Source organism: Lissotriton helveticus, chromosome 2_1, assembly GCF_964261635.1.
Source record: "Lissotriton helveticus chromosome 2_1, aLisHel1.1, whole genome shotgun sequence".
Taxonomy (NCBI): Eukaryota; Metazoa; Chordata; class Amphibia; order Caudata; family Salamandridae; genus Lissotriton; species Lissotriton helveticus.
In genome coordinates, this window is record NC_136059.1 from 1,123,941,103 (window position 1) to 1,124,013,191 (window position 72,089).

Below are 72,089 nucleotides of genomic sequence, written 5' to 3' on the forward strand. Positions count from 1 at the left end.
CGTGTGCCCGTTTGTCCTCCTCGTTCCCAGGCCGACACCCAGCTCTGCCGATACTATTCCTTGCCCCTCCCCGTACAATAGAAAGCTTCCCTCATCAAAGGACCCCCGAGTTGATCAAAGCCCCCACCCCATGAGATCCGATCGAACCCCGCATTCCATGAATTGGCGGAATACCCAGCTGCGCGATAATCATCACCTGTTGTGACCATGGTGGGGACTTCTACTGTAAATGTGTGTGGGAACGGGCCCGGAGGGGGGGTTCCGGGAATGTCTTTCCGTACATCAAAGTATTGCCATGAGTATGTAAACTGTAATAAAACCTCAAAACCCTGTATATAAGGGGCCAGGCCGCAGAAATAAGTTAGAGCACCCCAGAACGATACCTGCTGTCTGTTTTGCCGTGTTCTCCTCCGGAGAGAATAAAACCTTGTTTCCTGCTTTCCAGTCTCCAGCGCCTGCCTCTTCATTGATTAATATTTCGTGGGTCACAGAGGCAAATACCGCCGGGCAAATATCGATTGTCCCCGACCCCCAGGGTTTTTACAATTGGCGTCCCAAGCGTGGGGCCCATCAGCGACTCGTGGATCCAGTGGGAGAGGTCCCGACGACAGAGTGAACGACTGCAACGATCGGGAGAGCTCTTGCCCAATAGACCCTCGTCTGGCAGCCGATCATCCGAACTTCACTAGTTCCGAACAGACCTCTCTCGAGTGATCTACGGTCCTGACTGGGAACCATTAGGAGTGCCGTGAGAAATACGAGAAAAAGTGGACGAACGGGCGCTGGATTCGGAAGACAAGAAACTGTCCATACGGTCCGGGTAAGGTCGTGTAAACACGACGAATTGCGAAATAATTGCTTGATTGTTTAAAAAAAAAAAAATACTAGTATTACTCTTTGTTAACTTATTTGGAGATTCACTGTCTGCACGCGGAGAAACAGTAGGCTCTTTCCCTTTTGCAAACAGTGAAGGATAGGTAACGTAGCCGTCGTGCCTATTTTTCTCCCCCACTGACTCTATTATTTATTAACGGTTTTTGGGAGATTCCCCCTCCCACTGATTAACTGGGTTCTTTGACCCCGAACTACTGTTCACAGATTGTCTCCTGGAGATTCTCTGTCTGCAAACCGGAAATAACAGATTCCTCTTTGCGGATAGTGAAAGGGTAGAGGACGCAGACTTTTGCGCCCTACAAACTCTCCCCATTGATTCTATTCTATCTTATTTATTATTGATTGTTCCTCGTTATTGGTTACTCTTTGCTATTAGTTCATGAGGTATTCACTGCCTGCAAACAACGTAGAATAGAAATATTCTGTCTAGTCTTTGCGCACAGTGATAAGATAGGCAGTGCTGACTTTTTGTCCCTCGTTGCGAGCCGTCATGTCTGTCTTCTCCCCACTGATTGATAATTGGTTCAGCCCGGACCGTGTATTAGAGGTGGATCATATAGCTCCACTGGAAGGCACCCCTAATAAGGACATGTTCATAAACTATGGATTAGTTACCATAGCCTATAATAAATTGTGGCACAGGTATACCAAAGAATGTCAAGACAAACAGTGGCCACTGGTAGGATCCTTTGACCTTGATAAAATAGAAACGTTGGAAATAGCCCTTCGCAATAATAAGACAACGCCTATTATGCTCGACAGTCTCGGTATGTGGCGCAGAGAGGCTATGCAACGACAGAGAAAGGACGAGGACAAATCAGGTAGAGAAATATATCGACAGGACAACCCCGGGGCGCCACGACCCAAAAATTATCCCCCGACACTACGCAAAAGACGGCCAGACTTAGGACAAGACCAATGCGCTTTTTGTAGATATGTCGGACACTGGAAAGCCCAATGCCCGACTCTACTGAGCGTGAGTAGGGGCAGAGGGCCGACAGGAAAGACAGGCCGGCAGAATGAGAAAAAGCGCGAGACAAAGAAGAATCCGACTCACATGGACAGACCAGATAGAACCACCACGTTTGATTATGCCCGATGGCACAGATTTCGCCAGAACGATTTCAGTGACATGTTCGAGTTTTCCTAGGTCGGACAATATAAAGACGGGAACCCAGCCTAGCTCTAAATTAACAGACGGAAAAAGATAATTTTGGCCAATAATTGTTTTTTATGTTTGTCTTTGGATCTTGTGTGTCATTCTTTTGCTGCCCCCCACCCCCCGTCTGAGTTTGTGCGTACGTAATATACGAATCTGCGTCATCCCCCTGCACGTGCTTCCATGTTACATAAACTATGTTAATAGAAATTTTAGCATGAAACAACCTGGAAAGAAAGAAATGGGAAACGAAATCAGTAAGCCACTGATAAACACGAACTTTTATTTAACATAATAAGCAAAAACAATAACGCTAGAAAAACTAGAACGGTAAACTGTAGAACATGAAAGTCAACAGAACATCCCCCCCCCCCCCCCACATTCTGGAACCTTCCAAAGTAGGGCAGGGTTACGGCTACGCCCAACCGGCGGCAACCCATATAAGGCGGGCCCCGCTGCCAACACTCGGTCAGGAAATCTTAACATATGGGGGAGCCGGAGGAGAGGCAGGGGCCAGCGGAGTCCGGCCGTAGCGGCCCTGGGTAGCTGCAGGCAGTCCCGCCACATGCCTCCCCGGCCCAGCCACAGCGGCCCTGGATAGTTGCAGGCAGTCCCGCCACATGTCCCCCCCCCCCCGGTCCGACCACCCATGGCCAGGGACCGGGGCCAGCTGGATCCGGCTGCAGCCGATAACCTAAGGAAGCCCGGCCCAGAGAAGGACGAGACACCTCTTCCTTTTCTCCTCCGTTGTGGCAGCAGCAACACGCCGGGCGCCACTTCTGTTATGAACCATGGCCGCGGCAACTCTGGACGGGGGGATGTCCTGTTCGTACCTCCATGGAATTTAGTCCAAGTTGGGCTGGGAGGGAGAGGCGACGCGGACAAGCCTCTCCCACCTCCATAGATAGGAGGTCTCCCAGCCCCCGGCCCAACGCCGAACTCCCCCAGCCAAGCGGCGGTGCCAATACCTGCGTAGCACCGAACATACCATGGTGGCGCCCCAGTACTTGCGCAGCACCGAACATGCAACGGTGCCCATATTTTCGGAACACCGAATATGCAACGGCTGCACCGATACTTGCGCAGCACCGAACATGCAATGGTGCCCATATTTTCGGAACACCGAATATGCAACGGCTGCACCGATACTTGTGCAGCACCGAAACGTGCGCCGCAGGTGGCCGTACTTCCACAACACAGAGTTCCATTCCCTACTTGTCCTCGGAAAGGTCTCTTCCACTCTTGCAGACTCGACGAGAGGGGACTGCTGCAGGGCCTCAAAATGGCGTCTGGGTCCGCTGGAAGGCGGGTCTCGGCCGCTAGAGTAACTTTGAACAGCAATATAACTCGGTCGCTCGCCCACCGGAGCACGAGCCCCCACCTCCGACCACATCTCCACAGCCTTGAAGATTCTACAAAGATCCCCGGAAGGAACCCTCGGCCACTGCAGGCCTCCGGTAAGGGACAACTGCCTTGATCGCCAACGAAATAAACATGACATTGCCACTCCTTCTGTTAGCATGAATTCTAGAACTGCCGAAAGGGACTCTGGTCCAACTGCCGGTTGTAGGAAACATTTTCCCTGATGCTACTTCCGGACTAACCCGGCCCGCCCAAAATGGCGCCGGTATCAATAGGAACTTACGAACACCTCGTGGTGTCCCTTTTTACTATACAAACTTAATGTTCTGCGACATATATGACCCTTTGTACACTTGACAAGAAGAAAGGGGAGCTCACTCAACGAACAATGTAAAAGAATCCCGTTGAAAATGATGATTACAAATGTACAATGTATTATATTTTTTATATATATAGCTGATGTATAACCTCGCTTATGACGCACGCACATGGTATGCATATAGGAAATCTGATTGCAACTAGTCTGACTATGCTTCTAAATTATGAAATAAACGCCCCCGAGCCCCCCCGGCCAACTGATAGACGTTTTAGTTTGCTACAAGTGAATTGATAACCCTTTCTAACGTTTTTATTGCTGCAAAACGACACCCCCCACTGTACGCACTTTAGCCATTGCCGTGTCCGGCCAAATACGACTGCACCCTCTTAAATCCACGTGCTATGATTTTGCAAAAATAAAGGTCTTCGAAATAATGAACGGGTATTGCATGCTTTATTTGAAATATGGGATGGGCGGGAGAGTTCTTTTCTGTGCACCCTACTCTGCTCTCTCTTTAAGGTTATTAGAAGATGGTTGCCCAGCCCTGGAGAACGGATCGGATCTACGACACGATACTCTGCCTTCAAGGTACGCGACTGACTCATGAACTCTCGCAGGGAGGAAGACCTCGGCTTCCAAGGATGGGTAAAACGAACGGTATAAATGAGGGAATGTAAAAGAAGGGTAAAATAAAACGATGTAAATGTTATAAAGTACGACGTTCAAAGGTATTAGGGAACAGAGCTGACCCGAGGACCGAAGAACCCTAGAACGTCACAGCGTTGAAGGAGATTTAAGGACCCCGATAGTAAGATACATCTACTAACTAGATACCTCGCACTAGGCACCTCTGGTTCTCTTTTTACGCTTCCCCGCACACGACCTATAAGGACACACTGCCCCCCCCGACTCCAGAAACCATATCCCCGAGGACTCTACCCCGAGGAGGAAAGACGAGTATGAGGTAAGTAAAGAACTCTCGAATCCATGTATTTGATATGCGCGAATGTTGTCCCCCTCCCTTCCCCTCTTTTCCCTCCCTCTGCAGGTTACATCAGAGATTACAGCCGAGGTGTGGCGAAGATCTGAAGCCTTGCCATGTCCGATACACGAAGCAGACTAGCGCTGCAAGGTGGCGCCTAAGCACGCCTACAAACTACTCACGTAGCGAACAAGCCCGTAAAATTAGTATGATCTGATGAAGAGTGATCACCCTTAAACCAGACCGCACGAATGAACCCATGTCACGTATGATTCGAAACTATGAGAGAATGTGTGTGTGTGACTGAAGCGTTGACTCAACTGGTCGAAGGACCAAGAATGCAAGAAAGTGCGACACAATGGTACCTCCTTTTTTTCCTTTTTCTCAAAGCATGTCCCCTCTACCCTGTCTAATGCTCGTCCGCCTCAAACTGCATGCTTTCAAGATTCTAACGCAGACCCGTAAATGTCCTTTGCTGTGTAATGCACTAAATAGCCTTTCTTAAATACACTGCCACTCTCTCTGTCGCACGTGTACTATTTAGCCTGCCGTTGCACTCTCTCTCTCTCTCTCTCTCTCTCTCTCTCTCTCTCTCTCTCTCTCTCTCTCTCTCTCTCTCTCTCTCTCTCCCCCTCTCTCTCTCCTTCACACTCCCACTCTTCCGAGCGATTAGCTCCGAAATTGGCAGACTACCACCCCTAGCACACCACCCAATTGGCTTCAAATACCGCCAGTATTTGCTCAAAACTTGTCTTTAATGCAATCACCCTAACGCTGTGCCACTACCTCTCCTTTCCGAAAACTATTTTGAATTGGCCATAAGGGAAAGGACGGGTAAGACGACTGAGGTTCCCTAATCTGACCCGTAATAAGGGAACTACGTCAGCGGCTCCCCTGATGGAATAGAGTGCCCCAGATAGCGCGATCTTCCCCGTTCCGAATTGTCGCGATACCCAAACCGAAAAGGTAATCAAAACCTCCCCATCTTCCCAGGACGCACCCAGTATTGCGTTCAGTTGCCCCCCCCCCGATAAGAGTTTTTAACTATCCCCCACCCCCGATTGTAAAAGATGAGCCGACTTACAACTAACGCAGGCCAGCTGTGGTTCCTAGAAGTGATTTTTTGATAAGCAAATTTCAGAGTTTGGGAAGTGTCACTGAACGCTCACCAACTGAACTGTGGCCTTTTGCCGATAATGCCATTATAACCCAAAATAAGACGACGCCCTCCCCCACCACCGTTTTCTATGTCCCTAGTTGTTTTCCCATGAGACCCCTGTCTTTTCTAATTTTGTAATTAGGCCGTGAGAGGCTGCATAGGAACCAGAATGATGTTTTACAAAGTCAAAGATTAGACCGAAGCAAAGAGAACCATTACAATGAACATTGTCGAAAAGCGAAAATGTTTAGGTAAAAGGCAGGAGGCATTGATAATATGAAAAATGTTTAGCCTATGTTCGTCCCACAGCGAGATGCCTGTTAGTACCATGCTGATAGCTCACAACACCCTTTTTGTAAATATAGACCCCTAGAGAACGGTATAGCATTGTCAGGCTTGTATTACAAAGGTGGGTCCCCATCAGATGAACTGTCGTGATTATATTAAACAGTCGTGAAGGAAAGTCATAGTAAATCCAGCAGGCTCACCATCGATCATTTATATGTCAGTTGTGAACCCTAATATAACGGACGTTTCTATTCTCATTTACCTGGAGCTGGGAGAGAAATAGACTTATGTGGTTACTTTCCTCTACCAATTCTCTAAAGACTGTCTTTTTCAAACTCCTTCAAGGGTACGGCTGCCGGAGGAAAGAAGGACCGGATGTGGGAGCACGTGGCCTGACTACGGACTACGGAACGTCTGCGACATGGGCCAAGGCGAGACCGCGACAGAACGGAGCTGCAGGACGAGGCACTATCTCCAACAAAATGGGAGGAAAGGGCTAACCTGATGCCCCTGTTCAATGTTCGAATGTGTGCCGAAAGGTCCCCGCTCTCTAGACTCGGTCATGAACCCGCCTACCTGAAATCTCTCGTTCCCCCAGTTAGTTCCCGATCCGGCCTTGCTCCATCCCCCTTTTTCTCCGACCTACCCGATGGACTATTTGTACACTCTTCTTCCACCTGAACTTTTTGACTATTGATTCCAAAGGACACAGGGCGAAAAAAAAAAAAAAAGGACCTTTTTGACCAGAAACGCGAGGAAAAGGTCGTGCCCTGCAACACGGAACTTAGAATAGAGCTGGACTCGTAGCTCCACCGCCGGTGCTCCACAGTGCCAACAGAAGACGAGAAAATTGCTGAAAACTTACTAAACTTCGAACATTCCTTCACTCTCATTTCTGCTACGTCTCGTTTCTCTCCCAGCCAACATTGTATTAATTATGTAACAATCCATCAGTTCACATTATGAAATGTACTCACGGCTCACTTCGAATCATTTTTTTGTATTTCATTACTATGACTTTCCTGCTAACGAGTTTATCAATAGGTCCGCCTCCTGAAACTAGTGATCTTAAATGTAATGTTTACGACTCCCTCACCTGGGTTCCTCTTATGCCCACCATAATAGACCTGAATAGAAAATGAACCAGCAAGATGTCTTGAATATGTTAAAGGGAGGACTGTGGAAAATTAGTACGGTTTGGTGAACATTATCTGTGCCATCTTGCCTCTTCCCCTGATGCCACACTTTTGTCGTGCGCGCCCGCCATTTTAAAATGCCTTGATCAGAACAGCCCTTTTTGCATGCCACTGGCCCCCGACATAGCCCTTCGCCCTCACCAAGCCTGCACGCTGACCAACCCCCTGCTCGCACCTGCCTTGAATCATAAACCCCCTCTTCAGCGCGACTCTGCCTCAGAACCTCATCCTGTTCCCAGCACAACACCTCCCTTCTTCCCTTTCATGGTCCCCGGCCCTTTGATACAAACCCCCTTTTTCCCCGTGTGCCCGTTTGTCCTCCTCGTTCCCAGGCCGACACCCAGCTCTGCCGATACTATTCCTTGCCCCTCCCCGTACAATAGAAAGCTTCCCTCATCAAAGGACCCCCGAGTTGATCAAAGCCCCCACCCCATGAGATCCGATCGAACCCCGCATTCCATGAATTGGCGGAATACCCAGCTGCGCGATAATCATCACCTGTTGTGACCATGGTGGGGACTTCTACTGTAAATGTGTGTGGGAACGGGCCCGGAGGGGGGGTTCCGGGAATGTCTTTCCGTACATCAAAGTATTGCCATGAGTATGTAAACTGTAATAAAACCTCAAAACCCTGTATATAAGGGGCCAGGCCGCAGAAATAAGTTAGAGCACCCCAGAACGATACCTGCTGTCTGTTTTGCTGTGTTCTCCTCCGGAGAGAATAAAACCTTGTTTCCTGCTTTCCAGTCTCCAGCGCCTGCCTCTTCATTGATTAATATTTCGTGGGTCACAGAGGCAAATACCGCCGGGCAAATATCGATTGTCCCCGACCCCCAGGGTTTTTACACAGCAGGTACTGTGGTTCTGAAAATTCTGGATTCGTGTAATCGTTCTGGACTCGAGAATAAAAACTTCGTCGAAACATGACGAATTTGATATCAAAAGACCGAGAATGACGAGCATATCATGTACATATATTTTCAGCATATTTGAGTGACGATTTCACCTCGAAATCGTCATTTTCGTTCTGAACCCTTGGCTCCCATTTATGTGTTGCCCTTTACATAGGCCATAATCCAGCTAAATTCAATTCCACAAGGACACATACTCCTTAATCGACTTTTCCATGACCTGTGCAAGTTGGAACCATTGCCCCAGGCCGAACTCGTTAGGTCAGTTCCCCTCCCAGTGGCCGAGCAAGATAGCATCAAGGCTCAACAAGCCATAAAACCATTTCAGCGCGCACACCTGCCGTATCTTGCTCACATCTGTCTCTACTCTTTTGCTTCACTTACTTTATGGTGGGGAGGTGCCTGTTTTATTGGGGGTCCACCGATATCTGATGAAATGTTGGGCCTCGCGGGGTGATTTGTTATGGGCAGCACGACGTGAAATATGTACATGTCATCATGACTCTGCTTTTCTTTTGTAAACAGTAACTGTACATGACATACTACGAATTCGAAGAATGTTTGCCTGAAGCTGAATATTCTGTATAAAGAGAGAAGCCTGACTTTGTAAATTCGAACAGTCTCCTGAGAATATACTTCCCCGTGTGTTGTATTCTAGGACACTTGTTACCTTGGTTGCAGCCAACAAAATCGATCCTTGACTTCACCTAGAAGACTCTGAGTTTCTGTGGTCTAAATCAGGAAGAACTCGAGGTCTCTGGGTGTACCCTGACACCGCTGGTTTACCGGTTCTGTGCCGGTTCTCAAAAACCCAGTACCTCAGCTGGCGCCCAACTTTTGGGGTGATTCCAGTGGTACCAGCCCAGCCAGAGGTTTGTGAGGAGCTTCGTGTGAAAATTCCAGAGGACGGCCAACCACCTCATCGACCCCTGCATGTCGACGTGGTCCGAAGGTCTTTGCTGCGAGGTTCCCCGCTTCCCAACGGCTACAGAGGACTGCTGCCCTGGCTATCGCCCTGATTTGGACCCTTGAAGTTTGGTAGAGCGAAACACTAAGACGAGTCTTCTGGTGACGTCATCGATATCTCAGTTAAGTATAAGTGGAGCGTCTCCCAGTCCTTAGTTGGTCTTAATCTTGGGTATCCTTTGGGATAATTTGTTGGTACTTGCAAGCACCAAAACCGAAGGATTCGTGTATTCACGAGAAATATCGTAATCGATAACCCTTTGAAGTTTGGAACTAGACTAGAGAGCGAAGATGCCTAGTCTTAGACTTGGAAATTTGTTTTGTCTTGGTTATAATAATAGGGACTCCCGATTGGAGGACTCATGTCCGGTTCCTCCGGTTGGAACTCCGACCTACGAGCTATATGTGAAACATGGGGTAGGCCCCATCACATACAAGAAGTGTGGATTCAATACACCAGGAAAGATGGTGTTTTAAAATGGCCCCAATATGGTAGTTTTGATTCCGAAATCTTAGACAACCTTGAAGTTAAACTCTTTAAAAAGAAAGCCCGGCCGGCGATGTTTGACTCTTTCCGCTTATGGCGTAAAGAAGCCAAACAAAAGGGAATCAAATTAGCTAAGAAAAATAAGAGAGAAGGGGGACTTTCAGTAATGCAAGCTGCTATGCAGTTTAAAGACAATGAAGAAGAGCAGATGAGTGAGCAGTTGCACAGGCAACGTAAAATGGCAATGGACAAATACTATCCAGTTTTGCCGTCTCTTCAGCAAGAGGCAGCAAAAGAGCGTGAAAAAGACCCATTAATGTCGCAATTATTAAGTTCGCCACCTCCCTATGCACAAAATGCCACGGCACCCCCGCAACCTTTAGTTGTGCAACCTACACCTCCTGTTCCTCCACAGCACCCACCAGCTGTTCTTCAGCTGGCTCCTACTCCTTCGGTGCAGCCTCCTCCAGGCTCACTGACCACCTCTGCTTCACCTGTGCTTTCTACGATTTCGCCTAATGTACTTTCTACTTCTTCTAATGCCCCCTCTACGATTTTGCCTAGTGCTCCTTCTATTTCCCCTGATACCTCCTCTGCTGTTATCTCTGCCCCTGCCTTATCTCACCCCGTTTTTCCACCCGTTCTTCCTTCAGTTTCACCTTCCATTCGGCAGAAAATGGCCAGCACTGTTACTAACCTTCTTTTACCTCTTTTCGGGTCACCTACTACGACCCCTAACATGGGAAGAAGACAGTTGCGAAGTCGACTGCCTGACTATCAAGAGAGAGACTCACTGAATAGTTTAGCACGGAAATGGGTTATGGACACGGTAAAATATGATGTAGAGTCTGTCATGGAAGTCTTCCATCAATGGGAAGCACCGACACAGAGATATGTTTTCGAACAGATGTGTGTTTTTCTTTGTGAGGATTTGGAAGACAATGATCTGGAAAGCAACCCGCAAGAGTTGTGTCGTGTACGGTTTAAATTTGGAGAAGGCATGATTGTAGGTCCTGATGTAGATATAGCGGTTGAAATATTGTTATCATATCGGAGTAAGGGGAGTAGTTCTGGGTCACAATCTGAGCCTAGTGCATCTAGTAGGAAAAAGGCGCGACAATACCCTATGAGAGAAGTTCCCCCACAATGGAGAGAGGGTGACACAACTGCTGTCCCACCTATTCTGCCACATTTCCAACGTGTATGGGTACATGTCCCATGGAAGCGAGCTGAAGTTTTAGCACTCAAACAAACATTACCTGATCCGCGTAAAAATCCTGCAGGGTATTACAAAGAGTTGTCGCAAACTGCTGGGTCATGTATAATGAATTTAGCCGATATCGATATGCTATTTGGGAATGTTGTTCCACAGCCTTTATGGGGTAAGATTCGCCATATAGATCATGATCAGGAGTTAGGTGACTCATGGGCTAATATTGCCGCTGCAGACGCCCGACAAGTTGGTGGTGCTAAGCCTGAGCCTTTGATAGCAGAACTCCCTGGTAAAATAGTAGATTACATGAAAACGATAATGCCTGCAATACGTGTAAATTGGGATAAGTTGTCTGCATGCAAGCAGAAGAAAGAAGAAACTGTTTCAGATTTCTTCACCAGGTTCGAAGAAACATTTGTCGACCACAGCGGTCAAGATATGACCACAGAAGGTGGTCAGAGATTGTTTGTCGATAAATTCGTGCACAATCTGCTTCCAGAATTGTGTAAAAAGTTAAAGGACTCAGAAAGTTCTTGGGCAGTCTCATCTTCAGCCCAGATATTGGCTACTGCACAATATTATGAAAATAGAGACAAGGACGAGAAAGATAGAGTAGAAAAGAAAACTAAAGAACTGAAAACGAAGGTTTTGCTACAGCAAGCCTATCCGCCACGTGGTGGTGGTAATCAGAATAATGGTAGCCAGAATCACTATCAGAATAATTTCCAACAGCCTCAACAGTATCAGAGGAACTTGCAAAGAGTCGAGTACACTCAGCCACGTGTCCCTGTAGGCCCCAACCAGTGTTCATATTGCAAAGAAGAGGGTCATTTCAAATATAGTTGTCCGATTTTGTTACAGCGTACAAATGGTGCTTCTGGTGTAAGAGGTTGTGGTGTTCAGCAAGCGCCTAGAGGTAGAGGACGTGGAAACGTCCCCCAAAACGCACGTCCCCTTCCACCACAAAATTCTATGAACAGGTTCGATCAGCAGACCAACGCATCTGATAGGACAGCTCAATACTATGTTGACGATTACTATACAGAAGATGAGTATTTGGAGGGTAATCATTGCTAGGACAGCCATAGACAAAGAGAGGGAGTTGTTTCAGTTCCAGTAGATCAGAGTGGACAATACGTTGAGGTGATTACATCAGGTGTGTCAGAACCTTTTCTGTTGGATACTGGTGCTACAAAGAGTTCTATTATGCACTCCAAACTCCCTGGCGCACCTTTGTCTGATGAAATGAACGTTTCTGTAGGGTTTTCTGGCGCCCCAGTTAGGAATCCGATTTCTGACCCTTTGTCCCTTTCTGTTGGTCCTTGTGAATTAGAAGCACCCCTTATTCTGACAACAGGTTGTGGTGAAAACTTGCTAGGATTGGATTTGTTAAAAAGATTGTATGCAACTTTGTACTGTTCTCCTTCAGGAGTACAACTTACTTTGGGCCAGAAAGTGGTCTCCCCCATGTATTTGTCGAGGGATAAACTTCCAGCAGAATTGTCGCTTCTTCCAGATATTCTTTGGGCTACTGGTCCTAATGATGTGGGCCTTTTAGAAATACCACCATATGTTGTAACATTGAAAGCCAATGTTCAAATGCCACGAATTCCATAATATAGGATATCTAGTGAGGGTGAAAAAGCTTTGCTAGCGATCGTTTACGAATTGATTAAAAAGGATGTGATTGAAGAAACACGAGGCAATGTTTGCAATAGTCCTGTTCTGCCTGTTTTAAAACGAACTGACCCTTCTAAGCCACCTGTGTACAGATTCGTGATTGACCTTAGAGAGGTGAATAAAATAGTTGTGCCACAATTCCCAGTTGTCCCCGACATTACCACATTATTGACTATGAATCCAGCCTCTGCCTCCTGGTTTTCGGTGATTGACCTGAAGAATACTTTCTTCAGTATCCCGATTGCTGAGGAGAGCAGGGATATTTTTTCCTTCAGTTTAGGAGGTCGCAGCTTCCGCTTTAAACGCGCTCCTCAGGGCTACTGTGAAAGTCCATCAATATACTGTCAAGCTCTAAAAACACAGCTTGATACGATTGTTTTACCTAAAGGTGCTAGTCTTGTACAGTATGTGGATGATTTGCTCATTGCTGCAGATAATGAGGAAATTTGTAAAGAGGCCACATTGTCATTATTGCGTCATCTGTGTGATCTTCATCACAAGGTGTCACTTTCCAAACGGCAATATTGCCGACAAGAAGTGACCTACCTAGGTCACCTCTTATCGAAGGAGGGAAGGAAACTGACCCCAGAAAGAATTCAGGCAATAGCGAAATTGAGTATTCCAAGAACACAGAGAGAAGTACGTGCTTTCCTAGGCATTACATCGTACTGTAGACAGTGGATTCCAAATTTTTCGTTATTGGCCAAACCCTTGGTGGCATTAACGTGTAAAAATACACCCAATCCCATTCCTTGGTCTGAAGATTGTCAGAAAAGTTTTCTTGAATTGCGCACAGCATTATGTTCGGCTCCTGTGTTAGGTACCCCCAACTGCAGTAAGCCTTTCACATTGTATGTCCACGAGAAGGAGGGCTGTGCATTGTCTGTGTTGACTCAGCTATTTGGAGGTAGGCAGCGCCCATGCGCCTATTTTTCGTCGACTTTGGACCTGGTAGCTAAAGCATTGCCAAGTTGTTTAAGAGCCACAGCAGCAGCAGCTGTTTCTATTCGACAGTCTGCTGGACTAGTAATGAATAATACACTGGTCGTGATGGTCCCACATGCAGTAGACACGTTGTTAAATAGAACTAAGACACAACACTTAACTAGTGCTCGGTTGTCAAGTTACGAATTAACGCTGTTAGCAAGTCATGTGCACATAAAAAGGTGCAGTACCTTAAATCTAGCTACGTTGTTGCCAATTGCAGAGGAATCAGATGCTTCAGAACAGCACGATTGTTTTCCCAGAACAGAGGAAGAGACAAAAGGGAGAGTAGATCTATCCGACACTCCTCTTGCTGAATGTGATGGTACATTATGGGTGGATGGTTCATGCTTCAAGCTCCCGAATGGTAACGTGACTGCAGCATATGCTGTCACGACTTTGCACACAGTTGTTGAAACCGCACGAGTGCCACATGGTTCAGCCCAAGCAGCAGAATTAATTGCACTCACGAGAGCATGTGTGTTGTCTAAAGGAATGAAAGTGACTGTCTACACTGATAGTCAGTATGCGTTCGGAGTGGCTCACAGTTTTGGACAATTGTGGAGAGAACGTGGGTTCCTGACTTCGCATGGAGCTAAGATTCAGCATGGTCAGTTGGTGAATGAGCTTCTTGAATAACTGACCTTGCCTCTGCAAATGGCGATTGCGAAATGCAGTGCTCACAAGAAGGTGACTGACGATATTGGTCGTGGAAATGCATTTGCTGATGAGATCGCGAAAGAGACGGCGAAGAATGTAATAAGCCGAATGTATGTTGCAGGCCCTGAAAGATGGACTGGTGATGTTGGAATATGTGAGGACACGATAGAGAGTGTGAAGTCCATCCAAGCAGAGGCCACAGAGAAAGAGTTGAGCACGTGGAGAGAAAGTACAGGTAGGATGGATGCAAATGGTTGTTGGATTGAATTGACAGAGCATCAGAGATGGTTGTTACCCGATGCATATGTGCTTGCAGTGGTTACAATGGCTCATGGAATGGCTCATATCAGCGTGAAAGGGATTTGCGAGTTGTTGGCCCCAGTGTGGAAGAATTCAGGGATTCCCAAGTGTGCAGAGAATGTTGTCAAGAATTGCATGGTATGTCTGAAGCACAACCCTGGTAGGGGAACCCCAACTCCAGCTGGTCATTTTGCGCCTCCTACGTATCCGTTCGAGGTTATGCAGCTAGATTTCATCCACATGGAGAGGTGCAACAACTTAAAATACGTACTCGTTGTTGTTTGTGCTTTTTCAAGATGGGTAGAAGCCTATCCCCTAAAAGACAATACTGCCTTGTCCACAGCAAAAGCCCTTGTGAAAGAGTACTTCCCCAGGTTTGGAATGCCTAGAATGGTCTGGTCTGATAACGGAAGTGAATTTGTAGGTCGGGTGATGAAGAGAGTGTGTGAAGGACTAGGTATACGGCAGAAGTTTCACGCTGCAAATCACCCCCAATCAGCTGGATTAGTAGAATGCTACAACGGCACTTTAAAACTTAAACTGGCCAAAATCCAAGCGAGCACAGGTCTTAAATGTCCTGACGCTCTACCCTTAGCACTCCTGTCCACTAGAATGACTGTGCATTCACGAGTAAAACTGAGTCCATACGAGTGCCTAGACCCACTAAGTTCAGCGAGCTTGAACACCCTATTTTGCTTAATTATCTGTATGAATTGATGGCTAAATTGCGTGTTTTACATCAACAGGTCCACAACACCCTGCCTCCGGTCTCTGAGACTCCGGGTCACGCCATTGACCCTGGTTCCTGGATTCTCATCAGGAACTTCCAAAGGACGAAAAACGACCAGCCCAGGTGGACCGGGCCTCATCTCGTCCTTCTTTCTACAAGATCCGCCGTTCGGGTGGAGGGGAAGGCCAACTGGGTCCACGGGATCCATTGTAAGAAAATCCCTTTCCCTCTGCCTTATGACCAGTGGGTCCAGAAGGGTGTCGCTGACCCAGAACTTGATGCCGTGCCAAATGCCGTCCCTTTTAATGATTTGCATGTAAAAGGAACTGACTCTGAACAAGAAAACGAAAACATTTTGCACAAGGCTGTGCCACCACCCAAGCGAGTGAACACTACAGAGCCTGACCTCTTGTTCCAGGATCAGACAATACCAGGAAAACAACGGTATAATTTGAGACCGAGAAAAACGAACTAATAAATAATTTCTTTTGCAATTTGAGACTAAGATCCATGGACAAATAAAAAGATATTTCCTTTCCCCCCAAGTACTATTTTTGAAAGTGCAGCTCTCCCATCTAAGGAACTTGCTCATTTTTGTTTTTCGAACCGCCATCCGGGTTCCGCTGCTAGGGCCGCGGTTGATTAAAGTCTTTGAGGTGCAGCTAACGACGTTAGGTCGGCAGTTCTGGTTGGTCCAAGGGAGCTGCCCTAGACTGACAGAAGCATCCCTTAGCAGAGGCAACCTCCCACCGCGGGCAGCACTTTAGAGAGGATGGAGTTTCCCGATGTGAAGAGACCTGCCAAACAAACGAACTTAAAGCACAGACTGAGTAACACGATGACAAAGAAAAGTTTCATAATATTGTGTATTTTTATGCTACTCAGTATAATGATATTTTTGATAAGTTATGTTTTATTCTCTTTTCGTGTAACATTTGCACCCACTGCATCACCCATACCTCCTCCTACTGTTTCCTCTCATTCTTTCCACCCTCTGCCTGACCACGAATCAAATAGGAGATTGGAGTTCGTCAATAACTCCTTTGTTCAGTTATTACACCAACACCAACTTGTAATGAACACGACTAACTGTTGGGTGTGTGGTCTTATGCCTCACACAACGGATAAAGGTATCTCTTATCTGGTCCTGCCATTTAGTCACAATGGTTCTGTATGGGCATATAGGACAATGTTCATATATGCACACGAAATCTACCCCCTACGTTCTGTAACAGACAATCCTAGAAAAAGTGCTCTAGTCAAGGGTATAGTCGACATGATTAAGGAAGGTATTTCTTATGAGACTATCCCTAGAGATGAGACACTAGTCTACATGGGATGGAACATGACTGGATATGGAGCTACTCTGAGTGAGAAACAGCAAGCTAAGAGATCGTCCCCGATTTGGATTGTACCCCATCAGGGTCATCTGTGTCTGCAAGGTAATGGCACAAATCCCAGGGCTCAGTTAGGGAAGAGTGTCTGTACTGAAATGTATGTGTTTGGATCTCAGACTTCCCCTGCGTTTTTAGCAGCTAAGGGTACCTATTTCATCTGCCATGATAGAGCCTATACATGGTTGCCCCCTGACTTTTCGGGCTCCTGTTTTGTTTCCTTCCTGTTGCCTCCCACCTACACAGCAGCGGCAGACTACCACAGGACAAGGATAGTTAGAGGTGTCTTGAGTGAAGAGGACACTGCAGGTCAAGAATTTGGTGACTTTGCAAAGGGTTTTCTGCCGTTCTGGGGATCCATGGCTAACAGCAGGAACATAAGGCAATTGACAAGGGTAGTTGAGTCCACCGTGATTGAAACTGCAGGTGCCCTTAGTAACTTGACTGCTGAGCTCCAGTCGGATTGACTAATGACCCTTCAAAACAGGGCCGCTTTAGATGTCATACTTGCAGACCGAGGTGGGGTATGCAGATTGATCCAATCTAGTTGCTGTATCTTCATCCCTGATAACGCTCCAACAGTGTACCAGGCCATCTCCAAACTACATAAGATTTCCGAATCTATTCATGTGGATAAAGGAGATTGGTCATTAATGGGATGGTTCTGGGAACTGATATCCGCCTGGGGATGGAAAATTCTAATGGTCATTGGGATGGTCTTAGCCATTCTTTTTCTGTTCTGTCTATGCATACAGTGTGCTCCTGCAATATGTGGCCTCTGTGTTACATCATGTGTAAGGAAGCCTGTGTCAAGAGATGAACTAAGTACTAGAATGATGTTACAGCAACATCTCAATGACTTTAGGAATATAGATCTGGACTCAGATTAACATGAGGAAAGATTAATTGCCTATGTAAGGGCAAAAGGAGGGTTTGTGGTTCTGAAAATTCTGGATTCGTGTAATCGTTCTGGACTCGAGAATAAAAACTTCGTCGAAACATGACGAATTTGATATCAAAAGACCAAGAATGACGAGCATATCATGTACATATATTTTCAGCATATTTGAGTGACGATTTCACCTCAAAATCGTCATTTTCGTTCTGAACCCTTGGCTCCCATTTATGTGTTGCCCTTTACATAGGCCATAATCCAGCTAAATTCAATTCCACAAGGACACATACTCCTTAATCGACTTTTCCATGACCTGTGCAAGTTGGAACCATTGCCCCAGGCCGAACTCGTTAGGTCAGTTCCCCTCCCAGTGGCCGAGCAAGATAGCATCAAGGCTCAACAAGCCATAAAACCATTTCAGCGCGCACACCTGCCGTATCTTGCTCACATCTGTCTCTACTCTTTTGCTTCACTTACTTTATGGTGGGGAGGTGCCTGTTTTATTGGGGGTCCACCGATATCTGATGAAATGTTGGGCCTCGCCGGGTGATTTGTTATGGGCAGCACGACGTGAAATATGTACATGTCATCATGACTCTGCTTTTCTTTTGTAAACAGTAACTGTAAATGACATACTACGAATTCGAAGAATGTTTGCCTGAAGCTGAATATTCTGTATAAAGAGAGAAGCCTGACTTTGTAAATTCGAGCAGTCTCCTGAGAATATACTTCCCCGTGTGTTGTATTCTAGGACACTTGTTACCTTGGTTGCAGCCAATAAAATCGATCCTTGACTTCACCTAGAAGACTCTGAGTTTCTGTGGTCTAAATCAGGAAGAACTCGAGGTCTCTGGGTGTACCCTGACACCGCTGGGTTACCGGTTCTGTGCCGGTTCTCAAAAACCCAGTACCTCAGTACATTAATCACTGGCATTATCTTGACACTTTTATTGTTGCTCGAAAGCTGCTAATTATACAAGAGACCTTGCTGTGCTTTTAAAACTGCTGCCTACGGACCCCCTGGGAATGTGTCACGGACCCCTGGGGGTCCGCGGACCCCAGTTTGGGAAACACTGATCTACATCATCTACCAAACAGCTACTGAACTGATAGCTGTCCAGCGCTCATCTGACTACTAAACATTACAAGAATACAGTATGTCCCCCAAGCTTCCCAATGAACCAACATTGCAAACACAATTAAAGATACATTATAAAACCTAAAAGGCCCGCAGTGCTACAGCTTGCAAGCCTTAAAGGTATAGGTAAGGCTGAGATAGCTTCATACTGGCCTGGACAGCGGAGAGTGGAAAAAAACACACATTACTAGATTTGTAAGATGCTCAAGGCATTTAATCACTTCCTTGTAATAAGTAACAAGACACCTGATGCAGAGTGTGGTGACAAAACTTAAGCATTTGTTGGATAATGTTTCAAATGTACAACATTATAGATTTAGTTGAAATTTCCAGATTAGAAGTTTAAATCTTTCTTAAATTAATTTTCACTTACTCAAATGGACAAAAAGAAACTAACCTATTAGCGTACACATGTATGGAGTAGGGCATACTGGGAGATGGCTTCGCGTAGCATGGCAGAGTGTTTTTTTACATTTCGCGGAGATCCGCGAACTTCATGAACCCTGCCCAGGTTTACCCATTTGCCAAAATCTAAGAAACACCCTGATTTGGTATGCTGCTCATATATTGGATCAAATAGTAGAGTAATTTTCTTAGTTGATGATATGGGCTATTTTTGTCAGAGACATATGTAAACCTTGTTTTAGAAAATCAGGGACATTTCGGTGCTGTGGCCAGTCCTAAAGCCTGACTGGGAAGGGTCAAACAGTTGATGGCTTTCTAGATAGGTTGTAAGTTGTTTATTAAACAGGGACTCAATTACCTTCCCAAAATAAGGAAGTAAGGAGATTGGCTATTAGTTGCTAAACTCTTTAGGATATGCCGATTGTTTTTTGAGGATAGGTGTAACCCTTGCTGATTTCCATTTAATAAGGACCGCCTCCAGACTTTACACTCCTCAGCTGCTGTATAGCCTATTGTTCAGGCATATTGTATATTAGTTGAATTTCCTATGATAAAATTATGTTGAAGATGCTTGATTCTTTCTTAGAAAATGGGATAGCGCTAACGTATAATGGTATTTAGGTGGATTTCTCTGACTTGTCAAAAGAAATGATACATAGGATCATACCACACTAAATGTGTTGCTTAGATACATTCCTATGTAAGTATTTTGTATAAGAACCCCTTGATTCTGGGGGTGAGCCAGATTTGTGAGATGACTTTCCTGTTTTACTAGGGATGCTGTCCAATTCATTTAGAAGTTTTTCCAGAACACCTAACAGCTTGGGTTCCTGTATGATTCTCTTATGATTTTGCTGTTCATTTGGGACTTGGTATATGTCTGATTTGAATTCATCATTTGAGCCTTCATGTCAATTTAACTTTTATTCTGTACCGTTTGATTCTGAGATTTTGTAATAAAACCCTTTTGACTTTTCCCTGATCTAGAACTCCGTCATTGAACGGTCTAAATTAATTATTTGCAAATCTGAAAACTAATATTGGGTTTGATGTTGTGCTGTTTTGCACAAGATCAACTTTGTAGCGGAACCTCCAGAGGTAAATATATGATTATCTAAATTTTGGAATGTCTTTAAATTTTGAGGTCCAGGGTTCTGATTCAACAGATTTGTAGCAGAGGATTGTATTGTTTTATAGAGCACCTCCTCTTTTAAAGTGGTTCCCAAAAAAATTCTTGGGGACCAGAGAAATCTAGTGTTCAGTCCAAGGGAATAGCAGAGTGTTTTGAACTTTGTCAGACAGTTCCAGTGCTGTCTATAAAAGTGATTCCCAGTATGTTCCTGAGCGATTGGAGTGTAAGTATGAATAGGGTGAATTGATTTTTGGGAGACGTATGCATTTGTGATGAGTTGAATTTTTCATTTGAGCAATGGATTTCAGTTTTTTTGTAAGTTGATTGGATATTTGGTGTTGATTGTGGGTGTGTTCAGTAGGTGTATTGATTACAACCATTGCTTAATTTGTAAAAACGTCTAAGTGATGGGTCCCTTCTATGGAGTGGAGGCCAGTGCAGCTTGCACCACCATCACTGCCAATAGGTACCAACATAACTGCTAGCCTCAGGGCCAGTTTTAGTGCTGGTGGCGCCTGGTGGGGCAATCAATATTGGAGCTTGCACACTGGCATCCTTTTCTATGGATTCCCTTACTACTACCCTCCAACAGTGCCCCTCATCTCTTCATAGCCCCTCTCTTACATGCATTTCATTTGTTTTACAGTGCTACTCATACCAGTGTATTTTGTCAATGCCTTTTACATCACACACACACACAATATACAGAGACAATGAATCATACGTGTATAACTTAGTCTATAGGAAAATTAGAAAATAAAATTCCGGAGTTTTATATAGCGTGAATTTGAGCCAAAGGTATCAAGTATCAGAGCACTTTACATGAGCACCAGTGCGTTACATAAGGACACGTTCATTTTTGTTAGGCACGGAGAGATTGCGTGACTTGCCAAGAATCACAGGATGTTGAGCATAGTTGCAGAGACTCGAATATGGTTCCCCAGATTTGAGGTCGACTGTCCTAGCCGTTAGGCCACATCCTCTCCCCACACGACCAAATGGGGATTACCAAGTGTAGGAAGCACATGTCTTCCAAATTCAAATGGACTTTATTCCGCACACAGCCATAAAGTTTCAACCAAAAAGACAGTCCAAGTTTAAAAAACACAATTCAAGTTTAAAATACATGTCATCCATACTAGTTAGTAGGCAGTATATTTTAAGAGTGTTTGGTCTGGAAAAGCACAAACTCAGAATTTAAAATTTACCAGAGTGATTGGGGCTAGCTTTACTAATAAGAATGTATTTCTACCCAAACAACCCATTTTAGCAAAAGTAGGATAATAATAGACTGGGGGAAAAATATAACATTCTAACCTATACCTTGCAGTTTGCATGCAGCTTTTTGATGACATTTCATAGGTCACTGTGCTATATTAGGATTGTAACTTGTGAACTGGAAGTAACAAAAGGGTCTCTCACAAAAGCTGTAAACCACTGAACTATCCAAATAAAATACTGTTCTGTGATCTACATGGTACACAATCTTTGTAGCAGGCATATTAACCCTCTGTGCTACTTACTGATGATTATAAACTACCACTAGACAAATGTCAGATCCCTCTTCAGCATGAACATTAATCATCACAGTTATATTGATACTTTTATTGTTGACTGAAAACTGCTCTACACAGAAGGAACTCTACAGCTGGTGCTTTTGAACCCATAAGTTATTTCTAAACACAGCACCCTCCAGGGTCAGTGCCAGGTGCGGCTCCACCATTTGCACCACCTTAAAGCCACCCTGACTAGCCATCACACTCCTACAAGAGTACCAATTCAGACTATCCAGGCCACCCAAAGCTGTATGAGCGGCATGAGTGGCAGGTGTTATTTATTTTTAATGTTTTTTGAATGATCAAACTTTCTATTGTGCTCACTTTAAGGCTAGACAAACAACACCATCATGTGGGGGGCTGTCATAAGTGCTGTTGATGAGAATTAAGTGCTGACGCTTGCCACCGGAACACACCGGCTCAAATTAAGCACTGATTACTGTACTGTTGATGTATTATTCATATATGTATATTGTATTTGATTTCTACTGGTTTTGGTTTGGTTATCGGATTTGTCGAAATTCAAGATCTTGAGATATTGTGGTATTACTCGTCTGTATCGCCACATACACACCGACAAGGATTCTGAACTAACAAGTCTTTCTAGGTTGATTGCTTAATTTTGGTTTGGTGTACTCTGTTCGAAGTGCATGAGCGGGGGTGCACTGACCATGGTTGACTGTCGTTGGGCTGGAATTTACCAAGTGTGGATTGTGATTTAAATGGTGCTTTCTGTATTTTAGTGTCATCGTTTTCTTATTGCTTCGTTTTTAGGGTTTGCCAATTAATTGTTTTTCTTAATTTACTCATTTCCTTTCCTATCTAGGGAAAGCAGACAAGGATTAATTTTGTTTTTTTGGTTTAAAGCGATTTTGGGATTGTCTTCCTGTTCATGGAGAAGTCGTGCTGTGATTGATTAGTCAGTCAGGGAGCTGCTCTGAGACTGGTGAGACGTCACAACAAAGCTTTGTTGCCATTGGTTGGTTGCTCACAAAGTCACACTGTGACAGGTTGACCTTTGACAGAGCCGCAATTTGATTGGTTGTTGTTTGCTAGTTTGTTTGTTTTGATTTTGAGATGATTTTGAGATTGTTTTAAGTGAATATAATTGGAAATGTATTGAAAAAGCCTAACGTTTCTGTCTACCTGCTATAGAACGTCAGAAAGTACTTGAAGAGGGCACACATGCATATAAGATGATGAAAGGCATTGTGTTTTCCAAAAGTACCTGTATTTCCAAATGGCATGACTATATTGCTTCTAATAAAGATTTGCAGTTTACTTGGGTATCTTTGAAACTAAAAAGTTATATTTACTTAGATGAATCATGGATGACATGAAGACGTTGCCCAGACCCACACAGTTTGAGGAGTTAAATAAATGGGATTGAATACCTACAGAAAAAAAGAGGGAGAAAATAAAAAAAGCAGTTGAAAAGTTCTTTTAGACAGTTGCATGTGAGCAAGTGAGTTCGGCAAGAGGAATGTTGGAGAGAGTATATGATGGTAGATGTAAGAGTCTATCCTGCCTCAATTAAAAAAAAAAACAAATGACAAAAACAAGCAAGGGAGAGAAGCAGATGACTGATGAGGAGGATAATTTCATAAGTAATCTTTTGAATTCCAGATCTTCTCCATACACAGTAAGAGAAACAGGAACAACTTGTACTAGTTCGGGACCTGACCCAGGGGCTAAGGGAGGTAGTTTTCCAGTTGTACAAGTTCCTACTACTTCTGTAGTGGTACCAAATGCATTGACTGACACAGTGATTACAGCATTGCTTAGTGTCAGTGGAGATACACAGACTGATGCCCAGATTCAAGCTGCCACACCAGTAAGGATAGTGGTAGTTGAAGAGACTCCTAGAGAAATGAATATTGGCATTTTCAAATTGAATTTGGTGAAATGTTACAAGGAGGCATTGATTTGAACGGGCTGATGACTTACAATGCTGATGAAATGAGATATCTGGTTATAGAAGCAGTCAGAATTGATGAGATGTTGAAGTTAGCTAAGTATGTTAGTGATGACTTAAATGAAAAGCAGAAAAAGATCAAGGAGAAGTTGATGATTGCCAATGCAAAGCAGTTTGATAGGAGTGACCATCCCAGAACCAATTGAGTTGAAATATGATTTCTGTATAGCCTGGAATGGATGGGATAGATCAAATGCAAGGACAGCAAATGGGAAGTAGAGCAGTGCAGATGCAAGGTGGTGGAAGAGGAATGATGAACAATGAAGGTATGAATGTGAATGTTGAAATGTTGAGGATAAACACTGCTTGTCACTTTTGTGGGTATATCTGGCATTGGAAGAGGCAGTGTCGTCAGAATCCAAACTGAATTCAGGGGACGGTTAGTCCACAAAATGGAGAACTGTGATGGTCCCAAATATGTCAAATTCTGAGCAGGGTGTACAGAGTCAGAAATCATTTTGAATGCTGGTGCCTTCAGCCCCAGTGATGCAACAAAAAATAAGAAACAAGAACCCCTGTAGAGCAGAGTACAGCAGAACCCATCGAACCTGAATGATGTTTTAGCAGGAAACCATTAACAATGATGGTGCCTGAGGGAGGAGGAGGATTGCCTGCTTGGAGCAGTCCTAGAGTTGGCATATGTTGATAGAGGAGTCAATGACCATCTAGTTTCATGTTTGATTGTTCCGATGGCTACCTGTTTAACAGTTTATTCTGTGGAAGTCCCAAACCTAGCACTCTTGAGACGAGTAGTCCAAGTTGCAGGGATTACCAATACAACATATTGTTCACCATGTTACAGCCAATGTTCCAGTTACAATTGGTCTAATGGAGAACAAGCACCAGTTCATTTTGTGTGATTCAAGTCCGGTCCAGTTAACATACTGGGAATGGATTTGCTTTGCAAAATGAATTGTGTGATGAACTGCACACTGGATGGTGTTGTGATTGAGACACAAGATGAAGACTCAATGTTTAAAATAAACTCACCAGATTCAAGAGTTCATTTACTCCCAGTTTTAACAAAAGAAGAACAACCTCTGGATTTAAGACATACAATCAAAGATGAGGCATGGTATTTTGGTGGAAAGGATATTAGATTGATGAAAAGATCAAAACCAGTTAAAAAAAAGATATAGCCACATGCAGTATTTCCTAGAACTGGATAATATAGAATCATCATAGAGGCATAAGTAGGAATGAAACCAGTGATTGAAAAGGTGATTGATCTGGAAAGGTTATAAACAACAGTGGGCCTCACCTATACTACACCCAATCCTAAAAAGGTACGACAATTAAAACAGGTTTTCAATCTCCTTCTAAATTCCCTTGAGTGTGATTACTTTCACTACTCTAATTGTCACGGTGTATCAATCACTATTTTCTAAAAAAGAGACCATCCAGGCTAAGTTCCACCTACCATTCATAAATGTGTAGAAAAAATGTGAGGGAAGAGAGAGAGTACCTCACGGTAGTAACAACCAAGGGGGCTGCTGACTGATGATTGCCAGCTTACTCACTTATCATCATCGGACACTCTCTCTCTGTGTGGAGATGAAAGAAAAAGAAAATTGTCCATTCTCCTTTTGGAAGAATGTTAAAGGAAGTAAAGTGAAGAGTGATAGTAAACCTTAGATATAAGTAAACCATCAGTGCCTACTATTTTAATAAGTTCCCATTGAACCCCCGTGAGAATCAAAGAACGTAATTCTCACCTTTAAAAACCGGTGAAGCTTGCTGGCCTGACAATTTTATTCAATGCTGCAAGCATCCCCGATTAAAAATGGTTTCCTGCAAACCATAATCAATTCTATAGTGCCAACATGTTTTGTTGCTAGTCCATCTCGCAACTTCTTCAGGGCTAATAGAGGTTCCAATTCTTAGCTTCACTATAGATTCTCCTCAAACTCTTTACCTGGCGGTTGCGAAGTCTCAGCGTACCTGCAACCGTCTTCACACTGGAAATCGCGTTCTAAGATCAGCTGTATTAGATCCAGTTGTTGTAGATATTCCACGTTGTTTGCCACTGTGTGCATTGCTACTGAACAAAGTGAAGGACTAGTGATGGGGCATATTTAATGGTATATGTCCCACATTCAGTGGAAATTCTTTTGACCAGAACGAGGACACAGCATATAACAAACAGCATGCTGCGTCAATATAAACAAGTTATGCTTGCCGTAGAGTACATCACTATTAGAAGGTGTAATACCTTAAGTCCAGCAATACTCCTTCCTATTTCAGAGGAGTTATGAAGACACATAAACTTATGAATCTGACCACAACTGCATTGAGATTATTGAGTTATGTACAAAACCAATACCAGACATTAAAGAGGCTCCTACGCACCACTGCCCGCCTATAATCTTCGCGCCAGGAGGTGCGCGGGACCCTGCTGCAGCCTACAGTCAGGAACAGAGCCGGGGCAAGAGACTACAGCCCCCAGGCTCCAATATGCCACTGCCCGCCTGCTATATTGGTACCAGGAGGTGCATTTACACAGATCTGAGGCCCCACTGTGCGGGATCCTGCTGCAGCCTACAGTCAGGAACAGAGCCGGGGCAGAAGACTACATCCCTCAGGCTCATACGCGCCACGACTCGCCTTAAATCTTCGCACCAGGAGGCGCATTTACACAGATGCGAGGCCCCGCTGCGTGGGTCGCGAGCGGCCCGGTCCAAGGGCAGGACCGTCCTTCCCCATCATTGTAAGGAAGAGGCAGGGCAGGGCAATCCCCCTTGGTTTTGGACATGGCGCCATAGCTGTGAGTCACACTAACTACTCTGACCTCTGACCCTGACTCTCTAGACTGCCAGCTGGCTAGAGTCTTCTGTACCTGGGTTCCCATAAAAGGACTTTCTTGGAGTGGTATTGGCTTTTATGTTGTACACAATACCCATGCCTTTGACTTTCATTGAGCCCTTCTAGGGTGGATTCGTCTGCAAGTGGGTGCAAATTTAGGCCATATTACTAGGTTAATGCCGTTGAGCACTACTGCTGAAATCCCTTTGTTGAGCCCAGGTTAATTTGTTTGGGTGTAGCTGTAGTGGGGGTTGTGTGCATCCAATTGTATTTCTACCTTATACATACCTCTACATACCCCTACATAACAAGCCACCCCCTTAACATTTTGGGGAAAAAGAAATGTAGCGGTTCTGACGGGGGTATGAAGGGACTCGCCCAAAGTCTAACAAAGCAAAGCAAGCTCGTAAGTCTGCAGGAGGTAACTGCGTTTTAGACCGCATAGACAACCTGCTTGTAGAGTGTGAGGACATTCTAGTGGCATCAAACGATTCATCTAAGATCTCCTGCTCTTCCAGGTTATCTCGCGCACACACCTCTACTAGTACCTCAAAGCCCACCCAGCCAAAACGCATTCCATCAATGTTCAGGAAACCCAAGAAGGCAGGTGAAAAAAATCTTTCCCCCCAGCCACCCAATAATATCCCAAAATGTTATCATTAGTGATGAAGAGGAGGCAAGACCTTCTACCCTCCCTATTTGGGATGTAGATAATGATGTAGTCGATTTAAACTTAGCTACAGACCTTACTTTATCTAATAGTTTTCTCCCACTCCAGCACATGTCTCATACTCTAGTGGCAGAAGGGATAGAAGGGACAGAAGAGTCTCTTAATCTTGCTAAAAGGGGGGTGGAAACAGAAGCTGGTGTAGGGCCCCTATTTATACACATGGCTGAGCACCTTGCAAATGACTATGACTCGAAGAGCCAGGATACCTCTAGGATTATAATTGACTTGAGGACTGAGGTAGACTCACTAAAAAGAGCTGTACAAGCCCTAATGGAGCAAATTGAATGCCTATTAAATATAGGAGCAGACATCTAAAAAATCCACTGATTTAACTCACAACTCTAGTAGTCCAACTTCCCCCAACGTCAGTATTGGTTGTGAATTCTATCAATAAGATGAGCCCCGATCCCACATCTAGGATAACTAGAACTAACGCTAATAGTTTTTGTTGTGCAACTCTAGGCTTACTACCAACTAACGGCCTACCACTCCTCTCTCCAATTGACAAAGGCCTTCAACGATTTTCAAATGGTGGGCGTGATAAGCCCCTAAGGCCAGCCATGAGTATCTTTATGATTCATGTACCCAAGGTCTCTTCTTAGGCAAGGTATGAAAATAAAGATTCTCTAATCAATAAATGTATACACTGGATCCGTTATGTGAGGTGGTGCCGTTCAGTGATCAGGGAGGATATCTTTTGGGCAAAAAGGCTAATTCGATCCAATTCCTAGTTGTACTGTATAGAACTGCACCTAGCTGAAAAGAATCTGGCCCATAACTTAATAGCACTAGAGGCTAGGACATGGTCACCGATTCACACTGTTGTACAATTGAAATACCGGCCCCCAATGCGACCACTGTTGCCAACTGCTCAACATCCTGTCTCCCACCAGGGCCCTGACTCGCTCTGCGATAATAACGATTGACTTGTACACCAAAGCTCCTCCATAGGCTCCACAACACAGCCATCCAAACCAAATATTCTTATAGCTAAGACCAGTCATTCCGATGTTGCAACTCTACCATCAGCCCTGAATATTTGTTCCATGATTATTGAACAGGATGCGGTCACTACCTATTGGTGTAACGCGGAGGTCTGTCTCCAGGGACCCCGGTTAGGGGCACAAGATGGGCCCATGGGAGATGGGGAATGTCTCCCCTATCCAGATGACCGAGATCAGCCTTTAAAGCTCAACATAATATCTTGGAACGTGGCTGAGGTGAGGTCAAATGTAACCCTTGCACATTTAATGTCACCTTTGAACCTTTGGGGCAGGAGGACTTGTGTTAAAGTGGGGAGGTGGACGAGCTGTGGCTCGTTTCTCCCTTAGATCTAGCCCCCATCAAAAAATAGACACAATCGCAATGGACCGAACACCGCTAGCCCCTCCTCCGGATCGCCCCTAGGGACTCTGGTACATGGAGTTCTTGAGTGGTTCACCCCAGTGGGTGCAAGTAGGTACTTGTTGAACTGATGATCTCTAGACCCGATACATGTCCCGGGTTTTTGGATATCGCCCGAGACATGGCTCGGGTTTCGGATAACTTCCCTCATCAGTAGAGAAAATAGTTAGGGGTGGAAGAGAAGGCCGCCAAGCAACCGTCAAAGGCCTCGATGCCCGAACCGGCACGCAGGTGCGTCGTCCAGGAGCCCGTCGGATCAAAGCTCAAGGGAGCCAATTTGTAGACACAATCGCAATGGACCACACACCACTAGCCCCTCCTCCGTATCGCCCCTAGGGACTCTGGTACATGGAGTTCTTGAGTGGTTCACCCCAGTGGGTGCAAGTAGGTACTTGCTGAACTGATGATCTCTAGACCCGATACAAATCCCGGGTTTTTGGATATCGCCAGAGACATGGCTCGGGTTTCGGGATAACTTCCCTCATCAGTAGAGAAAATAGTTAGGGGTGGAAGAGAAGGCCGCCAAGCAACCGTCAAAGGCCTCGATCCCCGAACCGGCACGCAGGTGCGTCATCCAGGAGCCCGTCGGCTCAAAGCTCAAGGGAGCCAATTTGTAGACACAATCGCAATGGACCGCATACCGCTAGCCCCTCCTTCGGATCGCCCCTAGGGACTCTGGTACATGGAGTTCTTGAGTGGTTCACCCCAGTGGGCGCAAGTAGGTACTTGTTGAACTGATGATCTCTAGACCCGATACATGTCCCGGGTTTTTGGATATCGCCCGAGACATGGCTCGGGTTTCGGGATAATTTCCCTCATCAGTAGAGAAAATAGTTAGGGGTGGAAGAGAAGGCCGCCAAGCAACCGTCAAAGGCCTCGATGCCCGAACCGGCACGCAGGTGCGTCATCCAGGAGCCCGTCGGCTCAAAGCTCAAGGGAGCCAATTTGTAGACACAATCGCAATGGACCGCATACCGCTAGCCCCTCCTTCGGATCGCCCCTAGGGACTCTGGTACATGGAGTTCTTGAGTGGTTCACCCCAGTGGGCGCAAGTAGGTACTTGTTGAACTGATGATCTCTAGACCCGATACATGTCCCGGGTTTTTGGATATCGCCCGAGACATGGCTCGGGTTTCGGGATAACTTCCCTCATCAGTAGAGAAAATAGTTAGGGGTGGAAGAGAAGGCCGCCAAGCAACCGTCAAAGGCCTCGATGCCCGAACCGGCACGCAGGTGCGTCGTCCAGGAGCCCGTCGGATCAAAGCTCAAGGGAGCCAATTTGTAGACACAATCGCAATGGACCACACACCACTAGCCCCTCCTCCGTATCGCCCCTAGGGACTCTGGTACATGGAGTTCTTGAGTGGTTCACCCCAGTGGGTGCAAGTAGGTACTTGCTGAACTGATGATCTCTAGACCCGATACAAATCCCGGGTTTTTGGATATCGCCAGAGACATGGCTCGGGTTTCGGGATAACTTCCCTCATCAGTAGAGAAAATAGTTAGGGGTGGAAGAGAAGGCCGCCAAGCAACCGTCAAAGGCCTCGATCCCCGAACCGGCACGCAGGTGCGTCATCCAGGAGCCCGTCGGCTCAAAGCTCAAGGGAGCCAATTTGTAGACACAATCGCAATGGACCGCATACCGCTAGCCCCTCCTTCGGATCGCCCCTAGGGACTCTGGTACATGGAGTTCTTGAGTGGTTCACCCCAGTGGGCGCAAGTAGGTACTTGTTGAACTGATGATCTCTAGACCCGATACATGTCCCGGGTTTTTGGATATCGCCCGAGACATGGCTCGGGTTTCGGGATAATTTCCCTCATCAGTAGAGAAAATAGTTAGGGGTGGAAGAGAAGGCCGCCAAGCAACCGTCAAAGGCCTCGATGCCCGAACCGGCACGCAGGTGCGTCGTCCAGGAGCCTGTCGGCTCAAAGCTCAAGGGAGCCAATTTGTAGACAGAATCGCAATGGACCGCACTCCGCTAGCCCCTCCTCCGGATCGCCCCTAGGGACTCTGGTACATGGAGTTCTTGAGTGGTTCACCCCAGTGGATGCAAGTAGGTACTTGTTGAACTGAAGATCTCTAGACCCGATACATGTCCCGGGTTTTTGAGTATCGCCCGAGACATGGGTCATGTTTCGGGATAACTTCCCTCATCAGTAGAGAAAATAGTTAGGGGTGGAAGAGAAGGCCGCCTGATGAGGGAAGTTATCCCGAAACCCGAGCCATGTCTCGGGCGATATCCAAACACCCGGGACATGTATCGGGTCTAGAGATCATCAGTTCAACAAGTACCTACTTGCACCCACATGGGTGAACAGCTCGAGAACTCTATATACCAGAGTCCCTAGGGGCGATCCGGAGGAGGGGCTAGCGGTGTTCGGTCCATTGCGATAGTTTCTACAAATAGGCTCCCTTGAGCTTTGAGCCGACGGGCTCCTGGACGACGCACCTGCGTGCCGGTTCGGGCATCGAGGCCATTGACGGTTGTTTGGCGGCATTCTCTTCCACCCCTAACTATTTTCTCTACTGATGAGGGAAGTTATCCCGAAACCCGAGCCATGTCTCGGGCGATATCCAAAAACCCGGGACATGTATCGGGTCTAGAGATCATCAGTTCAACAAGTACCTACTTGCACCCACATGGGTGAACCACTCGAGAACTCCATGTACCAGAGTCCCTAGGGGCGATCCGGAGGAGGGGCTAGCGGTGTGCGGTCCATTGCGATGGTTTCTACAAATAGGCTCCCTTGAGCTTTGAGCCGATGGGCTCCTGGACGACGCACCTGCTTGCCGGTTCGGGCATCGAGGCCATTGACGGTTGTTTGGCGGCCTTCTCTTCCACCCCTAACTATTTTCTCTACTGATGAGGGAAGTTATCCCGAAACCCGAGCCATTTCTCGGGCGATATCCAAAAACCCGGGACATGTATCGGGTCTAGAGAGCATCGGTTCAACAAGTACCTACTTGCACCCACATGGGTGAACCACTCGAGAACTCCATGTACCAGAGTCCCTAGGGGCGATCCGGAGGAGGGGCTAGCGGTGTGCGGTCCATTGCGATGGTTTCTACAAATAGGCTCCCTTGAGCTTTGAGCCGATGGGCTCCTGGACGACGCACCTGCTTGCCGGTTCGGGCATCGAGGCCATTGACGGTTGTTTGGCGGCCTTCTCTTCCACCCCTAACTATTTTCTCTACTGATGAGGGAAGTTATCCCGAAACCCGAGCCATTTCTCGGGCGATATCCAAAAACCCGGGACATGTATCGGGTCTAGAGATCATCAGTTCAACAAGTACCGACTTGCACCCACATGGGTGAACCACTCGAGAACTCCATGTACCAGAGTCCCTAGGGGCGATCCGGAGGAGGGGCTAGCGGTGTGTGGTCCATAGCGATTGTTTCTACAAATTGGCTCCCTTGAGCTTTGAGCCGACGGGCTCCTGGACGACGCACCTGCGTGCCGGTTCGGGCATCGAGGCCATTGACGGTTGTTTGGCGGCCTTCTCTTCCACCCCTAACTATTTTCTCTACTGATGAGGGAAGTTATCCCGAAACCCGAGCCATGTCTCGGGCGATATCCAAAAACCCGGGACATGTATCGGGTCTAGAGATCATCAGTTCAACAAGTACCGACTTGCACCCACATGGGTGAACCACTCGAGAACTCCATGTACCAGAGTCCCTAGGGGCGATCCGGAGGAGGGGCTAGCGGTGTGTGGTCCATTGCGATGGTTTCTACAAATTGGCTCCCTTGAGCTTTGAGCCGACGGGCTCCTGGACGACGCACCTGCGTGCGGGTTCGGGCATCAAGGCCATTGACGGTTGTTTGGCGGCCTTCTCTTCCACCCCTAACTATTTTCTCTACTGATGAGGGAAGTTATCCCGAAACCCGAGCCATGTCTCGGGCGATATCCAAAAACCCGGGACATGTATCGGGTCTAGAGATCATCAGTTCAACAAGTACCTACTTGCACCCACATGGGTGAACCACTCGAGTACTCCATGTACCAGAGTCCCTAGGGGCGATCCGGAGGAGGGGCCAGCGGTGTGCGGTCCATTGCGATGGTTTCTACAAATTGGCTCCCTTGAGCTTTGAGCCGACGGGCTCCTGGACGACGCACCTGCGTGCCGGTTCGGGCATCGAGGCCATTGACGGTTGTTTGGCGGCCTTCTCTTCCACCCCTAACTATTTTCTCTACTGATGAGGGAAGTTATCCCGAAACCCGAGCCATGTCTCGGGCGATATCCAAAAACCCGAGACATGTATCGGGTCTAGAGATCATCAGTTCAACAAGTACCTACTTGCACCCACATGGGTGAACCACTCGAGAACTTCATGTACCAGAGTCCCTAGGGGCGATCCGCAGGAGGGGCTAGCGGTGTGCGGTCCATTGCGATGGTTTCTACAAATTGGCTCCCTTGAGCTTTGAGCCGACGGGCTCCTGGACGACGCACCTACGTGCCGCTTTGGGCATCGAGGCCATTGACGGTTGTTTGGCGGCCTTCTCTTCCACCCCTAACTATATTCTCTACTGATGAGGGAAGATATCCCGAAACCCGAGCCATGTCTCGGGCGATATCCAAAATCCCGGGACATGTATCGGGTCTAGAGATCATCAGTTCAACAAGTACCTACTTGCACCAACATTAGTGAACCACTCGAGAACTCCATGTACCAGAGTCCCTAGGGGCGATCCGGAGGAGGGGCTAGCGGTGTGCGGTCCATTGCGATGGTTTCTACAAATTGGCTCCCTTGAGCTTTGAGTCGACGGGCTCCTGGACGACGCACCTGCGTGCCGGTTCGGGCATCGAGGCCATTGACGGTTGTTTGGCGGCCTTCTCTTCCACCCCTAACTATTTTCTCTACTAATGAGGGAAGTTATCCCGAAACCCAAGCCATGTCTCGGGCGATATCCAAAAACCCGGGACATGTATCGGGTCTAGAGATCATCAGTTCAACAAGTACCTACTTGCACCCACATGGGTGAACCACTCGAGAACTCCATGTACCAGAGTCCCTAGGGGCGATCCGGAGGAGGGGCTAGCGGTGTGCGGTCCATTGCGATGGTTTCTACAAATTGGCTCCCTCGAGCTTTGAGCCGACGGGCTCCTGGACGACGCACCTGCGTGCCGGTTCGGGCATCGAGGCCATTGACGGTTGTTTGGCGGCCTTCTCTTCCACCCTAACTATTTTCTCTACTGATGAGGGAAGTTATCCCGAAACCCGAGCCATGTCTCGGGCGATATCCAAAAACCCGGGACGTGTATCGGGTCTAGAGATCATCAGTTCAACAAGTACCTACTTGCACCCACATGGGTGAACCACTCGAGAACTCCATGTACCAGAGTCCCTAGGGGCGATCCGCAGGAGGGGCTAGCGGTGTGCGGTCCATTGCGATGGTTTCTACAAATTGGCTCCCTTGAGCTTTGAGCCGACGGGCTCCTGGACGACGCACCTGCATGCCGCTTCGGGCATCGAGGCCATTGACGGTTGTTTGGCGGCCTTCTCTTCCACCCCTAACTATATTCTCTACTGATGAGGGAAGTTATCCCGAAACCCGAGCCATGTCTCGGGCGATATCCAAAATCCCGGGACATGTATCGGGTCTAGAGATCATCAGTTCAACAAGTACCTACTTGCACCCACATTAGTGAACCACTCGAGAACTCCATGTACCAGAGTCCCTAGGGGCGATCCGGAGGAGGGTCTAGCGGTGTGCGGTCCATTGCGAGGTTTTCTACAAATTGGCTCCCTTGAGGTTTGAGCCGACGGGCTCCTGGACGACGCACCTGCGTGCCGGTTCGGGCATCGAGGCCATTGACGGTTGTTTGGCGGCCTTCTCTTCCACACCTAACTATTTTCTCTACTAATGAGGGAAGTTATCCCGAAACCCAAGTCATGTCTCGGGCGATATCCAAAAACCCGGGACATGTATCGGGTCTAGAGATCATCAGTTCAACAAGTACCTACTTGCACCCACATGGGTGAACCACTCGAGAACTCCATGTACCAGAGTCCCTAGGGGCGATCCGGAGGAGGGGCTAACGGTGTGCGGTCCATTGCGATGGTTTCTACAAATTGGCTCCCTCGAGCTTTGAGCCGACGGGCTCCTGGACGACGCACCTGCGTGCCAGTTCTGGCATCGAGGCCATTGACGGTTGTTTGGCGGCCTTCTCTTCCACCCCTAACTATTTTCTCTACTGATGAGGGAAGTTATCCCGAAACCCGAGCCATGTCTCGGGCGATATCCAAAAACCCGGGACATGTATCGGGTCTAGAGATCATCAGTTCAACAAGTACCTACTTGCACCCACATGGGCGAACCACTCGAGAACTCCATGTACCAGAGTCCCTAGGGGCGATCCGGAGGAGGGGCTAGCGGTGATCGGTCCATTGCGATGGTTTCTACAAATTGGCTCCCTTGAGCTTGGAGCCGGCGGGCTCCTGGACGACGCACCTGCGTGCCGGTTCGGGCATCGAGGCCATTGACGGTTGTTTGGCGGCCTTCTCTTCCACCCTAACTATTTTCTCTACTGATGAGGGAAGTTATCCCGAAACCCGAGCCATGTCTCGGGCGATATCCAAAAACCCGGGACATGTATCGGGTCTAGAGATCATCAGTTCAACAAGTACCTACTTGCACCCACATGGGTGAACCACTCAAGAACTCCATGTACCAGAGTCGCTAGGGGCGATCCGGAGGAGGGGCTAGCGGTGTGCGGTCCATTGCGTTGGTTTCTACAAATTGGCTCCCTTGAGCTTTGAGCCGACGGGCTCCTGGACGACGCACCTGCGTGCCGGTTCGGGCATCGAGGCCATTGACGGTTGTTTGGCGGCCTTCTCTTCCACCCCTAACTATTTTCTCTACTGATGAGGGAAGTTATCCCGAAACCCGAGCCATGTCTCGGGCGATATCCAAAAACCCGGGACATGTATCGGGTCTAGAGATCATCAGTTCAACAAGTACCTACTTGCACCCACATGGGTGAACCACTCGAGAACTCCATGTACCAGAGTCCCTAGGGGCGATCCGGAGGAGGGGCTAGCGGTGTGCGGTCCATTGCGATGGTTTCCCATCAAAAAATGGTCCCAAACGGCATTGCAACTTAATGCTTTAACCCTTGAGTTTGGCTTGAGGGCTACAAATGGCTGCACCGAATAAGAGAGGTTTGGAGCAAATACCTACAACTGAACTATCAATATGAGTCGTATTGATTATTTTTTGCTGGATCTGAGACTGTGGCCTAAAGTAATCTATATGGTAGTAGGGACTACTACGGACGGTGACCATAATCCCCTCGAGCACACTATGATCTCTCCTTGGGCCAAACACTCACATCTTCCAAATGCTATACTCACAACTAGGGAGGTATGCCCTACCAATGATAAAAGGCAACTTATATGGGCACGTGTAGCTATGGACACTATAAAGCTAGATCTAAAAAATTCCAATTCAGTGGCTAGTACTAGTCAGATGCTCAGACAACCAGAATCTATGGGAGACATGGCTATGATTGCACACCAAATTCTTCAACCAAGTGGCCACATATTTTGGAATACCGTGACGTAATCAGGGTGCCCCTAAGAGTTCCAGATCACAGTTTGCTTGGTTTAATCAAGAATGTAGGAGTCTCAGTTGCAAGCTGGCTACTGCAATTCGAGCAAATAATGTGGCTGAAGTGAGGGAAACTAGGAGGGCATGTAAGATAGCTCTAAACAAGGCCAAAAAGGAATGGGAAATAAATCGCTGGTTGTTGATCACTGACGTCTGTCATAGGAACGACACACAACGATTTTGGCTCTTAGTAACTAGGGGAGACGCACAAAGACCTGAGCCACCTAACAATAATATCGCAAGCGACACTTGGCACCACCATTTTTCCTCAGTATACACCGAAGAGCTTGATCCTGCTAATGAAGCCCCTGTGTATGAATATAATTGTCCCCAAATTGGTGGATTTTTCACCCTAGCTGAAATAAGGTCCGGCATCAACTCAATTGTCAGATTTAAAGCCCATGGGCCAGATGCCATTCCTGGCAATGTCTTTCTCAGTGATATTGAGAATTGGTCAACTTATATTTTGGCATTGGCTAATGGAATTGCAGCAGGCATCACAATCCCATCTTCTTGGCGGGAGCAGAGGTAATTTCGATGTACAAGATCTGGTGTACAAGAAGGGCAACTGTTTGTTGCCTTTGAACTACACACCTATTAACTTGATCAATAGTACCCAAAAGGTCTTTGCCGGTGCACTTCTTATGAAAATAAAACACTGAATAGGTGACAGTAACATCTTATTCCCTTTCCAAGCAGGGTTTAGTCAGAAAATGAGCACTATCGATCAAGTTTTGCTTCCTATTATTGGCCTGGAAGACAGTGACCATTGGCCAAGGAAGCTTATATGTAGCATTTATTGATTTAAGGTCTGTATTTCACCTTATCTCTAGACACAAATTCTGGTGCGTCCTGAAGTAGATGGGCCTCCCCTCCGAGATACTAGTGCTGGTTGTTCATCTCCATGAGAACAACTACGCGAGGGTTAGCTGGTGAAGCCAATGCCAATTGACCTACCCAATCAGGCAGATAGGGGGGTCCGCTAAGGACTGGCTTCTACCCTTTTTTCATTTTTCATAAATGGAGTTGTACAGCACCTAGCCGATAGCCCAGCTGATGCGCCGACCCTGGGGGGGACAAGGTAACAACTTTACCTTTTGCTTATATTGTAGTTCCTATATCCCCAATAGGCTCTGTGCATTGGAATAATATACATTATAGATTTGACATAGGACTGCGGTCAGTATGGCTCTATCGAGTATATTAAACTTAATTGTGTGTGCCGACTAACTCACTAGAAACGTTCTCGAATAAACAAGAAGGGATTAGTTTCTGACAACCGCATAAACATGACAACTTTGCTTTCCTAGGACTGGAACAAATATCTTCAGAGTCGTGGAAATAATAGATAACTATTTTACTTAGTCAATCGTGCATGCTTCGTTTCTACAGAGTTGCACAGAAATAGAGAGACGGGCGTTTTAATAAAAGGGATTTATTGAACAGTCTTCTTTCTCATGCAAGAGAGGTGAACTGCTACAATCATTAGACAGAATGCAAAGTATACTGCGTACAGCGAGGACAGTAATATAAAATAATACTGTAATAGCATTGTCTGTTGCTATGACATGCAAAAATACATACATAAATAACACAGGCTAAAATACTCAACTGGTGCTTCTAAAATACGCCTACCCCAATGTACCTAACCTAGGTCTAGTACCAGGAAGAAGTAGGTGCTGCTTAGCATAAGTTTTAGTTCTGCCAAGAATTGCCAAAGGTTTCTCTAGGTTCAAATCAGCTCCATACCTTTAGAATGAAAGAGGTTGTATCTCTGTCTCGGACTCGATTTCCCAACACCCCGCAAGGGGAGTCAGAAACACTGGAGCTGGATTCTCGGCAGGAGGATGACAGCTTCTTTGTCAGTGCCTCAGCTGGAGAGGCGGCTTCCTACGGCAGTAGGTAGTCGAACTGCACCAAACCACACTGTGCTTTGCTGTAGCAAGTGAAGGTATATTTATACCTTGAAGGTGTTTAGGAATGCCAGCTTTGACGTAAAGTCGGGCATAAGAACGTCACGGATGAACCCCTAAGGAATAGTTGTTCATACATAATAATGAGTTTCTTGGCGAAATCAATATCTAGGCTAGGGGAAGGGGAAGTCCCTTCTGCTTAAGAGTCTGGCTTTCCAAGAAATCGTTGTGACGTAGATGAACGGATGGAAGTAGCCATGCCTGTATTTGGGTAGCATGGGCTATGCCTAAATAAGGACTGGATTTCTATGCCTATATAAGGGCAAGGCGAATTGTACCTATACAAGGGCATGAATCGGGAAATTCATTCGGAATCTATAATCGCACACAACACCCACTCCACTTTCTTATGTAAGACATTACTGATTTCTAAACATGTTACACATATCTACAACGTAGCTACACATGAAGTGTGAAAAACCCACCCGAAATACATAAAAATGCATTTGAACTAGTTATACACATAAAAGATGCATTGGTGCTGTACGCATTAAAGTAATGTTTTATTCTAAGCATATATTCACATTTTGAATGCTAACAGAATGAACCATGAAAATAAACATTCATGAAATGGCTTGTAAATACAGAAGAAAAAAGGCCGAAACCATTTCATGTCAGATTACATAAAACTGTTTGTATGTGGACAAGGTCAAATATTGTCTCTTTGAAGTATTCAAAGAATTCTTGTTCTCTATCAATAGTTCTATTTTAAGCAGATTACTTTATGCGAAAACAAAAAATACAAATTTGGAGAAAAAAAATTAATCATAGGAAAAAGTTCTTTGTTTTGTAAAAAAGAAGGTCAAATTCAAAGTCTCTCAGAACACTGTGCCAACTTAAAAGTCAGTGTTAGCGCTTGGAGAAAACATGAAATCTTATAAGTCTGTAAAAAATCGTCTATCATTGTAGGTGACAGTTGGATTACCTTGTTTAGAAGATTAACCGCACATAGATGTGAAGCATCACCTTCAGCATTGGTCGCAGTAGCAATGTTCAAATTGGATGAGACCGTGTGCCTGAAGTTTCCTCCCGTACCTCAGCATCAGCATTTTGCGTCTGTGAGATCTCAATGAATGCCGTCATCAGAATTGGTAGCCGCTGGGGACCACACTGCCCATGGGCTGTTACCGGGTCCAGCAAAATCTCAACATCCGTTGGCATGAATGATGGAAGTGTTAGACCGATGTCTAGTACGCATTCTTCTCCGCATAGTAGGCAGCGTAGAACATGTATGATGCAAACTTGCCAGATTGGTCTGAATGATAGAAACCATGTGGTATTTCATTCTCGTAAACAAGTTAATCCCAAAATATGGACAATGTACTCACCACACTTCATCTCCCATGGAGCTCTCGCTATGGTGCTTGGAGTTGCGCTGGTGATTTGGCTTGCCATATCGTAGCAGTAGGAGCAAAAATAATATCCCCGCAACAAGTCCCAATAGGAGAGGTAGTCCGCCAAACACAGAGTGCACGAAGTTTGGAAATATTCACAGGACTGTTTGAAAATGTGCTAACAGTCCGGAACATACATTCGTAAATAGATGTACAATACCGCTCGTATCAGACATGTTTAAGATACGACTTAACATTTACGAGAAATGTATAGGGCAGTTTGTAGTTAAGAGGGCATGTATCTCGGCGGAAGTCCTTGCGACTTGCAGATCAGAGGTCTCTTTGGCCGAGGTCAGTGGCACAGTTTTTTGTAAAAGAATGGCTTTCATTCTGCTTAAAGTATCAATTCGTATAGAAGAGATGTTCAGTGAAGGCCATAAAAGGCGACTCCCTCTCTGTCTTGGTTTTAGGAAACAATACTTGTATACAGCATGTGACCCTGGCTGACAGTTACTAGATATGGTATGTCTGGCAATATGCCACAGCAGCCGGGATCATTCAACATGAGGTAACTCTCATTCGAGAGCTGTCCACAATTTGGATCAATCACTGCAGCTGGTGAACCTTGCAGGTGGCAGGATAAGTTGTTACAGGAACCATCGCAGGCTTGTGTAAGTTTATACCCTGACAAAGGAGAGAACCGCTTAGTGTGTTTTCACAGTTTTTCCCGCTAAGTAACACTTCACGTCCCCCACTCCAACATCTGTGTGTGTATGGTAATTCCCAGGATGTCTTGATGTATTCTTCACCCAACCTTTCATATGTGCCTGCTGGTATGTCTTTTAGGCAATACTGAAAATGGAAAATTGTAACAGGCAGAGTGATTGTTCCATGTATAATCTATTCAGTAGTTGGTTTCTTGGCTACCGTAAATGGCAATCTTTGCAGTTTTCAATGCTCAGCACTGTATAGTCTGCTCCCTTCTGTGCCAGTTTGATCTGTTTATCAGTGAGATTGAATTCTGAAAACAGTGACATAGTATTGATTAAACGCCAAGGCACATAGCCTGAACAAAGGTTTTTCAACATCCAGCCTAATAGCTTGATAGAACGTAATTGTGACTGATCATGTTGCAACATGACCATGTCCTGTTCCATGATGTCTATGGCAGAAGACACTATGCTGTCCAATGAATATATCCTGGACGACAGAGTCGTTAACCCATTGTCAACTACAGAGAGAGTTTTCTCTAAATTAATACGATCAATTTCTCGTATTCTTTCTGCAGTCTCTGCTTGTGTAATCTTCCATGCTTCATTATAAGCAGCATAGATACCGGCATATATAAAACATTTATGACGCGGTTTTCGTGGTCCTAGCAAGAATTCCGTAAGATCAGCACCATCTTGAAGTAAAGATAAGTGTTGCTTTACATCCTTAAGTGTAGATCTTTGTAGCCAACCAAGGCAGAGCTTCCCTACACTGTATGTTGTTACTATTCCTGGATGCTGTCTTTGAACATATGTTGGATCTGGCCTAGTGAATGTGAGACCCTGTGTTTTGTTCAGGAATCTATCTTGACTGTTGTTTGAGTCTGTGGGCCAGAGCAACCATTTATTCCAATCTGGGTCTGTTCTATTGTGATGCAAAATAGTATGTACGTCGACCTCCCCCTCTGAAGTGCTATTACTATCAGGTGTAGGTGTAGGTATGAACGGATTGTTCAGGTCTTTTATGTTGGCTAACCCAAGGCAAGACGTCTGCTGGACAGTACCATTCAAAAACATAATTTGCTCTGGGATGATGCAGGCTCTAAATAAAGCTTCTACACCATGTACCTGCTAATCTTTTGTGCCCCAGACAGATTTTGTCTCAATGTTGTCTTTCCAAAAGTTGAAACTTAGTCCAGACAGTTGGGCCCAAAAGGCTGCAGAATACATCTGTTTTGTATTGGTCAACATACTTTTCATTCCTGTTTTGTTCACATTTTTAAAGTAAAATGATTCAGCATTTGATACATTGAACCCTGAAAAGTACGGAAACCTATTGGCAAAAGTTTTTGAGCTACCCTTTGGTGGAGTAGGACAATGTTCCCATTGGTTATACATTAATACATTTCTAGGATTTGCAGATTTGTGCAAGAAATGATGACCATAATGATTATAACAATACATTTGTTCATAGTCTGATGAACCTTCTAAATATTCATGATTTGTGAATACTGCAGACATTTCCAAGTCTGACATCATATTATTAACTGTCTCAAAGTCCCAATCATCAGAAAAGGTACTAGATGAAACAAAGTCACTCAATGAAATATTGAATTGGTGTAGAATCCTCAACAGCTCAGACGGGCCAAAAATGTCATAAACAGTTCTGTCACAAACTATACCCCCAGGTATAGGAACGGCTGTGATGTTCACTGATGACAAGTCTCTTTGTTCACAATGAGATGACTTGTGTGGCTTGAGTATTAAGTTGATGTTCTTACTTGCTGTGTCCATTTTGACATATCTTCCATTTATCAGCATTCCCAGTGTTATAACCAGCGTCTACCAAAGTAGAAGAAAAATCACACCCAACCCAATCCAAAGTTTAATCCACGGCAAAACCAGATAAGTTTTCTCCAGGTGATGAAAAAGGTCTGTTGCTTGTTCTTTGAAAGTTCCTTTTGCTGGCGCCGTTTCAGGTTCTCTGGGATCCTCAGAAAACATATCAAAGTTAATGAAATAGCCAGAGGCAGTTCTGTCAATTGTTGGGATTGCACAGGATTCGTTGAAATCGCTGTAAACACTTGATCACTTGTTACTTCGTTGTAGACCGGTGTTTCTTGACGAACTATCATTTGGGTTTCAAGAGGTACAAGTTCCATAGCTTTGTTGCTTAGTCCTTCATTTCGCTCTGCAGATTCCTCAAAGGTGATGAGTCTCTCAGTTTGAACCTCTTGGATAGTAGCTAGATTAGGGTGTCTGCTACTTGGTCAGAGTCCACTTGGCCTACTGCTTAGTATCGGCCACATGATGTGGTTTGATCAGGTCGATTGACACAAACCTGTTCTCCTTTTTTCCAGCAAGGGGCGGCAATAATACTGTTCTTGATACGTGGATTGCTAGGACAGGTACTGGTTGTCTGTACGAAGGCCCAAATTCCTTCTTGACCGCGATTTTGTCTCTGACTAGATCACCAAGCTTTGGGATCCAGACAGGCCTTGCTGGGACGGTTGGTTTTTCTTCAGTGATGGTTGGCTTCAGAAACACGTTGCTTTGTTTCGTTCTTATTTCATTTAAGTCCTGTAAATCATCCAAACGGTCTTTGATATCAAATGTTTTTTGGTCAACTACTGAAGTCTGACAATCGAGGTTTACTACTAACATTCTGGTCCCAAAAAGGACTTCATATGGAGTGATACCCCCTAGAGAACTTCTTGGCATATTGTTAAGACTACGTTGGACACTTATTAGATGTTTGACCCACCTGTCACCCGAGCCTAATACCCTAGCTGTTATAGATTGCTTTATGTCCCGTTTTTTTCTCTTCACAACCGAATTTCCCTCAGGATGGAATGGACTAGAGTACCGCAATGCAATGCCCAAACTGGCAATGACCTCCTTGTAAGCTCGAGAGCTAAATGCAGGACCCTGGTCAGAATGTAGCGTGCCAACTGCGTATGTGCCAATAAAGATTCGCAAATCTTTTATAACAGTTCAAGCGTCAGCCAAGTGCAGAGGCCACATCCAAATGAACCCTGAGCATGAATCCACTGCGACCATGATATATTTGTAATTACCATCCCTCTGTAAGGGACCGCAGTGGTCCAGGAAAACGCAAGCTAAAGGTTTATCTGAAATTAACAGCGGCGTCTGCGCAGGACGTTTCACAGTAGAGACTTTCATCTTTTGGCATATTTCACATTCTAAAACATAGTTTCTGGTTTGTTTCCTCATGCACGGCCACCAGTATCTCTGTTTTAATAATGACACTGTGGCGGAAACACCTGCATGTGCAGAGGCAAGCCCTTCATGTGATGCTAAAATTAGTCCTAATCTATGTTCCATGTTTGGAATTACCCTATTCCCCACTCCAGAGTTTCGAGCGAACGGAACATTATTCACATCAGTTATATATGAGTATTTGAGTGGAAACCCTTTAGGTAATGTTTTCCCCCTGTCTTTGCTAGAATCATTAACAGCCAGCATTATTTCGCTATCTATTTTCGTTTTTGAATGAGTGATTGTAGCCACGGAAGCCGTTTGCACAGCTGCCTTCGCTGCTTCATCAGCCAATGAATTCCCTTCAACGTGAACGCCATCACATTGATGACTCAGTGTATGTATCATGTGAGTCTTTTGTAGTCCTTGTCGTAACTTGTTCCCAAAGCCGTTTATGCTTGATTGAGCCACCTTGTGCATCTTTGTAACCGTTTTAAATCCAGTTTTGCAAGTATTCCTTGTAAGATTGAACACAATAATACGAGTCGCACACTATGAGTGTGGGGAATTCGCGATCCGTGTTTTCAAGTGCCATCTTGAATGCTTGTAGTTCAGCTTGCTGAGCTGGACAATCGCCTAGAGATTGAGTGTTTGTGACCATTGGTCGGAATTTTCCATTGCGCCAGCGACCTTTAACGATCGCGCACACCTCACTATAGGCTTGTTTACCCACTGTAGCGGGTTGAGCTGATCCGTCAATATAAATTATACATTCATACTGGTCAAGAGGCAGAATTTCAGTAGGCAGAGGACATTCTTGTTCGTATTGGAGAAATTTTTGTGTTTTTAAATATGGATCAAAAACATATTCAACATTAGTTGCAGCTACAGAATTAACCCATTGTATCCATCGTGGATGTAAAGCTTTAGCATTTGGAATGCTCGCTTTTGTCCCTGCCTCTAAGGCAGGTACAGGAGTTACGACCATAATGCGTTTCCCCTGTGCGAGGGCTCTTTCTTTTGCTACAGCAGTCTGAACCGCTGTCAGAATCTTTTCCGTTGAAGTGAATTTCATTTTTGCTTGTGTGTACAAGTGTGATTTGTAAGCTTTTGGTATTTTTTCACCTTCATTAAAAGTTAAGTAGGTGAATCCGCATTGACCCGGAATGATTCGGATCACTAGGTTGCATACGTTTACGCATGTTTGCAAATGTTCAGTTGCTAACATGTCTGTTTGTAGTGAATGCAAAATTTCTGTGTGTTTTTGTGTCTAATTTACTGTTGTAAAATCAGGTTTGATTAAATCGTAGAGAGGTTTAACCCTTTCTGCGTAGTTTAGAATGTAAGTGCTTCCGGAATTGAAGAATCCTAGAATCAACTGTAGGTTTTTCAATGTTTTTGGAGGTTGGAGCAGCGCACATTTCTCTAGAAAGTTTGTTGCCAGGCTTTTGCCTTCACTTGAAAGTTCATATCCTAAAAATAGGACTTTGAAATGGGGAATTCTAGATTTTTTAAAATTGAATTTGTAACACTCAGAGGCGAATCCAAGTATAATTTTATTCACCCTATTCAAGTGCCTATCCAAGTCATCATCTGTCTGATAGATGTCATCCACATATGATAATGCTTCATCATTATTCGTTTGTAGTAACTCTGTTACCTTTGCTGAAAATAACCCAGGACTATTCCTGAATCTCTGGGGGAGACGACAAAACTGATGCTGTGTCCCCATAATTGAGAAAGCGGTCAAATACCTACTTTCTGGTGCAATATTTTGACAGAAGAAACCGTTCGAAATATCTAATGTGGGTTTATATTTTTTACGCACAATGTTATCTATTAATGCTGTACTGTGTGCATTTTGCACTGCAAATGTTTTGCAACAAGAATTTAGATGTCTGTAATCCAATACTAGACGATATGTATTGTCTGGTTTGGATGCAGAAAACAAAGGATTGTTCATTGATGAGGTGCATGTTCCAATCACCCCTTGGTATTCAAGTTGATCTAAGATCTCCCTGACCAGTTTTTTAGCTTCTTGTTTAACCAGGTACTGCCTTTGAGCAGTTGGTTGATTTTTTAGTTGGATTTTATGGTGAGGTGAGTCCTCACCCCATCCTACATGATTTTTGCATAATGCTGGAGCTTGGACCACTGCCCATTTTCTGGCATATGTATACTTTAAATGAATCGGAATATGATTCGAGAAGGCTGGCATAATGATGTCTTCGCCATGTGGGCCCTCCCTGACAAATTGTGGTGGCCAGTCTTTTTCAGCTAGAAGAATGTCATAACCCTTAGAAAGTCGCTCCCAAAAGAGTGCTCTCACTTTCTTGGTATGTCTCCCTCCATCCGGAGTGTTATTTCATATAACTTATGTGGAGAACTAAACCTGGTACCTGCGGTTTCAACTTGAATGAATTAAATCAAGTACTCTGTCTCCAGAAGACCCTTCAGGTTCTGGCGAGCTATGGTGACTACTGCTGCGCTGTCCAACATTGTCTGAGCCCATTCTCCGTTCTTGAGTTGTGTCCTCAAGATGCTCGGCATGTCTGATTTTTAGACCTGCTACCGTCTTTTTGGTGAATTGAGGTTTCTTGTTTTTCTGAACGTGCTGATGGTCTTTGGACTTCACGCGTTCTTCTTTGTTTTCTGACCGTCCTCTTCTTTCGGATTTCTGTGACGAAGTCTGAAAGGCATGAGAGGAACGTGTATCAGTGTCTTGATATCTATCAGGTTTTCTCAAATTAACCCTATTCCTGAGGTTATACCTCCTTTCAGAGGGCACCTTTTGAGGAGACCTACCTCGTGATTGAGAACGCTTCTCTTTAGAAGTTTGTTTGCTATTTTCCCACTTATTTTTAGAAGAGGTAGGAGTGTTTTTAGTAAAGACCTTTTCAGGACTTTCAGACAGTTGGGGTTTCACTGGTTTCCCTCCCAGACTGTCTCTGCCTAATTCTTCATGGGAGTTTTCAATTATTCTGGCCAGTTCTTTTGGTTGCTCAGTTATATCAAATTCTCTTCATTTTTGGCGGATCGCCACTGATGCTGCTTCTCCTTTAATATTAGCTAATATTATTGTTGAAACATGTTTGAAATCTTTCAGTAGTTTCATACCCAAATTTAAAGCAGGCTCTGCCCCGTATTCGTTTTGAATCTGTTTCAGGACATCAGGTATTACCGCCATAGACTACACCATGTGTTTTAGTGTAGATTTCAGCGAAGACTGTACCCCAAGTGTTGCAGTCCTCCAGATGTGATGCGATCCCCATTGGTAAACAGATTGTTAAAATTCAGTATTTCTCATGAGGGTTAGTATTAGGATATACTGCTTCAATTTGAGTCCTTTTTTGAGTTATCCAGAATGGAATTTGTTCCCTTTTTGCAGGTAACTTACCAATGGCTGAGTGTAAAGTCTGTGGTGTCATTTTTAGTGTATTCCCCTGGTGAGATGTATGTTGTGGAATCACTATTACAGGTTGGCTGTGAGAGTCCGCATGACATATTGAACCAATTGTCTATACATTTTGGTTAACTCTTTGAGTTTAACTAATAATACCATATCTGTCAATTATTAATGTCAGGATGTGGTGTATAGCCAGCTAAAACCGCCATGTGGCTCCTGGTCTACCTAGTGGACCGAGCCTGGTAATGTGATTTAAATGTTTCAGGGCGCCTTTAAACCAGAGCTCATGCTCCTGGTATGTGAGTGGAATTTCAATATCCTCAAAAGGGATATATTCCTCTGGTGGATCATCTTCTTTGTAGAAGTGAAACACCTTTGTTACTGGATGTGCTTCAGGGAAGACTATCCAAGAATAGAATACCTCTGTTTGTTGATATTCATGTGCCTCTATCACAAAAACTGCCCTACCACCTCTTGATGTTAGGCCATGTTTTATAAGTTTTATAGTGATGGCTTTCCTTAAATTTAGAGGAATCCATATAGCATCCTCGTCGGTTTCTTGGAAACCTGTGAGGTTGAAAGCTAGCACGGCGTTGTCGCCTGTAGCTCCACTGGCCCCAGGATTATCTTCGTCGGCCATTTTGTTGACTGAAAGTTTGCAGAGCAAGTTTCAAGGAAACAAAGATAAGGTGCACAATATTTTGGAACACTGTGGGGCATATTATCAAGGGGGTTTATCTCTGCTTTTTTGGCTTTAAAAGCCAAGAAATCGGAGATAAAATTATCTCCCTATTACCTAGCTGTCGCTAACACCAGTTAGCGACAGCTAGTAGGAGATAGCGACCATCTTGGGCCCCGCTTTGCATGTCAGTGATATTTATCACTAATGACATGCAAAGTGGGTGTGCCAAGATGTTAGCGACTGGAAACAGTCGCTAACATCGCTATCTCCTATTACCAACTTTTAGAGATATTCGCGCTAAGCGCGAATATCTCCAAAAGCTAACACCTGCCCCAGAGCAGTTCTTAGCCATGTTATCCAATGGTAGGTGGATAACATGGCTAAGAGCATTAGCTCGGTAATGCATGAATATCGCTGACTTTTCAGCGATATTCATGCATTTCGGCCGATTTTTATCGCTTAGGAGATAAACCTTGATAATATCAAGGCTCCTAAGCGATAAAAAACGCCGCAGCTCGGCGATAAAAATATCGCCGCTAAACCAACATAGCGATAATTAACGCTAGTTGTTGGTAATATGCCCCTGTATCCTTTAATGTTGAACAAACCAAAAACCAATAAATAGGATTTTCGTCCTACTCAGCTATGGAGCATATTATCCCTTTTACCTACTCCAGACGTCTATTGGAGTATTTACGGGAAAAAGGGGTCTCTGAGAAAAGCACAACTGAGTTACTTTAGTATCTAGCATTAAATTAGTGCCTTACCAAACCGTTGGGCGCCATGTAGTGTAGTTCCTATATTACCAATAGGCTCTGCGCATATATCATTATAACAAATATCTTCAGAGTCGTGGAAACAATAGATAACTATTTTATTCAGTCAATCGTGCATGCTTCGTTTCTGCAGAGTTGCACAGAAATTGAGAGACGGGCTTTTCAATAAAAGGGATTTATTGAACAGTCTTCTTTCTCATGCAAGAGAGGTGAACTGCTACAATCGTTAGAATGCAAAGTATAATGCGTACAGCATGAACAGTAATATAAAAAACTGTAATAGCATTGTCTGTTTCTATGACATGTAAAAATACATACATAAATAACACAGGCTAAAATACTCAGCTGGTGTTTCAAAAACACGCCTACCCCAATGCACCTAACCTAGGTCTAGTACCAGGGAAGAAGTAGGTGCTGCTTAGCATAAGTTTTCGTTCTGCCAATAATTGCCAAAGGTTTCTCTAGGTTCTAATCAGCTCCATACCTTTAGAATGAAAGAGGTTGGTATCTCTGTCTCGGGACTCGATTTCATAACACCCCGCAAGGGGAGTCAGAAACACTGGAGCTGGATTTTCGGCAGTAGGATGACGGCTTCTTTGACAGTGCGTCAGCTGGAGAGTCGGCTTCCGTCGGCACTTGCTGTAGCGAGCTGCGTCGGGCAAGTAGGTAGTCGAACTGCACCGAACCACACCGTGCTTTGCTGTAGCAAATGAAGGTATATTTATACCTTGAAGGTGTTTAGGAATGCCAGCTTTGACGTAAAGTCGGGCATATGAACGTCATGGATGAACCCCTAAGGAATAGTTGTTCATGCATAATAATGAGTTTCTTGGAGAAATCAATATCCAGGCTAGGGGAAGTCCCTTCTGCTTAAGAGTCTGGTTTTCCAAGAAATCGTTGTGAGGTAGATGAACGGATGGTAGTAGCCATGCCTGTATATGGGTATCATGGGCTATGCCTAAATAAGGACTTGATTTCTATGCCTATCTAAGGGCAACACGAATTGCACCTATATAAGGGTATGAATCGGGAAATTCATTCAGAATCTATAATCGCACCCAACATGCTGATGATACCTTGATAGTTTCTAAGACCCACGGTGGCCTCCATCTCCTTTTGACACACTTTGAGCCTTCTGCGCAATGAGAGACCTTGAGGTTCATACCTCAAAGGCCAAACTTTTAATGCTGAATCCTCACAGATCTTTTAAGGGAAAACTGTTTCTGGATGGGATCCCTCTGGAGAGAGTGAGCACCTTTGACTATTGGGTGTCATTGAGGACTTGTCTTGGAAACATCATGTTAAGAGGTGAAACCTTCAGCACTGGTGGATTACAGGGGCCCTGATCAAAGAGCATAGGACTTCATTGAGCAAGCCAATAGCCTCCCCTCTTTGTATTTAAGATCATAAGGCTGTGGGGGCAGCTTTATATTGGGAAGAACCCTGGGGGTTGAAACATTTTGTTGCATTACTTGCGACTGAAAATAAATTCTTAAGATCATTATGTCCACTCCCCCAGAGTACCCCCCTGCATGAGATGAGATTAGAAATGGGCAGAACTTCGATTGTAGAAAAAGCGCAGTTACGCCCTCTACTCTTTTGGTTACGTCTAAAAACCACTCCCATATGCTGTTGCACTTGACTGCTTCAGGAAAATTGGCTGTTTGACCAAGGTGAAGTCCCTTATCACTACCATAGGGTTGGAAGTTGCCTAAAATACTAAAAATCTTTACCCAGTAAAGCCCTGATCAAGAAGCAATATTGGGACTGGGTGGCACAGTCTTTTATTTCATGTCCATCATGGGCCATCTGACTCTTGATTCCATGGTGTTTAAATTGACTGGTGTCTTTGAACAATATTTGGAGGCTATTACAATCCCGCAGGTTAGGAAGCTATACATGCAATTTAGATTTGGCTCCCTTCCTGTGAACACTTTTACTGCCTCCTGGCGCAAGGCCCCTTCTGCTTCGCAGCTTTTTCCAGGCTGTGCCCTTGCAGCCGAATCAATCAGACATATATTTTTTGCGTGCCGTAGGTACCATTCAGTGAGAATTAAGTGGTTAGCTCCTGTATGCAGGCTATTTGGTACCCTTTGCCACAGTGAAGCTATTGGGCATTTTAAAATCTGATTCAAGTCTTTTAATTACCTGTGCAGTTGCCAAATTCCTTGGTAAAATGTGGATCATTAGGAGGTCTGTATAGAAAATGCAGTTGATGTAACTCCCTTTTAATTAATTCTTTTAAAATGTTTTTAGGTATATAGGTGTACTTTGCTTGGATTAAGTGCCACTCTTAGCATTATGCCCGCATGGCGAGTCATGTTAGTTTGATCTTAAAGCATAAGACTTTTGCGGGCATTGCTTTTAATCACCCTGCAAGCCTTTTGATCAGTTTTATTATTGCTTATTAACCTTGCCAAGATGGTTATTGATGAGCTGGTTCCACTGCTCTTTGCATGTTTACATTCGCCTCTTTTATACTATATGCATTTTCACTTTTTCGATCCTCAAACCATTCTTCAGGATGATTTCTCAAGATGGACTGTGATAGCCTGTTGCTACTAGCTCTAGTATGCTAAGCTCTATTTTTCATGTACTATATGTACTTGCACTTTTTTGGTCCTTTTACCATTGCTTAACCCCTTCGCTGCGGTGACAATTCCCCCGCGGTGCGGGCGGTAGGTGGCTGCGCGGGGCGCCACGTGCTCTTGACAAGCTCGGCTCGTCATGCAGCACGGTGGCGCTGTGCTCATGACGAGACCACACCCGTTTCTTTAGAACGCTCAGCACAGCAGGGAAATTATCCCCGCGTGGGAGCGCCGCAGCGGTCATGACGAGCTGAGCTTGTCATGAGCACAGCACCAGTGTGCCTCATGATGAGCTGAGCTTGTCATGAGCACCGAAGGTGTTAAGTTTATAACTTAGCTTGGTTTTTACATCATGAAGCTGCTGACCCCTCTATGTGCACATGTACCCTGATGGTTGTTATATTGCTGACCAGGAATCCCATCCAACTTGGTCTCTGTATACCTACAGCTACTGAACCTTGTATGCTTATTTTTATTTTTTATGTACTCTATGCATTTGCACTTTTATGGTCTTAATAACCGAAATAAAGTTCAATTTGAAAATTTGAGACAACTTTGGAAATGATTGATCTGCCATTCAGTTATTTACAAAACCAAAAACAGACATTAAAAAGACACCTTTGGAAATGACTGATCTGACTTTGTTGATTGTTCTTGTTTGAGAGACCAATGTGGAGCATTGAGAGCTGCATATTCAGTATGTTCCATTTTTGAAACTTTGGAAGCATCTTCTCTGCCAAACTTAACTTCAGCACAAGTGGCAGAATTAATTGCATTGTCAAGAGCTTACTGCTCGTCAGAGAATTTGGTTATGACAATTTAAACAGAGAGCCAGTATGGTTTAGGGGTTGTACCTGACTTTAGTCAGCTGTGGTCGAAGAGGGGTTTATGACATCTTTAGGAGCTTCAAAAAAGAATAGTGTCTACATATTGGATTTGTTGAAAGCAATACAGAAGCCAAAGGAAATTGCTGTGGTCAGTGTGTTGCCCATAAAACTGGAAAGGACTTGGGGCCATATGTAGGTAAAAAAGAATTTGCGATTCTGAAAGTGCGATTTTCCACGAATTGCATTTTCAGAATCGCAAATTCCGATGTAGGTAAAAAATCGCAAAAAAATTGCGATTTCCAAAAATTCGCAGAATCACATAGCGATTACTCAAATTGCGATTCCTTAATTGCGTAATCGCTGTTAAGGAATCGCAATTCCGGGATTCAGCAATTCAGGTGCAGAATGATGACATCACAACCAGGAAGTGTGACTGCCCATGCTGCACCTGATTGCCAGCAGCTGAGTGAGAGCCAGAAACAGAGTGAGAGCCTGTGAGGAGGATTGGAGGTTGGTTCTTAGCAACTGAAAGCAGGAGAAATGGAGTCCCAGGGGACTAAGAAGCAGCATGAAGAAAATCCCATAAAGAGGAAACAAAATGTCAGTGAAAGGGAGCTGGAGGTCCTCACTCAGGAAATAGTCAGCAGCCATGACCTCTTATTTGGAAAACATTCACTACGTGTGCCAGAGGCAAGAAAAAGAAAACTATGGAGTGACATCCAGGAAAAAGTTAATGCAATTGGCGTCACACACCGCACAGTCGAAGACCTCAGAAAAAAGTGGTACGACATGCGGCAAAGGTCAAAGGAGAGGGTGGCTGCAAGATTGGCCGAAGCCAAAAAGACCGGATTTGCAACGTCGACAGCACCAGACCCAACGACCTTGGAGGAGCTGGTGGAGGGCACCCTTCAGCCTGAGAGTGTGAGTGGCATAGTTGAACTGGACAGCTCAGAACACACAGACACCAGACAAGGTAAGATGCATGCCAAATCCCCCTGATACATACCCAACACACTCACACCCCCAGACACCCAACCTGAGTGCAACTCCAGTACATGTCCACAAGCACGCCCAAAATTGCATTAAGGGAGATGTAGTCACATGCACTGATACCTGGACCAGTGAGACATAGCAAGGGGGAATAGGGATGACTCATTCAGGAAATGGATAAAACAGACAGATAGAACTAATGTGAATAGAAAATTGTAAACTTTAATGCATAACAAATGCAAGACAGGACCCAGAATTAATGTGTGCATTTAAATTCATAGCACCACCAACAACACAGGAAACACTGGCAGAAGGGGTGGACACACCAGAAAATGAGGACGAGGCAGGACAGGAGGAGCAGGGCGCAGCAAGACAAGCAGACCCTGCGCCAGGCAGATGGCGCCACATAGAGTCACCACTACCACTGCTGGAGGCAGAGGCAACAGACACAGCAGGAGAGGCACAGCCAGTCCAGAGGCAGCGTTCAGGACAGCAGACACCACAGTCCCCTGTACAACCTAGAGATGGGAGTGGGTCAAGACGCAGGGCACGGCCCTCCACCAGCAATGCTCCTGTCGATGAAGACACTGTGTTCGCTGGCCTTGAAGGCAGCATGCTGAAAGCGCAGCGCCTGCAAGTGAAAGGTATAAGGTCAATACAGTGACAACTAGCAGCACACAATCACAACATGACAGAGTTGCGGCTTGGTGTAATGGCCATGACAGGTGCATTGGAAGGACTGTGCAGGAAGATAAGGAGAGATAGGGCAGCCAGGCGCAGGGAGAAACATCATCTTCACACCCGGCTGGAATTGTTTACAAGAGCTGTCAACCGCCAGTCACCCGCCACATCCCTGCTGGCCCGAAGATGTGTCAGTATGCAGCATGAAATGGCCCACTGCTGCCAGGCTGTGGGTACGGGCCTGGTGCAGGTAACACATGCCGTGGACCAGATGCACGCAGCTGCCACAGGTGGCATAGGGACACTTGGCACATTGGATACGGACGAACAGTCTAGCAGAAGCAGCATCACTCTACCACTTCCAGCAGACAGACGCTGGAGTGCGCACCAGGGGAGAGTAGGTGATGACTCCTCTGAGGTCAGTGTGCAGCCTGAGCGAGGGGCAACAGGGCGTGCACGTATGAGGTGAAGAGACAGCAGGGACTCATGGCTATGTGTGAAGCAACAAATTCCATAGGGACTCATTGACTGATGGCAATTCTAGCACTGTTGAGATGGGGCGACACATCACCCCAATATCGACGCACAGCATTATACAAGCATAACTTTGATGCCAAAAGTTTAATACAATTTCATCATTTTTATTCCAGTTTCATCCATATATCACTTTTTCATCCGTTATCCTCTTGTCACATGAGGGACATCTTATGTATTTTACTATATCCTTAAAAGCAGCAGACATGCCAATCCTGGCCTTATACTGTAGCGCGGAGTTCTACATAAGCAATCCTCATTCATTAGTCCTGATAACCCAATGCATTTCGGGCCTGTTCCTGGCCCTTCGTCAGGGGTACTCTACAATTTAAAAACATTATTGTGAAACAGTGTAGTTAAGTCCATGCAACATTTTTATATCTGCGCTAAATTATGCCATGCTTGACTTGTCCTCCTACTTTCAGTAACCACCTCTATTAACCCTATGTTTACCTAATCCATCCTGCATTACGCAGTCCCTTTACCTTCTTTTTACTTTGGCGATAGTTGGTTGTGCATTTAAAGTGCCAACCTCGTTTCTCATCGGTAACCTCCCCTTCATTCTTCATTCATTAACCAGATCGCAAACAAAACGGCCCCACTCCTCTAAATTTGTCATCTGCAGTGTTACCAGATTGTGATTGTGATTGCGATCTGGTTAATGAATGAAGAATGAAGGGGAGGTTACCGATGAGAAACAAGGTTGGCTCTTTAAATGCACAACCAACTATCGCCAAAGCAAAAAGAAGGTAAAGGGACTGCGTAATGCAGGATGACAGATGTATTCCTGCAGCAAAGGAAATAAACATCACAGTTAAGCACCATTCTGTGGCCTAGTGTCCTCATTACTCACCTAGAAGTAGTTCTGTGTGATCTCATCTCGTTTCAGGCACCCGGCAGCCGCCCCGGCACCACCTGCTGGACTGCGTTGTGGAGATGGTTCCTCCTCATCTGGTGTGTCTGAATCTGTCAGATCCACTTGGGTGTCCTTCTTGGTAGTGATGTTGTGTAGCATTGCACAGGCAACCACGATTTTGCAATATGTCTCAGGGCTGTACTGTAGTGCGCCTCCACTCTTATGGAGGCAGAGGAAACGGCTCTTAAGGGTTCCAAAGGTCCTCTCAATGGCACAGCGTGTGGCTCTGTGGGCGCTGTTGTACCTCTGCTCAGCTGCTGCGGCTGGATTCAGGTACGGTGTGAGGATGTAGTCACGTACAGCATACGCACTATCACCTGCAGGGAAAAAATAGATTGATGTTAAATAATGTCCTGCCAGTTCAAACCTTAATCGGTTGTGTGCTTGTGAGCCATGCAATTACCTAACAGGTAGCCCTCTCCAAACTCACCATTTGTGAGTCTGCGATTTAATCCACAGTGGCGAAACATGAAGGAGTCATGTGTGCTTCCTGGGTATTTTGCCACAATATCTGTGATTATATGTTTTGCGTTGCACACTACCTGGATGTTCAGGGAATGATATGACTTTCTGTTCCTGAACCATACTCATTCTGTGATGGGGGTGACAGTCCGATATGGGTCCCATCTACACAGCCAATGACGTGGGGGAATTGGGCTATTTGGTAGAATTCTTGCTTGGTCTGATCTAGTGCCTGTTGTGTGCTGGGAAATTGGATGTGGTGATGCAGCCTCTGTACCATTGCATCAAGGAAAGCGTGGAAGAAGCGCGAAAGTGCACTCTGAGAGCCCCTCCTGTTGAGGCTATCACCCCCGCAAACTACCTGATGCCGGGAGGTGCAGTGAGCACAGAACCTGGACATGGGTGGGAATGCTGTGTGCCCTGTGTGGGGTGTTCAAGTATGAGTGTCAGCTCCTCTATCAAATCCAGGATGCTGTCTGGGTGCAGCCTGTAGTTCGCATGGATGTCTTCCTCGGTCCGCTGGAAGAGGGTGATGCGTGCTCTGTAGATCCATTCCTGACGTCTCCTTCTCTGTGCAGCAGCTCTGATACGCAGCCTCCTGGCTATCACATACAGGCCAGCCATGGCGGGAAGTCCCAGTGGCATTGTGGGCCTGTTTAAATAGGTAGCACCTGGTTACCACCTGCTCAGAGTTGCTGGTAATTGAGAAGTGCAAAATTGTGATTTTCGTAAAATCGCTATTTGCGATTTTTTGCTACATCTCAATTTGCGAATTCGCATTTAGCGGGAACGATATTTGCTATTATCGCAAATACTGTGCCGCAGACCGCGAATTTGCAATATTATTCGGAGAATCGTTAGTACGCAAAAATGGTAATCGCTAAATTAGCTATTCCCCTTTTTGCACTGCGGAAACCTTTCCTAAATAGGAACAGTCTGTTTTGTGATCGCATACACCCTGATTTTTGCGATTCGCAGTGTTTGCGATCGCAAAACAGCTTCCTACATATGGCCATTGGTTACATTTTGAAATAGATATGCAGACCAGATAGCAAAATTTTGTACTTTACAGGATGAGACAGTTGCGAAAGAGTGTGAAAATGATGAATCTTTGTAAATATAGTACAAAATCCAGAAGATGTGAATTGTTTCTTTATGAATCCAATCCAAACTTCTTTGAGTAAATTGAGAGATCTCTAAGAGGAAGTCCCAGATGAAGAGAAAAAGAAATGGGGAAAATTGGGTTACAAGAGAAATTATCAGGATCTATATGTAAATGCTGGGGGTAAATATATCCTTCCAGATAAAATGTCATACCCTTTGTTTAACTATTTTCATAATATAACACATGCAGGGGAGATAGCTTAGCGTGAATATTTAAAAAATAAAGGGAGAATACAGGATTCAGAAATGTTGCTGAGGATGTTTGTGGAAGGTATGTGGCATACCAGTTAAAAAACAGGGAAAGAATACTGTGACAATCATATTGGCAAATCAGAGGACCCATTTACAAGACTCCAAGGAGACTTTATTGAGATGCCAAATCACAATGAATTAAAATACACCTTAGTAGTTGTCTGCTTGTTTTCTAAATGGGTTGAAACGTATCTCACCTGGAGATCAGATAGTCTTACAGTTGCCAAATCATTGTTGAGGGAGTTGATACTGAGATTTTTCCTCCCCACTTCTATTCACACAGATCGTGGTGCTCATTTCAAAAATGCTATTTTGCAAATAATCTGCACAACATTTGAGATCAACCAGAGGTTCCATTGTAGTTATCCCCCACAATCTTCGGGAGTTGTAGAAAGGAAAAAGGAACTCTCAAGAATAAATTCACAAAAGTATGTGCTTCTACTGGTTTGAAATGATCAAATGCTCTTCCTTTTGCTTTGATGAGTATGAGAAGTACTTCTGACTTAAAGCCTGGTTTGTCTCTGCATGAGATTATCATGGGAAGAGCAATGAGACTTTCATATGTTCCTCTAGCTACAAAAGTTTCAATAACTGATGACATTGTGCAAGATCACTGCAAAGGTCTGACTGGTATTGTGAAATCAGTCTCGCATCAGGTGAATGTGGCAACAGAAGATACAAAGTACATTCCTTGCCATAACCTGAACCCAGTAGATTGGATAACAGTTCAGAAACTTGTTGTAGGAGAGTAGGATCTGCTTCCTATGGTTACCCCAACTTTTTGCTGTGTTTCACTGGTTTATCGACTTTAGTCTGGCTGTGGCCCTGCTAATCAGGACCACAGCCTAGCTGTTCTCTCTCTAAATTGGTAACCTGTATATAAGGTACTCTCCAGATTGGTTACTGGGTAACCCTTGTGAGTCCCTAGTATATGGTACCTTAGGTACCAAGGGCATAGGTACCCCAGAGACCTACAAGGGGCAGAAGCATGTATTATGCCACCCCTGGGAAGCCTTCCAAAATGGCACCACAGCTCTGCACTTGCACCCTGGTTAAGGTTATGTAAGCACCCCTTACTTAGATATAGTATACCTATATCTACCTATATATATATATATATATATATATATATATAGACACATATAAACCTATGTCACTCCTACGGCAGGCCTTGACAATCCTGAAGACAGAGTGCTTGGTTTTATGTGAGAGGGTGCCCTAGCATGAGCTGAGCCCCTCTGCAGCTTTCGGAATCCCTTCCTTAAAGCTGTTCTATAATATAGCCACACCATATACTCTTAAAAGCATTATAATCCTCGCAGTAATGCTAACTTTGGAATGGCTTTATCAAAACATGTCGTGTTTGGTGTCAAACACTTTGGAATCCTACCCCCGCCAGTTCTGGCGGCGGGGGTAGAATTCCACCCTTCTAGAGGGAGAAGACATGTACACACTTACTTACCCGGTAAAAGTTTAAAAGAGCCTCAGCATCACAAAATGGATGCTGCTGCCACAGACACGAGTCTGAACTCCTGCTGCTTGACGAAACTCCAGCAGGGGAGGCCTGGACAATCGGTTTCCTGTCCAGGGAGGTGCCAGCACCTCGCACCTCCTCAGACAGGCTTTAGTGTATTGGGGCAGGGTGGGTTGCATTCAGTGAATGCTTTTCAGACACTGCCTGGGGCACACAAGGTGTGACTCCCCTGTTCAAACAGGCATCAAAGAAGCATCTTGCCAGTCTGCATTTTTGAGGCTCCCGCCAGATCACGAAGAATCTGCGACACAGGACACAAACTTCCAGATATCTCCAAGTCTGACACGAGTCCCCAGCGAAGCTGAGACCTGTAGCTATCACGAGAGACGTGTGACTGGAACTCCTGGACATCCTGCACATTTGCTAGTGCATCAACTTCCTGAGTTTCCTGAAGTTGTGCATTGGGCTACTTGTAGTCCAAGCCCTGAGCACCTTTTGCATCGAAGATTGTGGGCCTACACTACACGAGTGTTCCGTGGGCCTGCTTTCAGCCTTTCAGCTCAAGGCGCCTTTGCGATCTCTAGTTCTTTGGCTAGTGGGTCCCATCTACTTTGTTTCTTGGACTTTCCTGGTTGCTGGTCTGCACTGAAGCCAATCTTGTCATCTTGCGTGGGTTGCTGTTGCCAAGGCTTGTTGGGTCCAATCAGGATACCGATGCTGCAGCACTCGACATCCGACGTGGGACAGCTGGAATCCAGCTCCTGGTTGTTGTCGACGCCTCCTGGACCTCCTGGCTGAAGAGTCAAGCTTCACCTACTTCACCTAAAAGCACCCGACATCGGCTGGCATCTTCCTGTCGCCATCCTGCTCACTGGCTAGTGACCCAGACTCTAGCCCCTCTGCTTTCAGGTTCTTCAGATCTCCGATCCACCAAGACACTCTTCTCCTGGACGCCTGCAGCACTTCTTTGCAGCTCTCCATTGGAATCGACGACGAAACCCGACGCGAAAAGACACCTATGCACCCGGCTTCCCTGGGTGAGGTAACACGAGTACTTCGGTGCTCCCTTGGGTTTTGACTCTCGAAGTGTCCCGTACTGAAAGGGTTTCACCGTAGTCCACTCCTAAGTGTCCTTAAACTTTAACTTTGTAACTTTAACTTTCGCCATAGAAGTCAATGGTGATTCGCGGCAGGGTTTAGACACTGCACGTGTCCCTCGTGGGTCTCCTGCGTCCCTACCTTGGGTGGTACCTGGTTGCTCCAGTGGGTCTACAGGCCCTAGGCCTAACTTCTTTCCCTCACTTGGTTCTTATACCACTTTCTTATTATATGGTTTGTGAGGCCCCTAGGGCAAAACGTATACTGTGCTAATTTACTGTGTGCTATTTCAGTTCTAGTATTGTACTTTTGTCTCAAGCCTCATAAAGAAACTAGAGGGGTTGTGTCTAGAATAAATACATATATATTATATATATACCTGGTGTGGTGCTCTTTCATTTGATCATTCAAGAGATTATAGACTGGTAAAACAAGCTGCTTTACATTCCTTCAAGACTTAGCCTGAAGGCTGCTCTCCACAGCTACCACTAGGATAGCTTTCTATAAAGGTTGTCTAAACCTACCATCAATAAGGGTCGTTTGGACTGGTGCAAGGTGCCCACTAGAATAGTGGACATCACATGCCAGGCCAACTTCTCACACTTGTCAGAAAGAGCTTCCTTGAGGAGAGGTCGTAAAGACCCTTCCAAATAATCCTGACAACGAACATTGTAGTCAAGTGTGCTGGAGTGCTGCAGTGTTTCCATGCTGCCCACATAAAGAGAGTGAAGGCAGGAGAAGCAGGGGAAGAGTAAACTGAGGAAACAGATAGAAGTTCATAGAACCAAGTACAAAGGCAAGCTGAAAGCCAAGTTCAAGTTCACAGTGTTGTTCCAGAAGGGGTGACATCAAAGATAACTAACAAAATTAGGTGGTGAATTTTCAGGTTAGTGAAAGATCTGATGAAGAATCTGAAATTCCTGAAATCTATTTTCAAAGCAGGGATCAAGCAAATGGCTTTTTACAGTGCACAAGACAAAAGCATAAGTAGAAGCAGGAAGAAGTAGTAAGGAAAAGAAGTCAACAGTAAACAAAACAGACAAAGCTGATCAAAGTTCAAGTTAAGGTTCAAGTTTGAGTCAAGGTTCCTTGGAGAATAAAGCGACCCTGACAAAGACTGTTGCTAACAGAGAATAACTGAAGAAGACATTCCAAGGAAAAGAACTAACAAAAGAAAAAACTGTGAACCAGAAGATAAACCTGTGAGATTAACATATTCTGAAACTGGTGGCAGTGAATCACCAGTGGCCAAAATAACGAGAAGGAAAGTGCCAAATAAAGAGTATGCCTCGCCTAAATGGGAGTATATAGCTACGGTCTCAGAAAAAGAAGACAAAATAGCGTTGAATAATTATAAGTCAGTGAATCAATGCCAGTACACGGTTGAGAGTGAAACAGAGAGTGGATTTGAAACAGAAGAAGAACCACTTTGAATAAATGAAAGAGACTTTTGAGAAAGGAAGATTTAGAGACAGTTGCTGAACAAAAAAAGAAGATTGAAACTTAAACTGAAATACACTTTTAAAAAGAAATTGAGAAGAATATTTATAATTTTTGATTTTGATTATTGTTATAATAACCAAGTAGAAAAGAAGAAATATATTATTGCTTTAAAGAGAATTTCGTTTGATTTAAAATTGCTACCACTTAAACTTTTGTCTCAAATAGAAGATGGAGTATAGCAAATGCTGTAAAATTGTAGGGTCAGTATTGATGATAATATTAATAGCTTCAGTGGAATTGTTTTTGTGCCTACTTACTTCGGTAGGATTATGTATCATATTGCGTAGTTTACTGCCATTGAAAATTAACTAACACACGATGTACTAGTGTATAGAGAAAATGTAGTGTGTGGTTTTAAGGATAATATTTATACTAAAATGATTAGAGAATATGTCAACATAATGATTGCTAGTGGGTGTTTTGCATGTGCCTACCTTCCTACTTCAGCAGAGGAGGGGACAACATCTGTGCAGCTTCTGATTTTCGCACACACTTTCAGGTAAGGTTATTTTGCTATATTTAATAACAATCATTTTCTTAATTCCTTCCTATTTGACTATTTTTTTTCTTTTTTCTTTAGAAGATCATCTATTAGAGAAGATGATAGAGAAATTAAATGTAACACATTTTTAAAGGGATTGCAAAAACATGTATAAAACTAAAACTACTAATCAAGGTTATGTGTGTATTTAGAGTAGTGAAGAGCCTGATTTCATTAGAGTATACATTGAGAGAAGAGTAAATATTGTGAGACATTGAGAGGAACGGAAGGTTACATTTGCAGATAAAAGAAGAAGAGGGTCTCAGGTTGTCAAGGTCGCATCCTTGATTGAGAGTGGAACAAGAATGAAAAGGTGAGTTTATGGTAAGGCGTAGTCCTTTGATAGGAGGAAAGGCTGAATTTTTAGGGGAGAATGTGTGTCATAGAACTTATGAAGTAAGTGGAAACTATTTTGAGTGTGCAGAGCCAATTTTGCAGAGAATGTATTATATGTGTGACCAGCCTGCTTATTTTAACTTGCCAAGAAATTGGGTTGGGTCATTGTATTTAACTTTAGTGTTTACTAGGGTTTATCATATGAATGAAATAGAAAGTGAACATAGTATGAAAAGGATGAGATGTAGTTTTGGACAAGTAGTTTTAGATATATTGGGTGCTATAATTCCTCTGTAGGTGTAGCAATGAATGATGTGAAAATTATTAGATTGTCAGATAAGCTTATTTCATAGACAATAATTTCTTAATTCATATTTGACAGTCTAGGTAATTTGACCTATAGATTCTACTAATTATATCAATAACTACTTAAGATATCTGTAAATCCGGTTTCGTTTTTATTTTTATTTTCTTATTGCCAACAATAGTGTCCATATCAAATTCATTCAATGATAACACAATATATTCAATCATTACAACAATTATACACTCTTGTCCTCATATATTTTTTTCACAAAATAAAACACTGACAGCCCACATCTTGTTTTGTGCTGGGTCCATCTTGTGGCCCATCGACATATATATTTAACAAAACAATCTAATATCCAGAACCTCTAACTTGTTATGCTTAGATTGATGCTTTTGCGACAATTCTTGTACATTTCTTGTGGACTCCTTTTAGGGAAAAATTCTTCTTCCTAAAAAGAATTTAAAGAATGTGTGATGCATTCCGGGAAATGTCTTTAAGGATTGTTTTAGTTCAGGAATGGAAGGGTTTGATTAATATCAACACCTGTAATAATCGTGATGATTTGTGCAATTATTCTGTTTCTTTTGCATACATGTTCTGAATGTATGATTAGTAGATGTAAAAACAAAGGTAAAGGTGAAAATAGATTGTTGAAAAGAAAGAAATCCATTGAAATGGAAATAAATAATAATAGGCTCATATCTTCAACCACATGAAGATTGCAGAGTAGAATTCCAGAAAGCAACTGAAAATTATGACAATTTTGACTAATTGATTTCCTGATTAATAAAGTTGTATTTGTGTGTTTTTAATGATTATAGAATAATAAGAGGTGGATTTGTGAAGGGTCTTTTCAACATCATTTTGTGTGACAGTATTGAAAACGTATGATTTGTATGGCAGATTTTAGACGCAAATCTTGAACTAATATGATTGTAGTTGATACTAATTTAATATGATGTGCAGAAGTGTGTTTATTGATGTAGTTTAGTTGTGCCACATTTTTATAAAATATCCATATTAGTTTGTGGAGAAGTGTGGCTCAATGTTTGGAGCGGCAGACCCTGATGCAGAGGTCTGGCCCGGGACCAGGGTTCAATTCCCGTCTCGGCGGGTCTAGGGCGCAATAATTCCCTCGGACCTGATATTTCTCTCACCTTGGTGCCTATTCTAATCATGGGTCCCACTCTGCAACTCTGGGCAATAGCTTGCTTAATCTCCACAACAGCCCCAACAGCGCTAGGATGCCTGGCTTCACCCTGGGGGTGCCCCGGAGGGGACACTTCACAGGGAAAAGCCAGGAAGGGTTCCACAGCGGTATGCGTACAAGCGCCTTGATGCCCTTGCGGTGATACGTGCGCTATACAAGTACTACATTTTCTTTTTTACATGGATGCTATTTGATGCTGCTCATTTCACTCCTGCTCTTCCACTCCTATATCATTTCCCTGCGATGTCTCCTAATAACATGTTTGCCTTTGCGCTCGCATCGGTAATATGGTGTTGGCGCAGAGGCAAAGTGATTACCTAATTTTAATGGAGCATATGCCCTCATTCAAATGAGGGAATGCTCTCTCACGATTACATGCCCACCAATACTATCAATATTTCAGAAGGGGCTACACAAGCATCTGTAGCCCCTTCTGTAATACCAAACTGTTCCAGGGGCAAAAAAGATGGCACACATGCCTGTTCCACGCAGGGGTACTTTTCGTAATATGGCCCTCATTCTGCTTTTCATAGAGATCACCACCTCTTGGCTTCTAAGTTGCCTTTCATGGCCTCTCCCAAGGAAGCTGTGTTCTATGATGCTTGTAAAAACTGTACAGGAATAAGTCCTATACCATTGCTTAGCCAAAGTATATTTGTTTATCTTGCATTTATTTTCTAAATCGTATCTCAAGCACATGGTGCAAACAAAAAGCAGTACACAAAATTAACATGGTGATGCATTGCATCCTTTATGGTCACCACCCGACTCAAAGTCCTCGCCTGAAGCGAGGTGCTGAACCTGGAAACATTTTGAACAATGACAAAGACAGAAGGGCAAACAACACAACCAGTATGTATTGGTTAGTGATCTGCCTATTTACAGTGGGCACTAATGAGTTAATATATCGAATGATAGATTATAACAACAATACTACATCAATACATTCTAATCCAGTCTCTCCCTGCAGAGAAGGCTATAAAGCAGCCTTTCTTTCAAGCCTTATCTGGAGCCCAGGATGCTAACCTTGCCTTGATGCCCGCCTTGAAGCGCCATCTTCCGGTCTTTTGTGAGCATTGGAGAAGCTAGTTAAAGATTCTTATCAGTAGGCACCTTAGATCTACCTGAGTGCTCAGTGAACATGTGAGGTGCCTGTATCTAAGCAGTGTTTTCCCACCTAGCCACCAACGCCTAGATAGGAGCCCAGGCCTGGCGGCCCTTGTGCAGGATTTATTTATTTATTAAAGTTCTTCCTGGCCCAAGCAGGAACATTCAGGTGACAAACCCACAGACGTTGGGCTGCATAACATTCCTACCCGAGATTCTTGTTGGGTGTGAGGACCCTTGGAAACTTATAATAACAATACCATGCACGCGACACAATAAATAACACCAACACCCTCTGGATAAAATATGTTGAATGTTTATTGCTTGCAAATTTTGGGTTAGCTTATGGGCAATTCAGGAGTTGACAGTGAGTTTATCGAACTGCTGCCTCTCATCCTGAGAAAGCTAGAGCTGTCCTGATGGTGGTCTCATTAACGAAGTGCTTGTATTCTTTATAGCTCGTTCATTCTAAGTAATTCACTTAAAGTGGGTTGCCACTCTACTCTTTACTTTTGAGTGATACTTCAGACCAAGAGCCCGGCCCGTCTCCATAGTTGCTCAGGGTTTCAACTGTGCCCTGAGGGATTAAGCAGCACCGTCACACATCCCAAGCCCTGCTGTAATGACTTCAAATGACCTGAAGAATTCCTGTTTGGCTCCAAGATCCCCTATCTGGAGGCCCCGTTTAGTTGTTTACAGCTTTAGGATCACCCTGTAACTCCGCCAGGCCTCGGGTTAGCACCTTGCGATACCTGAGAAACCCCACCTGTGCTCACTTCACATCTCCAATATGTACAGCTAGCTCCTTTCCAACACATCCTTGATGTTAAGCAAGAACATGTCTGTGCCGATATCGCACAGGTGTACTGCAGTTGATGCAAAATTACTGCTCAGATGCTTGCTCAAAAGGCTATGGCTGATGAAGCCCAATCCCTGCTTCTTTGCAGATTTCTGTAGTGACAGCCTAACTCTTCCCCATGACATTTCAATAGCTGCGGGTGATCTAGCCCCGCCCCCCTGCCACAACCTACTTGGGGTGATTTCAGAACATACTATCTTGCTGCTTCCCATTAGGGTATCCATGCTGGCAAGGCCCTATCTCATGGCCTGCAAAAGGGTGCTTCTCCTATAGGTCAGATAATTCCCCCCCAGATCGATTATCAGTATGTCTGCTGTACATCCTCTCTTCCCCAGTGGCTGGGGAAAAGTAGGTTTCAGCATGGTCCATCTCATTCCTGGGCTTCCCATCAAGACAATTGAATGTTACTGAAACCCTTGTTCCACATACTTTCTCTGGCCTTCTGTGCTGCTCTGGCCACAAAGGAGTGATCCATCGCCCACACTGTTTTAACTCCTGAAGAAAACAAGAAGGTACGTGTTACCACACACTTCCTGACCAGGCATTACACTACAATTAGCTATGGATAAACACAACATAAACAAAGCGGTGAGAAGCCCTCTCTACCGACTGTGGTCCTATTGTTGAGAGCTACCATCCTCTCTAACAGGGGAGCAACATTAGGATGCTTTCCCATCTATGTCGCACTCAGTGCAACATGACAAGCTGCAGTCCAGATGGTAGTATTGCTTAAAAACACACCAGGGCTCTGATTGTGCAACACACTTGAACATCATGTGCTTTCTATAGAAGGGAATGTGTGCTGTTCCTACAATTAGAAAGCACACTTTGCAAAGTGAATGAAATCTAGGAACTGTTATCAGACGCCATTTTACCAAACTCAATTATATGATTTTTTTATCTAAGAAGATCGAGGATGAATGGAATCTGAACATGTGACATACTGGTTAAACACAGATTTATTCAACAAATTTCATAACCCACTGGTCTGTCTTAATTCTGGCTCCTGGTGGAATGGGAATTTCAGAACAAACTTTTCAACAACCGATTCAACTTGGCAGGTGGCTAAATGTTGCCTTTGCACCTCCTTAGTTTATGTAAATGATGGTGAAAAATTGCCCCAACAAAGGTGCAATCCTGTGTATTACAGAAAACTTTCCTCCAAGTTGTGATTTAGAAACAAATGTATCAATGATTTGTGAACTCAAATGTAGTTTCAAACCACAGACCCTCAAAAGGTGTTGTTTTGATTCCCAAAGGGGGCGGTATTCCCGTAGGACATCGCCCTCCCGCCATTGTGAGGGGGCAAATCGGGGTTTAATCAGGCAGTTGTCCTGACAGTACTGCCTGCAGCCAATCACAGAAGTTTGCAAACTGTGGCCTTCTTAGTGAATATTTGTTAGGCAGGTTTTGTGAAGCCCTGTTAACGTGCAATTTGTAATGTGACTTATTGGTACCTAGTTTCGCATTGCAAATTGCATTTCCATTCACCTACCACTTGGTGTTCAAATTTCACACCATGGCTCACAAGTTGGACTAGTACATCAGGCACACAGTTATGTAATCACGATTGAGCCATAAATGATTTGCTTGTTTGTTATTATTCTTTCTTTCGTACCTGTCCTTGCTTACATGTTGTCACTTGTGACCTGTTGGTCTTCGACAGTGATTCTTTTTAATATTCTGGCTTTACCTTTCATGTACTTGTAATCAATTGTGGAGGGAGAAGGAAAACGTGATCCATTCAACTTCCTTGTTCATAGTATTTATAATCAAATGAGAAGGGATCACTTGTCCTGCTTTAACCTGGATTTTCAGGTAGCGTACTTCTGTCCCAATTAAAAAACCCTCATGCACGTGCCTGATGTTAAGCTAGAGCGGTATATCTTGGTTCTCCGCTTTTTAGACTCGTGTGTGCATAATCATGGGGTTAGTGGTTTATGCACCCTCCACCAGGAGGATAACCCTTGGTTACAGCAGTAGTGATTAGTGATAGGGAAGTGTTGTGCCGTGAAGGGAATAAAAAGGCTCGTACACCCTATGTCTCCAATTTTAATTAAGTAGGGTGCGAGACTATTAAAATCATTGGTGTGTGTAGTGAGATAATTGAGGTATCTCACACACTGGTATTCATTGTTCTTAAAAGGTCGACATGTTTCAGCCCTTGTTCGCCAGCGAGGGTCGAGTGGGCTTTCTTCAGAGCCAGGTGAAGATAGAGACCAAGGGTGTCTCTGTGATGGTGATAACACTTGAACAGGATTGTGTGTTCAGATGTAGTGAATAGGGAAGGGCATATTAGTCCTTCTCTGTTAGTGGTCCCGTAGGTACCTTAAAATGGTTCGTGGCGCGCTGTCCACGAAGCCCTCGATGGTCTAAGGAGCCTTCTGCGGTTCCGTCAGTACTGTGCTGACTCTGCCATCGGGGTCCCGGTTGCCAAAGGGGGCGGTATTCCCGTAGGACATCGCCCTCCCGCCATTGTGAGGGGGCAAATCGGGGTTTAATCAGGCAGTTGTCCTGACAGTACTGCCTGCAGCCAATCACAGAAGTTTGCAAACTGTGGCCTTCTTAGTGAATATTTGTTAGGCAGGTTTTGTGAAGCCCTGTTAACGTGCAATTTGTAATGTGACTTATTGGTACCTAGTTTCGCATTGCAAATTGCATTCCCATTCACCTACCACTTGGTGTTCAAATTTCACACCATGGCTCACAAGTTGGACTAGTACATCAGGCACACAGTTATGTAATCACGATTGAGCCATAAATGATTTGCTTGTTTGTTATTATTCTTTCTTTCGTACCTGTCCTTGCTTACATGTTGTCACTTGTGACCTGTTGGTCTTCGACAGTGATTCTTTTTAATATTCTGGCTTTACCTTTCATGGCCAGTTTGATTTTTGCTCTCTGGGATGCTTGGTTGGAGGCCAACAGACCAATAAAGTCCTAGGTTCATGAAAGTACCATGGGGCATATTATCAAGGACCGGTGTTAAAATTATCACTGTTTCATCGGCAGGAAACTGCTGATAAAACGGCGATAATGGGCTTGATAATACGCCCTTGTTAATTCCCATAGACGCCCATGTTCTGGTGTTAACGTGGGCTTCTATGGGAATTAACAAGGGGGTATTATCAAGCCCATTATCGCTGTTTTATCGGCAGTATTCTGCCGATAAAACGGCGATAATTTTAACACCGGTCCTTGATAATATGTCCCTCTGTTTCCATGACTCTTGACTACTCCTTCACTTATGCACTAAAGAGGCATTAAAGCAGCTTGGAGACATAAAGGTGCTGCTAGATCTGGTTCCAGTTGTGCTCTTCAGGATTTTCCTAGGAGTGAGCGGTGGATGATGGATCGACACCTGGAGTGTGCATCATTTTTGAAGTTGGGTTTTTGAGAAGAGGCTGCCACACATGACTTCTCTTTAGAGAGCAGTGAAGAAGCAGGCGAAGAGGAAGGTATTACAATTTTTGATGATAGTTTCTAAAATGGTAACAATTTCTCCATTTATGCGGAGATAAGGTCATCATTGTATAATAACTTGCAGGCCAGAGGTCAGACAGTGTAGGGTTGGATGGAGTGTCAGACTGGGGTTAGGAGATGTATGTTTTTTAATTATTTATGTTTATGGTGCTGATGTTACGCGTGATAGTGTCCAATTTTTTAAATTAAGCATTTATTGACTTTAGAGAATTTTTGGACTGTATGAGGAAAAAGAATGGAAGAGGGGTGTGTTGGGTATCCGCAAAGAGAAGATCTCCTCTCAACTTCGAATTACGCGAAAACTTGACGCCATTCTGTTTCAAAGGTGCATCACACCATCCAGCATTTTATTTTACATTATTGCATTACCACTGCCTTTACTCCTGCAAATACCAGCTCTCCCGGCTTCTGCGCTCCCTGGTGCCTCTTAAATTGGTGCTACCCTCTACTAAAGAGTTTTGTTGTCTGACAAAGTCTTATATTTAGTGGTTTTCAATATGAAGTGCTTTTAGCTCCATCTGGTCTACATAACAGTGGAGCCTGTGAATGCTGGCGCTCCTATGTAAATATACGAACCCATTAGCCTCTCTCCTGATTCTATATAAAACACAACAGCAGCGTTCCCTTGTATGAACCAGGCCAAGACACGCAGAAGGAGCGCTGTGAAAGCCATTTATGAGGCTTGATTCCAACATCTCACCAAAATGTGTTAGCTTAATCCATCTTAAAAACAATTGTCGAAATTGACATTGACGCACCAGCAGCAATGACTGTGTAATTAGAGCAATTAATGGGTCAGGAGCTAAGTGTTCTAGCCGATGACAGATAGAGACATTGGATGATGTAGACTTTGCTGTTCACAAATACCATGCTGCTGATTAATAGCAGCCCAGTCTTTTCCCGCCTGTTGTTTGGGCCGCAGACTTAGTTAGGCCTTGCTGTGCGCGCCAGTGCAGCTACTCTAGAGTGCAAGCTGGTGTTTGGAACGTAGGCTGTCATAAAGCTGCCATCAAAAGGCGTGCACAGCTTGGAAATGTCACACGAATGGTCTGGGATCTATGGAAAGGGCGAGCCATCTTTTTCCTGTGCAGCCTTGCTCGAGATCATTGCAATTAGTATTGTGAAATTAAGTTCATTGTGCATGCATATTAATTTTTTCAGAATCTTACAGATTCTGAATCGGCGCTAAACGTGATTGCCAGGGAACTAACCGAGGCGTAAATGAAGGTCTGATTTCCCACACTTTTATTGCCTTTTTTTGATTGAGTGCAGATCTATGATGTCAGCCCTGCCAAGTCACGCATCAGTCGTTAGACTAACACATGTCAGAGTGGTGATCCGTATCATCGCACTGAATTGTAAAGTCACGCATAATACCTTATATGCAGCGCGAAGTGTGTTCTGGTGTCGGAAATCTTGCATGAACGGCACCACACAGTACGCATGGGTGCGGCCATCTTGTTTTTTGGTCTGTTTATGGTGCTGGGGCTACTTTTTAATCATTCTTTAATCTCTTTAATCCTCCCCTATCAAACTTATGTTTATTTTTGAGTTTTGTACTTTTTTCATTTTTTGCTTTACTTTCCTTGTTTTTCCCTTCCTTCTTTCCTTTTCCTGTTGTTCCCCCCCACCCCCCCCCACCCAGTGCCATGGCAGAGCAGGGTAGTGGCAGTGCCAGGCTCCCCTGAACCTCCGGCCTCCAGGAGCATCAACAGTGGTGGGTGAGGGTGTGCTGGGCTGTGCCGGGCTGTGCGCCGCAGCTCTGTGGTACTGCACACCCAACAACAGCACACGCAGCGATAGTCCGACATCCTGGACAGGGACCAGGACCTGCTGGGTGTGTAGGTTGCGAAGCTCGGTCAGTAACTATTTGTTTGTTGTGTTCTTTTTATGCTAGAATTTTGTTTTGCCAAAAGAATGATGCTGACAGTCAGAGTTAAGTTAAGTTTATGTTACAAATAATATGTGGCCTAGCCAGGTGGTTGGTGCTACCTACTCATACTCATTGGTGTTCGCTTGGACTGATTATTTAAGAAGTGATGCAGAGATTCTTTTTACTAAGATAGTGGTAGTTAATACTATTACTGAGTTAGCGTTCTCTCACTTCTCATTGACTTTCTTTTTGTAGCTTGCACAATCCCAAGCAATCTCCCAGCGATGCGTATGCATGCATAGGTGCATTGACAACAATGCAGACTGAGTTGACCCGTCAAAGGTGTTTGAGTCTGAGAATGAGATGAGAAGCACAGATACATTTATTAGTAGTTCCAAAATGTAGTTTAGAAGTTTGGAACAGGGGAAGGTTTAGGAAATTAGGACTAGGTCCACTCGATACTACTACTGTAGGCAATCTGGTTTTCGGGGAGATTAACTGTACCACTAATCTTTTTTATTTTCTCTTCTTTATATCTTACATCAGCATCCAGGGGCAAGCAGTGAGCCACACAGAGGGGGTTGAGGAAGCTGGGGGTGCCTCGACAGGTGCCGTGTCCGATGGATGTGCTGGCTCCAGTAAGTCCTCCTATTAATATAAATATTATGTCCCTAACTTTTACTGCTCCACATTTAGAATCATTTTTCATTTTGTTTTGTTTTTTTTTTTTTTCAGAACAAATTTTATTAGTGTTATGGCAGTTGACAGAATACAAAAGAAACACTGCTCCCAAGATTGCAGAAAGACAGTGAGCATAGAAGAGCAACAGCGTTCAAGAAATTCAGTCAACATTATCCAACACCCCCCTCCCCGCATCCCCACCCGGGTCCCACCCCCCTCCCTGCACGGTGTTCATATTGTCCAGAAACAGGAGCCAAAGCAGCATGGTAGCGACAAGTGGACAGTTCACATGAGGGTAGTATAGACGTGATCTGTATCAGAGGCTTGTGGCGCTGGGGGGTCCAGCAATAGGCCCCTATAATCAGCCCATTTCTTCCAAATCCTATAATGTTTCTTGGGGCAGCCTCTGGCCTCAAAGATCGGGCGTTCCAAACCCATGCTAAAGTCCATGCCCCGCTTCCACACCCCCACCAACGGAGCCTTGGGGGCTTTCCAGGCTTGGGCTATATCTCGTTTGGCTATTGTAAGACCCAGAAGGAGCAAGTGTCGTTTATACAGATTACCCCCCACTCTTTCCATAACGTGGAGCAGGCCAAGTTGCGGCGTGCGAGGGAGCTCCCATGCCAACACTTCCTCCAAGCATTCCCATACACCGGTCCAAAACCTCTGCAGCCGTGCACATCCCCATACTGTATGTAAGAAGGAGCCTACCTCACTGCCACACCTCAAACAATCCGGGGAGGCTATCAGCCCCGCCTTCCACA